The following is a 72,089-nucleotide window of genomic DNA, read 5'->3' on the forward strand; positions in this document are numbered from 1 at the left end:
CACTCCCTCAGTACTGACCCTCTGACAGTGCTGCACACCCTGAGGACTGGAAACTCTGACAGTACAGTGCTCCCTCAGTCCTCACCCTTTGACAGTGCAGCACTCTCTCAGTACAGAACCACTGACAGTGCAGCACTCACTCAGTACTGACCCTCCAACAGTGCAGCTCTCCCTCAGTACTGACCCTCTGACAGTGCAGCACTCCCTCAGTACTGACCCTCCAACAGCGCAGCTCTCCCTCAGGTCTGACCCTCTGACAGTGCAGCACTCCTTCATTACTGACCCTTGGACAGTGCATCACTCCCTCAGGACTGACCCTCTGACAGTGCAGCATTCCCTCAGGTCTGACCATCTCACAGTGCAGCATTCCATCAGGACTGACCCTCTGACAGTGCAGCGCTCCCTCAAGACTGACCCTCTGACAGGTTAGCACTCCCTCAGTACTGACCCTCGGACAATGCAGCACTCCTTCATTACCTACCCTCTGACAGTGCAGCACTCCCTCAGCACTGACCCTCCGACAATGCAGCACTCCTTCAGAACTGACCCTTGGACAGTGCATCGCTCGCTCAGGACTAACCCTCTGACAGTGCAGCATTCCCTCAGTACTGACCCTCTAATTGTGCAGCACTCCCTCAGTACTTACACTCTGACAGTGCAGCATGCCCTCTGGACTGACCCTCTGAAAGTGCAGCAATCCCTCAGGACTGACCCTCTGTCAGTGCAGCAGTCCCTCAGTACTGAGCCTCTGACAGTTCAGCACTCCCTCAGGACTGACCCTCTGTCAGATCAGCACTCCCTCAGCACTGACCCTCTGACAGTGCAGCACTCCCTCAGTACTGACCCTCTGACAGAGCAGCACTCCCTCAGCACTGACCCGCTGACAGTGCAGCACTCCCTCAGTACTGACCCTCTGACAGTGCAGCACTCCCTCAGTACAGACCCTCTGACAGTGCAGCATTCACTCAGTACTGAACCTCTAACAGTGCAGCTCTCCCTCAGTACTGACCCTCTCAAAGTGCAGCACTCCCTCAGTACTGACCCTCTGACAGTGCAGCACTCCCTCAGTACTGACCCTCTGACAGTGCTGCACTCACTCAGTAATGAAACTCTGACAGTGCAGCACTCCCTCAGTACTAACCCTCTGACAGTTCAGCACTCCCTCAGGACTGACCCTCTGTCAGATCAGCACACCCTCAGCACTGACCCGCTGACAGTGCAGCACTCCCTCAGTACTGAAACTCTGACAGTACAGCGCTCCCTCAGTACAGACCCTTTGACAGTGCAGCACTCACTCAATACTGACCCTCTGACAGTGCAGCACTCCCTCAGTACTGACCCTTGGACAGTGCAGCACTCCCTCAGCACTGACCCGCTGACAGTGCAGCACTCTCTCAGTACTGACCCTCTGACAGTGCTGCACACCCTGAGGACTGGAAACTCTGACAGTACAGTGCTCCCTCAGTACTCACCCTTTCACAGTGCAGCACTCTCTCAGTACAGAACCACTGACAGTGCAGCACTCACTCAGTACTGACCCTCCAACAGTGCAGCTCTCCCTCAGTACTGACCTTCTGACAGTGCAGCACTCCCTCAGTACTGACCCTCCAACAGCGCAGCTCTCCCTCAGTTCTGACCCTCTGACAGTGCAGCACTCCTTCATTACTGACCCTTGGACAGTGCATCACTCCCTCAGGACTGACCCTCTGACAGTGCAGCATTCCCTCAGGTCTGACCATCTGACAGTGCAGCATTCCATCAGGACTAACCCTCTGACAGTGCAGCGCTCCCTCAAGACTGACCCTCTGACAGGTTAGCACTCCCTCAGTACTGACCCTCGGACAATGCAGCACTCCCTCAGCACTGTCCCTCTGACAGTGCAGCACTCCCTCAGTACTGACCCTCTGACAGGGCAGAACTCCCTCTGCACTGACCCTCTGACAGTGCAGCAATCCCTCAGCACTGACCCGCTGACAGTGCAGCAATCCCTCAGTACTGACCCTCTGACAGTGCTGCACTCACTCACTAATGAAACTCTGACAGTGCAGCACTCCCTCAGTACTGACCCTCTGACAGTTCAGCACTCCCTCAGCACTGACCCTCTGTCAGATCAGCACACCCTCAGCACTGACCCGCTGACAGTGCAGCACTCCCTCAGTACTGACTCTCTGACAGTGCTGCACGCCCTCAGTACTGAAACTCTGACAGTACAGCGCTCCCTCAGTACAGACCCTTTGACAGTGCAGCACTCACTCAATACTGACCCTCTGACAGTGCAGCACTCCCTCAGTACTGACCCTTGGACAGTGCAGCACTCCCTCAGTACTGACCCTCTGACAGTGCTGCACACCCTGAGGTCTGGAAACTCTGACAGTACAGTGCTCCCTCAGTACTCACCCTTTCACAGTGCAGCACTCTCTCAGTACAGAACCACTGACAGTGCAGCACTCACTCAGTACTGACCCTCCAACAGTGCAGCTCTCCCTCAGTACTGACCCTCTGACAGTGCAGCTCTCCCTCAGTACTGACCCTCCAACAGCGCAGCTCTCCCTCAGTTCTGACCCTCTGACAGTGCAGCACTCCTTCATTACTGACCCTTGGACAGTGCATCACTCCCTCAGGACTGACCCTCTGACAATGCAGCATTCCCTCAGGTCTGACCATCTGAAAGTGCAGCATTCCATCAGGACTAACCCTCTGACAGTGCAGCGCTCCCTCAAGACTGACCCTCTGACAGGTTAGCACTCCCTCAGTACTGACCCTTGGACAATGCAGCACTCCTTCATTACCTACCCTCTGACAGTGCAGCACTCCCTCAGCACTGACCCTCCGACAATGCAGCTCTCCTTCAGAACTGACCCTTAGACAGTGCATCGCTCGCTCAGGACTAAACCTCTGACAGTGCAGCATGCCCTCTGGACTGACCCTCTGAAAGTGCAGCAATCCCTCAGGACTGACCCTCTGTCAGTGCAGCACTCCCTCAGTACTGAGCCTCTGACAGTTCAGCACTCCCTCAGGACTGACCCTCTGTCAGATCAGCACTCCCTCAGCACTGACCCTCTGACAGTGCTGCACTCCCTCAGTACAGAAACTCTGACAGTACAGCGGTCCTTCAGTACTGAGGCTTTGACAGTGCAGCACTCAGTACTGACCCGCTAACAGTGCAGCACTCCCTCAGTACTGACCCTCTGACAGTGCAGAACTCCTTCAGGACTGCCCCTCTGACAGTGAGCACTCCTTCAGCACTGACCCGCTGACAGTGCAGCACTCCCTCAGCACTGACCCTCTGACAATGCACCACTCCTTCAGAACTGACCCTTGGACAGTGCATCGCTCCCTCAGCACTGACCCTCCGACAGTGCAGCTTTCCCTCAGTACTGACCCTCTGACAGTGCAGCTCTCCCTCAGGACTGACCTTCTGTCAGTGAAGCACTCCCTCAGTACTGACCCTCTGACAGTGCAGCATTTCCTCAGGACTGACCCTCTAACAGTGCAGCGCTCCCTCAGTACTGACCCTCTGACATTGTAGCATTCCCTAAGTACTGACCCTCTGACAGTGTTGCACTACCTCTGTACTGAAACTCTGATAGTACAGCGCTCCCTCAGAACTGACCCTTGGGCAGTGCATTACTCCCTCAGTACTGAACCTCTGACAGGGCAGCATTCCCTCAGGACTGACCCTCTGACAGTGCAGCACACCCTCAGGACTGACCCTCTGACATTTTAGCACTCCCTCAGTATTGACCCTCTGACAGTGCAGCACTCCCTCAGTACTGACCCTCTGACAGTGCTGCATTCTCTCAGAAATGACCCTCTGTCAGAGCAGCACTCCCTCAGTACTGACCCTCTGAGAGTTCAGCGCTCCTTCAGTACTGAAAATCTGACAGTGCAGCATTCCCTCAGTATTGACCCTCTGAAAGTGCAGCTCTCCCTCAGCACTGACCCGCTCACAGTGCTGCACTCCCTCAGTACTGACCCTCTGACAGTGCTGCACTCCCTCAGTACAGAAACTCTGACAGTACAGCGCTCCCTCATTATTGACCCTTTGACAGTGCAGCACTCACTCAGTACTGACCCCCTAACAGTGCAGCACTCCCTCAGTACTGACCCTCTGACAGTGCAGCACTTCCTCAGTACTGACCCTCTAACAGTGCCCCTCTCCCTCTTTACTGACGCTCTGACAGTGCAGCACTCACTCAGGACTGACCCTCTGTCAGAGCAGCACTCCCTCAGCAATGACCCGCTGACAGTCGAACACTTCCTCAGTACTGACCCTCTGACAGTGCTGCACTCCCTCAGTACTGAAACTCTGACAGTACAGCGCTCCCTCAGTACTGACCCTTTGACAGTGCAGCACTCACTCAGTACTGACCCTCTAACAGTGGAGCACTATCTCACTACTGACCCTTTAACATTGCAGCACTCCCTCAGTACTTACCTTCTGACTGTGAAGCACTCCTTCAGTACTGACCCTTGGACAGTGCATCACTCCCTCAGGACTGACCCTCTGACAGTGCAGCACTCCCCCAGTATTGACCATCAGACAGTGCAGCACTCCCTCAGTACTGACTCTCTGACAGTGCAGCACTCCCTCAGCACTGACCCTCTGAGAATGCAGCACTCCTTCAGTACTGACCCTCTGACAGGGCAGCACTCCCTCATTACTGACCCTCTGACAGCAGCACTCCCTCAGTACTGACATTCTGACAGTGCAACACTCCCTCAGGACTGACCCTCTGAGAGTTTAGCACTCCCTCAGTGTTGACCCTCTGACAGTGCAGCACTCCCTCAGTACTGACCCTCTGACAGTGCAGCATTCCCCCAGCACTGACCCACCTACTGTGCAGCACACCCTCATCACTGACCCTATGACAGTGCAGCAATCCTTCATGACTTATCCTCTAAAAGTGCAGCATTCCCTCAGTACAGACCCTCCTACAGTGCAGCGCTCCCTCAGGACTAACCCTCTGACTGTGCAGCACTCCCACAGTACTGACAATACCAAAATGCAGCACACCCTCAGTAGTGCCCCTCTGACGTGCAGCAATCTGTCAGTACTAACCGTCTGACAGTCCAGCACTCCCTCAGCGCTGACCCTCTGACAGTGCAGCTTTCCCTCAGTACTATCCCGCCTACAGTGCAGCACTCCCTCAGCACTGACCCTCCGACAGTGCAACATTCCCTCAGTACTGACAATCTAAAAGTGCAGCACTCCGTAAGCACTGACCCTCCGACAGTGCAGCAGTCCCTCAGTACTGACGCTCTGTCAGTGCAGCACTCCCTCAGTGTTGACCCTCTGACAGTGCAGCAGTCCCTCAGGACTGACCCTCCTACTGTGCAGCACTCCCTCAACACTGACCCTCCGACATTGCAGCACTCCCTCAGGACTGATCCTGCGACAGTGCAGCATTCCCTCAGTACGGACACTCCTACAGTGCAGCACTCCCTCAGTACTGACCCTCTGACAATGCAGGACTCCTTCTTTACTAACCCTCTGACAGTGCAGCACTCCCTCAGGAATGACTCTCTGACAGTTTAGCACTCCCTCAGTATTGACCCTCTGACAGTGCAGCACTCCCCCAGCCACTGAGCCTCTGACAGTGCAGCACTCCTTCAGTTCTGACCCTCCTACAGTGCAGCATTCCCTCAGTACTGAAACTCTGAAAGTGCAGCACTCGCTCAGCACTCACCCTCCGACAGTGCAGCACTCTCTCAGTACTGACTCTTTGACATTGCAGCGCTACCTCAGGACTGACCCTCTGACAGTGCAGCACTCCCTCAGTACTGACCCTCTGACAGTGCAGCACTCCCTTACTGTTGACCCTCTGACAGTGCAGCACTCCCTCACTGTTGACTCTCTGTCAGTGCAGCACTCCCTTAGGACTGAGCCTCTGACATGGCAGCATTCCCTCAGTACTGACCCTCTGACAGTGCAGCACTCCCTCAGTACTGACCCTCTGTCAGCGCAGATCACCCTCAGTACTGACCCTCTGACAGTGTAGCATTCCCTTAGTACTGAAACTCTGACAGTGCCGCACTGCCTCAGGACTGACCCTCTGTCAGAGCAGCACTCCCTCAGGACTGACCCTCTGACATTTTAGCACTCCCTCAGTATTGACCCTCTGACAGTGCGGCACTCCCTCAGTATTGACCCTCTGACAGTGCGGCACTCCCTCAGTACTGACCCTCTGCAAGTGCAGCGCTCCCCCAGGACTGACCCTCTGACAGGGCAGCTTTCCCTCAGCACTGACCCTCTGACGGTGCAGCACTCCCTCAGTGTTGACCCTCTGACAGTGCAGCACTCCCCCAGCCACTGAGCCTCTTACAGTGCAGCACTCCCTCAGTTCTGACCCTCCTACAGTGCAGCATTCCCTCAGTACTGAAACTCTGAAAGTGCAGCATGCGCTCAGCACTCACCCTCTGACAGTGTAGCACTCCCTCAAGACTGACCCTCTGACGGTTTAGCACTCACTCAGTATTTACCCTCTGACAGTTCAGCTCTCCCTCAGTACCGACCCTCCGATAGAGCAGCACTCCCTCAGTACTGAAACTCTGACAGTGCAGCATTCCCTCAGGACTGACCCTCTGACAGTTTAGCACTCCCTCAGTATTGAACCTCTGACAGTTCAGCTCTCCCTCAGTACTGATCCTCCGATAGTGCAGCACTCCCTCTGTACTGAAACTCTGACAGTGCAGCATTCCCTCAGTACTGACCCTCTGACTGTGCAGCACTCCCTCAGTACTGACCCTCTGACAGTGCAGCAATCCCTCGGTACTGACCCCCTGACAGTGCAGCACTCCCTCAGCACTGACCCTCTGACAGTGCAGTGCTCCCTCAGTACTGACTCTCTCACAGTGCTGCACTCCTTCAGTACTGAAACTCTGACAATTACAGCACTCCCTCAGTACTGACCCTCTGACAGTTCGGCACTCCCTCAGTACTGACCCTCTAACAGTGCAACACTCCTTCAGTACTGACCCTCTGACAGTGCAGCACTCCCTCAGTACTGACCCTCTGACAGTGCAGCACTCCCTCAGTACTGACCCTCTAACAGTGCAACACTCCTTCAGTACTGACCCTCTGACAGTGCAGCACTCCCTCAGTACTGACACTCCCACATGCAGCACTCCCTCAGTACTGACCATCTGACAGCGCAGCACTCTCTCAGTACTGACTTTCTGACATTGCAGCATTCCCTCAGGACTGACCCTCTGACAGTGCAGCACTCCCTCAGCACTGGCCCGCTGACAGTGCAGCACTCCCTCAGTACTGACCCTCTGACAGTGCTGCACTCCCTCAGTACTGACCCTCTAACAGTGCAGCACTCCGTCAGTACTGACCCTCTGGCAGTGCAGCACTCCCTCAGTACTGACCCTCTAACAGTGCAGCGCTCCCTCAGTACTGACCCTCCCACAATGCAGCACTCCCTCACTACTGACCATCTGACAGTGCTGCACTCTCTCAGTACTGACTCTCTGATAGTGCAACACTCCCTCAGTACTGACCCTCTGACAGTGCAGCACTCCCTCAGTACTGAAACTCTGACTGTGTAGCACTCCCTGAATACTATCCCCTCTGACATTGAAGTGCTGCCTGAGTACTGCTGCTCTGACTGTGCAGCGCACGCTCTATACAGACCCTCTGACAGTGCAACATTCCTTCAGTACTGAAGGCTCCGGATACTGCAAAAGCTTTAGGTGCTGTGATAATTCCGGCAATGGTAGTGAAGACTTGTGCTCCAGAGCTTGCCACATCCCTTTGCCAAACTGTCCCAGTACAGCTACAACACCGACATCTACTGGCAATGTGGAAAACTGCCCAGGTATGTCCGGCGCACAAAAATCAGGACAAATCCAAAACAAAAACAGAATTACCTGGAAAAACTCAGCAGGTCTGGCAGCATCGGCAGAGAAGAAAAGAGTTGACGTTTCGAATCCTCATGACCCGTCAGCAGAACACCCGTCCAATTACCAACACCCCCATCAGTCTACTCTTAATCATCAATAAAGCGATGGAAGGGTTCATCAATTGTGCTATCAAGCGGCACCTACTTAGCAATAACCTTTTCACTGATGCTCAGTTGTGTTTCGTCAGATCCACCCAGCTCCTCACCTCATTTTTTTTTTGGAAAAGTATACTTTATTCATAAAAAATCTGAAAGAACTTTACAAATGCATTTCAAAATGGCCATGACAATGGAAATCGGATTCAACATGGATCACGAGGTGCTTCAATATAATCAATATGGTCATTTCAATATGGTCATTACAGACAGTCGGACAGTGCAATGGTATCGGAGTTATCAACATACATCATGTTGCACTGTGAGGTGCTTCAATACAATTAAAATACATTTAGTGTTCAATGCAGACATTCACCTCATTACAGCCTTGTTCCAAATGTGGACAAAAGAGCTGAGCTCACGAGGTGAGGTGAGAGTGACTGCCCTTGACATCAAGGCCACATTCGAGTGAGTGTGGCATCAAGGAGCCCTGGCAAAACTGGAGTCAATGGGGATGAGGGGGAAACTCTCTATTGGTTGGAGTCATACCTAGCACAAAGGAAGATGGCTGTGGTTGTTGGAGGTCAGTCATCTCAGTTCCAGGACATCACTGTAGGAGTTCCTCAGGGTAGTATCCTAGGCCCAACCATCTTCAGCTGCTTCATCAATGACCATCCTCCATCATAAGGTCAGAAGTGGGGATGTTCGCTGATGATTGCACAATGTTCAGCAACATTCACGATTCCTCAGATACTGAAGCAGTCCATGTCCAAATGCAGCAAGACCTGGACAATATCCAGGTTTGGGCTGACAAGTGGCAAGTAACATTCATGCCACATAAGTGCCAGGCAATGACCATCTCCAACAAGAGAGAATCTAACCATCTCCCATTGACATTCAATGGCATCACCATCACTGAATCCCCCATTATCAACACCCTGGATGTTACCATTGACCAGAAACTGAACTGGACGAGCCATCTAAATACTGTGGCTACAGGAGAAGATCAGAGGCTGGGAATCCTGCAGCGAGTAACTCACCTCCTGACTCCCCAAAGCCTGACCACCATCTACAAGGCACAAGTCAGGAGTGTGATGGGATACTCCCCACTTGCCTGGATGAGTGCAGCTCCCACAACGTTCAAGAAGCTGGACAAAGCAGTTTGCTTAACTGTGGCAACCTACTCACCACCTTGAACGTCCAGTCTCTCCAGCTCCAACACTAAGTGGCAGCAATATGTACCATGTACAATATACACTCAGCAACTCACCAAGGCTCCTTCAACAGCATCGGTGGAGGCAGGGTCACTGAATATTTTTAAGGCGGAGGGTAGATAGACTCTTGTAAGGCAAGGAAATCAAAGATTTTTGGGGGTAGATTGGAATGTGGAATTTGAAACACACACCGATCAGCCACCATCTTACTGAATAGCAGAGCAGGCTCGAGAGGCCGGTGGCTTACTCCTGTTCCGATTTCATATACGATGAGCAGAGCCCAGGACTAGGTGCCATCAATATAAGGTAGTCACTAATAAATCCCAGTGGGGAATTCAGGAGGAAGTTCTTTACCCAGAGAATGGTGGGAACTTGGAACTCGCTCCGACAGGGAGTGGTTGAGGTGAATGATGTCGATGTATTTAAGGGGGAACTGGTTAAACAGATGTGGGAGAAAGGAATAGAAGGAGATGTTGATGGGGTGAGATGAAGAAAAGGGTGAAGGATGGGGGAGGGAAGTGGTCTGTGTGGAGCATCAAAACCACCTTGGGCTGGATGGCCCTTTGATATGTTGTAAATCTGATTAACTCCATGTTAAGTGTTCATCGACATCTCCATCCTGCTGTTGCAATCTTGCTACTGCAGACAAGGAGAAGGAAGTGGTGAGGGGAACAATCAATTGTTACTGAAGGGAACAATCAGCATCAAATTCCAGGAAAACTATCCAAACGTGGACAGAGTTTCCACGTGCTTTGTCTAGTCATCATGTACGTTAAGGGGAACATGATAAAGGAAACCCTGTTCGGACTCACATCTCCACTTCATGAACTTTCCAGGACTCACACCTCCACATTATACCCAGTATCAGCATCGAGTGCTCCCAGGGCAGGGACAGCACGGGTTAGATACACTGCAGAGCTCCCTCTACATTACCCTGACAGTGTGTCCCTCCCCCCACTTTATACCCAGTGTCAGCATCGAGCGCTCCCAGGGCAGGTACAGTACGGGTTAGATACAGTGTAGAGCTCCCTCTACATTACCCTGACGGTGTGTCCCCCACTTTATACCCAGTGTCAGCATCGAGCGCTCCCAGGGCAGGTACAGCACGGGTTAGATATAGTGTAGAGTTCCCTCTACATTACCCTGACAGTGTGTCCCCCACTTTATACCCAGTGTCAGCATCGAGCGCTCCCAGGGCAGGTACAGCACAGGGTTAGATACAATGTAGAGCTCCCTCTACATTACCCTGACATATGGAGGTCCCAGTCTCACTGGAGAGGCAGAGCCTCTTTCAGCATTGCACCCCGGACATGTTGAGGTGGCTGCTCTGCTGCCTGTAAACTCTAGCAGCAGGAGAGTGGCATCTTCTGCAATCCCTTCCACCTTGGACTCCCTGCTGGGTCTGCGCCCCTTGCGCCTGTGTCTCTGCTCCCGCAGGTTTCTCCTCTGGAAGCTGCATTGGGACACCTGGCCTCCTCTCCCTTCTGCCCCTCTCTTCCTCCTCAGAGGAGGTGCCACCAGCAGAGACTACCATTACTAGGGTAACAGAAGGCTGCCTGATAACTGGAAGGGTCCACACAGTCAAAATTCTCCAGGGGCCTTGGAGACACCAATGATTCCTGAAATGAAGCCTAGAAATGCTAAGAATGAAGCTCAGGACAGAGATGATGCTGTCGAGTTCAAATAAGCAACCGGCAGCAAACTTTCTCCTTAACTCCTCACTACTCACAGTCGCAAAGATGCTGACCGTTTTTACCCCGTACTTGGATGAGGTTCCATTAAAATTGGGCTGTCCGCTTGCCTGCTTTGCCTGTGCGACGAGTGCAAAATCATGCGAGCAACATAAAATCGAGTACAAAAGAACATTTGTACCTGGAGATTGCTTGCATGTGGGATGATGGGACATTGCAGGCATTTCAAAATGGTCATTACAGTCAGTCAGACAGTGGAATGCTATTCAAGTTCTCAACATAGATCATGCTGCACTCTGAGCTGCTTCAGTGCAATTGTGATACATGTAGTATTCACTGCATACAATGTGAGTCATACAGCCCAAGGGGTCTATCCAATTCCCAGTCCCTCGGTGCACTGTGGCAGAAAGGTCTTAGGCAGCAACCCTTCCCCACTGCGCCTTTGCGGCAGCTGCCCCAAGCTTTAGTGCGTCCCTCAGCACGTAGTCCTGGACTTTTCTCTGCATAAATTCTTCCATAAGGGATAAGTGGTACAGCACAGTCCAACTACTTGGAGCGCTCTGCAGCAGCGCAGCCAGACCCATCCTTTGTAACACTGGGGACAGGTAGAACCTCAGCACGTAGTGACACTGGGTGTTTGTGTACTGAGGGTCTACGCACCGCTTGATGCAGCCACACACAAAGGTGGCCCAGGATGAGGGCGATTTTGGGCACGTTTTTTTCCTCCTTTATCTAGAGGCTTGTACATCGCTTCCCTGCGGACACGATCCATTTTCGACCTCCAGATAAAGCGGAAGATGTCTCGGGTGATCGCCACCACGCAGGAGTGTGGAATGGGCCAGACCTGCGCCACCTACAGCAACAGCGAGAGTGCCTCACATCTGATGACCAGGTTCTTACCCGCAATGGAGAGAGAGCGTCGCTCCCACATGCCCAGTTTTCTTTTCACCATAGTATAGAAATAGGAGGTTAGTCCAGATGAATGCGTGGCTGTAGAGATGGTGGAGGGAGGGCTTTAGATTGATGGGGCATTGGGGCCGTTTCTGGAGGCAGTGGGACATGTACAAGGTGGACGGTTTGCACCTGAACCGGAATGGGACCAACATCCTTGTGAGGAGGTTTGTTAGTGCTGTTGGGGAAGGTTTAAACTAACTTGGCCGGGGCATGGGATCCTGAGAGGAGGTTCAGCAGGGGGAGATGTATAGCCAAAAGTAGAAGAGAGAGCAAATAAGTCTGGAAGGCGTAGAAATTATCGACCATTAAAGCACAAGGGAGTTTGTTAAGGTTGGATGATATTTATTTTAATGCAAGGAGTATGACGAATAAGGCAGATGAGTAGAAGGCACAAATTAGCACATGGAAGTATGATGTTGTTGCTGTCACAGAGACATGGTTGAGAGAGGAGCAGGATTGGCAGCTCAATATTCCAGGGTATAGGGTCTTCAAGCGAGACAAGGAAGGAGGCAAAAGAAGGGGGTATCCCAATATTGATCAAGGAATCAATTACAGCAGTAAGGAGGAATGACATCTTAGAAGGCTCCTCAAATGAAGCCATATGGGTAGAACTTAAAAACAAAAACGGAGAAATCACATTGCTGGGAGTACTATAGGCCCCCAAACAGTCAGAGAGAAATAGAAGAGCAGATATGTAGGCAAATTTCAGAGAAGTGTAAAAATAATAAGGTAGTAGTAGTGGGGGATTTCAACTTCCCCAACATTAACTGCGTTAATCATCGTGTGATAGGTTTAGAAGGAACCAAATTCTTAAAATGCATCCAAAAGAGCTTTTTAAGCTAGTATGTAGAAGGTCCTGCAAGAGAGGGGGCAGTCCTGGACTTAATTTCAGGGAATGAAGCCAGGCAAGTGGTAGAGGTATCAATGGGGGAGCATTTTGTAGATAGTGATCATAACTCCCTTAGATTCAAGGTTGTTATGAAAAAGGACAAGGATGGGCCAGAAATCAGAGTTCCAAATTGGGAGAAGGCCAATTTTAATAAGATCAGATATGATTTGGCCAGAGTTGACTGGGAGCAATAACTTTTAGGTAAATCTGTGTCAGAGCAGTGAGACTCATTCAAGAAGGCAATAGGGAGAGTACAGGGCCAACAAATTTCAGTAAAGATAAAGGGTGGGACCAACAAAACCAGGGAACCCTGGATGTGGAGGGATATACAGGATTGGATAAAAAGGAAAAGGGAGGCTTATGGCAGATACTGAGGAAGCCCTGGAGGAGTGTGGAATGTGTAGGGGGGAACTTAAAAAGAAAATTAGGAGAGCAAAAAGGAGGCATGAAAAAACATTGGCAGGTAAAATAAAGGTAACTCCAAAGTTAGTTTATAAGTTCATTAAGAGTAAGAGGATAACTAGGGAAAGAGTAGGGCCCATTAAGGACCTTAGTGGTAATTTGCCTGTGGAGCTGGAAGACATAGGTAGGGTTCCAAATGAATACTTTGTGTCGGTGTTCACAAGTGAGAGAGACAACGTGGGTATGGAAATCAGTGGTCTGGCAGTCTTAAAAGTAGATAAATCTCCAGGCCCGGGTGAAATGTATCCCAGGCTGTTGAATGAGGTAAGGGAGGAGATAGCAGGGGTGCTGGCAATAATTTTCAATACCTCTCTGGCCACAGGAGAAGTGCCAGAGGCCTGGATGACAGCCAATGTGGTACCATAATTCAAAAAGGGAGGAAGGGATAAACCAGGGAACTACAGGCCAGTCAGTCTAACCTCAGTGGTGAGGAAACTATTGGAAGCAATTCTGAGAGACAGAATTATTCTACACTTGGAGAGGCAGGGATTAATCAAGGACAGTCAGCATGGTTTTGTTAAGGGGAGGTCATGTCTGACCAATTTGATTGAATTTTTCGAAGAGGTGACCAGGTGTGTAGATGAGGGCAATGTATTTGACGTGGTCTACTTGGACGTCAGCAAGGCTTTTGATAAGGTCCCCCATGGGAGACTGATAATGAAGGTAAGAGCCCATGGGATCCAAGGCAAATTGGGTCCAGGATTGGCTGAGTGGCAGGAAGCAGAGGGTGATGGTCGAGGGGTGTTTATGTGACTGGTTGCCTGTTGTCCAGTGGGGCTCTACAGGGATCGGTGTTGGGTCCCTTGCTGTTTGAGGTATATATAAACGATTTAGACTTGAATGTAGGAGGGTTGATCAGTAAGTTCACGGATGACATGAAAATTAGTGGGGTGGTAAATAGTGAGGAGGATAGCCTTAGATTACAGGAGGATATAGACGGGCTGGTCAGTGGCAAATGGAGTTTAATACAGATAAGTGGGAGGTGATGCACTTGGGCAGGACAAACAAGGCACAGGAATACACGATGAATGGTAGGAACCTGGCAAGTACCGGGGATCAGAGGGACTTTGGTGTGCATGTCCACTGGTCCCTTAAGGTAGCGGGACAGGTAGATAAGGTGGTTAAGAAGGCATATGGGATACTTGCCTTTATTATCCAAGGCATAGAATACAAGAGCAGGGAGGTTATGCTGGAACTGTATAAAACGATGGTTGGGCCACAGCTATAGTATTGTGTACAGTTCTGGAATCTGCATTATAGGAAGGATGCGATTGTACTATAGAGAGTGCAGAGGAGATTTACCAGGATGTTGCCTGGGCTGGAGAGGCTTAGTTATAAGGAGAGATTGGATAGACTGGGATCATTTTCCCTGGAGCAGAGGAGATTGGGGGAGGACATGATTGAGGTGTATAAAATTATGAGGGGCACAGATAGCATAGACAGGAAGGAACTTTCCCCTTGGTGGAGGAATCAATAAGCAGAGGGCAGAGATTTAAGGTAAGGGGCAGGAGGTTTAGAGGGGATGTGAGGAAGAGTTTTTTCACCCAGAGGGTGGTGGAAATCTGGAACCCACTGCCTGAAAGGGTGGTAGAGGCAGAAACCATCATAACATTTAAGAAGTATTTGGATGTGCACTTGTGATGCCACATGGCATACAACGCTATAGGCCTAGTGCTGGGAAATGGGATTAGAGTAGTTAGGTACTCGTTTAACCGGTGCAGACTCGATGGGCCGAAGGGCCTTTTACTGTGCTGTAGACCTCTATGCCAGTCGCTCCTACGTGTCTCTAACGCATGCCCTGGTCCCTCCAAACTCTGATCGAATGTTCTCAATTGGTGAGAAAATCTCTGAGCTCCTCACAGCCATTGCTGGAGGTCAGGGTGTTGGGGATTGTATTCTCCACGTCTCTCTTCACTCACAATGGAAATTCTAAATTGATGACCTCTTTTCACTGACAAACCCGATCTCTCCCCATTTAAAAAAAAACCTTTCTTAATTTTCAAACGTCTATTAAATCACCTCCCGGATTCCCGTTCAGCTTTCAAAAGGTCCCTCTGCTTGGATCTGGGGGAGTTAGTTTGAATATTAGTGTTCAGGCAACAGCGCTAAAAGGCATTAAAATTTAGGGACTGGATCATTTTCGTGAGACCAGTCTTGTGACTCAATACCTTGGGAATGTGCTTCAGCTCAGAGGGTAAAGCTCCCTGTCGAGGGATTTAATTCTTCCTCTTTGACTCTCTCCTGTACCTGGTTTTTAAGATATACTGTGTCACTACAGGAAAAAAAAATCACATCCTTTAATCATATACTTTACAGGGTTTCCTGTAGTTTTAATAAAAAAAGATTTCCAGCAGTTTGAAGAATAACAAACAGAACATTGCCAATGAGTTTGCAGCATTTGAATTTTATTTGATTGGTTATTTACTGACAGAGCAAAGCAACATTACAGAACATAAGAATATAAGAACATGATTTGTCTTGCACCGAGGAACAAGAAGCGTTAGCTTTTCAGAGTTACACAAATTTGAAATCAGTTTATGCGGAGTGGGTGGATACTTCAGGACAGATGTTCGGTGCAGTTTCTCTCTTCTAGTCAGTGTGTTTCATACAGGGAGGACAGTCTATCACCAGATGGGGAGGCAGCATTCAAAGCACATCAGCCTGGGACAGACCTGCTCAAACTCTTTGCAAGTTGAGTTTTCACACTTCAAAATCACTATTCTGCAAGGGTTTGAGAGAAGACATCTTGTCATTCCAGCCGAATTTTCTGTAATCACTCCAGTTGTCATCCTTAAATGTGATCAAGCGTTTCCCGCTGAAATCAAAATCTTTGTACAGAATCCACACACCTTCCTTCACCACATGGGATGAGACCAGGTCTTGAAACCCAGCTTCCTTCAGATTTTTAACTTCTTCATCGATCTTACGAAACTGGCCATTAAAATTGACATGTTGATATAGAACGATCCCTGGGTTTCTTAAATTTTCCTTCACCAGGCGCAGCGATACAATCATTTTATCCATGGATTCAAGATTGTGGTGCTCCCCTGCTCCATAAACCATGAATTGTCCAGTGAAGTCTTTGTCCACGAATGCAACCCAGTGATTCCCCTCCACCTTCAGGGAGCGAGCAACTTTTGTGAAAACCTCTGTCGCAAGATCAGGGATGTTGTTCACAAACTCCTTCCAGTCGCCTTTGCAACCTAGCTGTTTATACAGGATAATCTTGCTCATCGTGACAGCGGCTGAGTTGCTGTTGTCAGATTTCAGTGCGAGCAGTAGCAGTGATATCGAACGATAGTTTCTTGGTCGCTGAGTGAGTTTTTATACACTTTCTCACTGCTGATTCAGCATGTTTTAGTCATTGATCACCATCCAATACACCATCTGCAGCTGTTGACTCCACCCACAAGAAAACAAAATTCCTCGTGGGTGACCCAGAGTTCGGAACCGAGAGCATTTCACAAGGTCCTGGAAACAGAAATTCAGTGTAAATTCTGACCAAATCTGGGAGGTGACTTAATAGACCAAATCCCGGGTGACCCACTAAAGAGGAGCTGTTACGCTCTCCGATCCCGCAACGATTGCACGAGATTCAGACTTCCTTTTAACCGATTTGTTCGAGCATATGCAAGGGACCCGCAACCAATCCGTGAAATGGCGATCCAGCTCCCAGACATTTCATTACTTCTGTACCATTTTCTTAGCATAGTACATTTGAATACATCCAATCGGTAACTGACACACCGGTTCCATACTATCTCTATCCTATTGAGTACATAAACATGTGATTTTGCTATCCAATTATTCTACAGCGTGTATACATAATGATACTATCCAATCAGCATTAAAGCTCATGTACATGGACCTCGTTTTGTAACTCAAGACTATTTGTGTTTCGTCAAAGCCCCCTCTTTGTCCATTGTTCATCTTCCCACATCTAAGCTAAAACCATCTGCCCCTTCCCTATCTGTAGAAGAGCACGTTTAATCTATTCTTGATGTCATGCTTTTTGTCTCAAGGCTGTGCAAGGTTCATCTGGCAATCTTCAACTGTTAATATGCTTAGCAGCCATGCCCGCCTGGAGATTTTAAGTATTTCCAATGAGTTCTTACTTTATTCTTCTTTCCATAAATTCAATTTCCCCCCTAACAGTCCCCCCTTTTGGCCCTTGGCAAAACCCAAGCTGGCCAAACCTTCACTTGAGAATTCCTCTTCTGATCTTCGGATGGCCAGTTGTCCAGGCTGCCAGAGGAATCCTAAACCACTCGGCTATATAACTTAACCTTTCTTTCCCTTGTCTTCTCCCTTGAAGTATGCATAGGTTGGGGAACTGATTCCTGTGGCTATCATCATACCCAGCCTAAATATCCCCTACCAATTCACCAATCCTCCAGCCGTAGCATAGGATGTAGCTGACTGGGCTAATCTCCTGGCTGATTGGGTGGCTAATTCCACTTGCACATGCCCCCTTGCAATTTTCTCTCCAGAAGCTTCTACATATGACTGAGCTATCCTTGTTGCCTCTTGCACGGCCAGGCGTGCTATTCTGACAGGAGTTTGATCAGTGAACAATGTGTCATCCCACCAAGGGCTAAACAAGTATCCCATGGTTCTGCATGGCAAATGGAAATCTCATATAGAAAAGAATCGGTCACCTGTAAGCAGAAACTCAAGTTGGTGGCACAATTTGGGTCTCCATAAAGGAACTCAGCCTCACTGGTCATGAAGCACCATTGAGTCAAGGAAACCTGAATTGCCTTAAATGCTTCCTGAATTGGTAATGTGATGAATGTGACTTTGCTGGTATTTGTAAATACCTCTATTGTTTGGCAAGGGCACATAATGTAATTTCTTGATTCTGTACAACAATTTCTAGTGCTCATCAGTACTGTGCCTTTCACGTAGGATGTATATCTGCATAGTCCTACACAGTATACCAACACCCCGCCCCTCCCACTTTGTCTATTCCTAGGGACACAAACCTATGGTTGTTCAGGAAAGCCCCATTTGGATGATGTTCTTGGGGAATAGCCATGGGGAATTTTATAACTCCATCATCTCCTCCACCTTGAGGTTGCGCAATCACCAATTCCTGCCACCCTTTCTGTAAATTTAAGAGGTTCAATTGGTATGCTGACTCGAACATGTGTTCGGGGGATTGTTCTGAACCTAATATCCTCGATATCTGATTTCACCACATCAATCAGATCTCGTGCTAGCATAACACATGTCCTCCCAGTAGCTTGTGATTCGGTTGTGTCTATAATCCCATCGGTAGTCTGCCTAAGGACATGTAGCAGACCTTCTCCTTGTATTTCCACAGCTGTCAGGGCATATCCTGTCCTCCACATGCCAATGGGTAACCCTCTAGCAGTCTCAGTGGCCACCCAGGAGGCATTATTATTGAAGTCATGGATCTGGCCTGAATTAAGCATGGAGTTAGCACTTCCAAATAGTCCTCCAAAACTCCTAGTATACTTCTTTTTACCCTAGCCGGTGCCTTTGTTCTAATTCCCGGGAAAGTTTGAAATTTATAATCCTTAATTATCCGCTGTAGTTGAGTCCTGGGCTGCCTGGTGGAGTTCTGGTGACTGTGACAAGTGGTATGTAATACTGACAGTAGTCCCGAGGTATTGTCTGTCACTTCCAGGGAGACCATAGTTGCATCATGTAGTAGTGGTTTTGACTTTCCTATCCTGACTATCCCATCTGTGGGAGGACTTGCTACTTCTGGACATTGAGTAGGTTTTTGATAGCCACACGTAGTCAAAGTAAAACATTGTGTATCATAACAAACATGCTTATCTATTACATATTTACATGTTCCTTGACAATATTGTCCCGCAAGGCCAGGTTCCCAAACGAAGGGAGGTAGGTCTGTCCATCCGACGTTTATATTAATCTCTTGATACACCCAAATGCTTGTTGGTGAAAAACTGGCAGAGGGTACGTGCACCTCACATCCCCCATACCACCAACCCAATCCAGTCATGTTGTCATAAATCCCAGTTATTGTAACTCCGCCGGTCATGTCTATGCTTATGCCTAGTGAGATGTTACTGGGCGAGTGTATCCCACTGGGGCATATCCCCAAGAGTGCATTTACCATTTTATCATTGTCCTTGCCCCTGGGTATGTCCCACCACCCCGTGAAGCTCTTTGTTCTACACTCAAGTGGTGTTAGTCGAATCGGATGTCCTGGCGCTGTTAAGCGTAAAGTACTCTTACAAATTTTTGGGTCCTGTTCCCAATTGTTCGTTTGATGTGTCTGTGTGGTGACTTGATCTGTAATCCAGGTGTTGGGCTTTCTTATCCATTCCCCACTTCTTCCTTTGGGAAGTAGTACGTACTGCCCAGGGTCAAGGTAGGTGTGGTTATCGACTTTGACCGTTGGTACTTGCCATGCCAGCGCTGCTTTGCCCATAGCCAGGATCACAGACCCTGTGGAAATATTAACATTGGCTCCCGTTGTCCATGTAACCACCACTTCCTTCATATATTTTTAACTGAGAACAGCATTTCCATTTGTTTCCCGTTTTCGTATCCATGAGTGCGCACATATCACCTGTCATAATTACCTCGTATGGTCTGTGCCATTTGGGTGCGAACCCTGTTCATTCTGGGTTCATCTTGATCAATACCCTGGTCCCCACCTGAGGGGCTCACTGTTGCTCTTTGTGCTTATCTGTTTCAATATCCTTAATCATCTGTCTGTCTCTGACTTCCTTTCTCAACTCCTTTAATTGCTTACTTAATTCCCTTACGTAGTCCCGTATTCTTCCTTTCAGCGGCCCTCCATCTCCTCATCCTACTATAATCCCTTCGGGAATTGCATAGCCTTGCCTGTCATCAATTCAAATGGAGTGAACCCATTTGTCCTGCTTGGTGTAGCCCTAAGGTGCATCAAAATGTTGGGTAGCACCATGGTCCAGCTGTTCCCTGTGTTTGGATTGCCTTGGCTATCGATGTTTTTAAAGTTCGATTCATCTTTTCTGCCATCCCCGAGCTCTGTGGGTGGTAGGGAATGTGGAATTTCTGTTTAATCCCCATGAGTTTACATGTTTCCTTAATGATTCTTCCTGTGAATCCATCTGGGTAGGCACCCCCGCTACTTTCAGTCTACTCCTGCTGCTGTCCCAAGTCAGACCTCAATTCCAGGACTGTCACTGACCTCATCTCCTCTGGAGATCTTCCTCCCACAGCTTCCAACCTGATAGACGCCCGACCTCGGACGGCCCGCTTCTACCTCCTACCCAAAATCCACAAACAGAACTGTCCCGGCAGCCTGATCGTGTCAACCAGTTCCTGCCCCATGGAACTCATTTCTTGTTATCTTGACCCCCTTCTCTCTCCCTTTGTCCAGTCCCTTCCCACCTACATCCATGATTCCTCTGACACCTTACGTCACATCAACAATTTCCAATTCCCTGACCCCAACCGCTTCCTCTTCACCATGGACCTCCAATCCCTCTACACCTCCATCCCCCACCAGGATGGTCTGAGGGCCCTTAGCTTCTTCCTTGAACAGAGGCCCGAACAATCCACATCCACCACTACTCTCCACCGTCTGGTTAGACTTGTTCTCACACTGAACAATTTCTCCTTTAACTCCTCTCACTTCCTCCAAATAAAAGGTGTGGTTATGGGAACCCACATGGGCCCCAGCTATACCTGTCTCTTTATAGGGTATGTGGAACATTCCTTATTCCAGTCCTACTCCGGCCCCCTCCCACAACTCTTTCTCCAGTACATCGATGATTACTTCGGTGCTGCTTCATGCTCTCGACGAGACTTGGAAAAATTTATTAATTTTGCTTCCAATCTCCACCCCTCCATCATTTTCACGTGGTCCATCTCTGACACTTCCCTTCCCTTCCTTGACCTCTCTGTCTCAATCTCTGGTGATAGACTGTCCACCAATATACATTACGAGCCTACCGACTCCCACAGCTACCTCATATACAGGTCCTCACACCCCGCTTCCTGTAAGGACTCCATCCCATTCTCTCAGTTCCTTTGTCTCCGTCGCATCTGTTCTGATGATGCTACCTTCAAAAACAGTTCCCCTGACACGTTCTCCTTCTTCCTTAACCGAGGTTTTCCACCAACGGATGTTGACAGGGCCTTCAACCGTGTCCGGCTCATCTCCCGTGCGTCCGCCCTCACACCTTCTTCTCTCTTCCAGAAACATGATAGAGTTCCCCTTGTCCTCAATTATCACCCCACCAGCCTCCACATTCAAAGGATCATCCTCCGCCATTTCCGCCAACTTCAGCATGATGCCACCATCAAACACATCTTCCCTTCACCCCCCTGGCGGCATTCCGTAGGGATCGTTCCCTCCGGACAGCCTGGTCCACTCCTCCATCACCCCCTACTCCTCAACCCCCACCTATGGCACCTCCCCATGCCCACGCAAAAGATGCAACACCTGCCCCTTCACTTCTTTTCTCCTCATCGTCCAAGGGCCCAAACACCCCTTTCAAGTGAAGCAGCATTTCACTCGCATTTCCCCCAACTTAGTCTACTGCATTTGTTGCTCCCAATGCGGTCTCCTCTACGTTGGAGAGACCAAATGTAAACTGGGCGACCACTTTGCAGAACACCTGCGGTCTGTCCACAAGAATGACCCAAACCTCCCTGTCACTTGCCATTTTAACACTCCACCGTGCTCTCTTGCCCACATGTCTGTCCTTGGCTTGCTGCATTGTTCCAGTGAAGCCCAACGCAAACTGGAGGAACAGCACCTCATCTTCCGACTAGGCACTTTATAGCCTTCCGGACTGAATATTGAATTCAACAACTTTAGATCTTGAACTCCCTCCTCCATCCCCACCCACTTTCCGTTTCTTCTCCCTTCCTTTTGTTTTTTACAATAATTTATATAGATTTTTCTTTTCCCACCTATTTCCATTATTTTTAAATCTTGTATGCCCTGTTAGTCTTTCCACCCCACCCCCACTAGAGCTGTACCTTGAGTGCCTTGCCATCCATTCTTAATTAGCACGTTCGTTTAGATAATATCACCACCTTCAACACCTCTTTGTTCCTTTGTCTGTGACATCTTTTGATTATCTTCTCCTATCACTGTTTGCTTGTCCCTACAACCACCACCCCCACTTCTCCCACCACCACCGCCCCCCCCAACCTTAAACCAGCTTATATTTCACCCCTCTTCTAATATTCAACCAGTTCTGTCGAAGGGTCATGAGGACTCGAAACGTCAACTCTTTTCCTCTCTGCCGATGCTGCCAGACCTGCTGAGTTTCTCCAGATAATTCTGTTTTTGTTCTCAATTCCTTAAGTTGTCTACACAACTCTACAATGCACCTTCTTATCCTTTCTTTCAATGACTTTGTATCTTCACTTCCAGTGGCAATTCTCTCTGGGAGCTGCTTAACTCTGTCTATCATCAGGGTGTTAATCCTGATGCCTTACATTTTGTAGCTCGCAGGCACATTAATATAGTCAGTAATTTATCTATTTAGCCTTTTTCCGGCTTTCCCTTTACCTGTATCCATCTTGTGGTAAATTGTTATGTATTATTTCTCCTTATACTTCAATTGCCTCAACGACAGATTCCACATAGTTTTACCTCTAAGTTTTTTTCACTATGATCATCCTAAGATTCTCTTGGGGCCCGTTTCTCTGTTGTTTTGATCATTTTAAATGTTTCCTTAGCCTTTAAGCCGTATTAACTATTCTTTGTCAAAGGAGATCTCTGTCTCTAGATCTTTGCTTATCTCCCTCTGTGCGGTTCCAATGTCTCAGTTGATGGCCAGAATATCAAATTCACTTCCCTTAAAACAGTTTGTATATTGTGTCCTCTTTCCCTGACTCTTTCTCCTACTTTCCTCATGCCATTTTATACATGCAACAGCTCCCATTTTATCCTGTTCAGGTTGTCTGGATAGACTTTACAGTCCAATAAAGTATTCTCATAACAGTTTTAAAACAGAAATCAGGTATTGACATGTTTTACTTCCTTATCTTCTTCTCAAACAACATTTTGTCATCTCAAAAGTCACCCACTAAATTGTGTCTGACCCCTATTTTTTTAGAATTATCCCAGATTCATTAACTCAGCCAAAAATTGGATTTCTGCCAAACTTTGCCAAGGTCTTGAGCTTAACTTTATATTTTGGGAACAGACTGACTATTACAGAAAGCTTGCAGCATTTGAATTAGTGTCAATTGTTGTCAAAGCTTTTAAAATAAAAATTCCCTTTTGAGAATTTTATTGGGAACCAACCCACAATTTTTAAAAAAAAACTTTGTCATTTACACTATCAAAATTAAAACTACCTCTTTCTCATGTGTTTTGATTTGTATCCAGATTAAAAGTCCCATATGTTTATCTAAACATTCTTTACCTTGGATAGCATCCTAGCTGTTCAAAAGTGACCTAATAAATTACACTGCGCTTTTCATTTCTCAAGATTGTCCCAAATTCAAATAACAGTGCTGTTGGATTGCAGATTTCCTTTCCTAGTTAATTAATCTCTTCAAAAGAAACCTCTTTTTATCCAATGGAACCACCTAGACCATGTATTTATGCCTTCTGGTTTTCCCAGAATCCTTTTGAATTTCAGGTAATTTTTTTCCTCAGAGTTTTAGAATGCCAACTCGCATGAGTTAATGTAACTCGTATGTATCAATCCCAACCAGCTTGGAAGCTGGTGATAAGGGTCACTCCCTCTACTAGTCTGCAAGGGGGTGGTACAATGGTTGGTTCATCTCAAACAAAGGCAAACCCTGTTCTACCTTTACAATACCTTCAAATTACGATTTTTGCCAGAAATCTCAACTCAAAACTTATACTCAAAACTTTGGAATGTTTGAGTATACTTTTCCTTGAATCTAATATGAGGCTTTTGGCTCTAAGGTGCTGTACTATACACACAAATGACAATTTAGGGGAGGAAACACATTAGAGCTCACATACAAATGCTTCCTTGCATACAAACAAACACATATATAATAAGGGTGTGTATTTATGTTCCTGTTACATTGAACTTAATGACTTCAAACTCTATTACTCTAAACAAAACTTCAAGTATCAGCGGGGGTACTAAAGGATCTTGGAGGCGCCACCTACAGGCACAATCAAGCTTGGCCTAAATAGCCAAGTGGTTATGGTACTGGGTTTGTAACCCCAAGATCAAAAGTTCAAATCTCACAATGGCAAACTATGAAACAATGTAACTTCATCTGAAACAGATGGAAACAGGTTTGTACTCAAAAGAGTTACAGGCACAATCAAACTGACTGAAGCTCACAATTCCTCTGCTCTTGCCTGCTGCTGCTCATTAACGCTCCTAGTGGCCTGACTTTGCTCTCTCTCTCTCAGTACAAACAGCTCTTGTAACTTACATCAATTCATTTTTTTTTTAAGTTACAGAAAATTCAGTAGGGGGCCTTTCAGGTCCCAATCATCCTTCCACATTTTCTTGATCAATTTTGACTGTTGTTCCACTATGAACCGCGTGACAGGGTCTGCGGCTCCCCAGTCGAGTTCCATAGCACTTTCCTGTTTTCCTGACGGCATTCTGTTCTTATATTCCGTCTGTCTCCACACAGTTAATTCGTGTGGCTCTGACAACTTAGTTACTTGCGGTTCTTGTGGTCTACTTGTCTCCCCAGGGCTCTGGCCTCCCTGCATGGCTTCAGCTATGGTTCTATTTCAAACCATAGCCTGTCAGCACGGTTCCACCTCCTGTTTCTCTAACTAGAGGTCCGGCCTCTGCACGGCTTCAACTGTGGTTCTATCTCAAACCGTAGTCCTCCAGCATGGCTGCTTCTCTACCCTGGCACCTCCTACCCTGGCACCTCCTGTCCTGAGTCCTCTTCCCAATTCTTTTGATACTCGACCAGACCGTCCTCAGGTAGGCTTACTGCACTAACTACGGGTGGTAAATAAAATATACTCACCCTTTCAGAGCCGTCCCGAGGATCCGGTCTGAATATCCTGCCAACCGTGACAATTGTTTTGGTATCTTTGACAAATGAACCGCAAGAGGCTCAGATACAGGTCATGATCATTTATTCAAGCAATTGCAAGGAACCACTTCAAAGCTGCTTGAATTCGCACTTGCCAAATTACAAGTATACAGTTTATTTGCACATCACTGACAAGAGCATCGTTCAGCCTTCACCCAGTTAGAGCCTTCTTCCCCTATCTAAGCTGGGGTCATCTGTCCTTTCCTTATTTGTTGACGAGCACACTTAATCTATCTTGTTTTCATCCTCCAAATCCAGTCTGGCTCCCAGGGCCTTTCTGGTGATTGCAGGCCCTTAGGGTGCACAAGGTTCATCTAGTAACCCTTAACTGTTAATATACTTGATGGCACTGGCTGCCTGGAGATTCTAAGTAATTCCCTTTCAATAAATTCTTACTGTATTTCCCCTACATAGGCAAATGGCATGTTGGCCTTTATTACAAGAGGAATGGAGTATGGGAATAAAATCTTGCTACAATTGTACAGGGCTTTGGTGAGACCATATTTGGCATACTGCCTGCAGTTTTGGTCTCCATTTTTAATAAAGGATATACTTGCCTCGGGGGTGGTACAGTGAAGGTTCCCTTGGTCCCCGAGATGAGGGAGTTGCCCTGTAATGAGAGGCTGAGTAAAATGGATCTATATTTTCTGGAGCCTAGAAGAACGAGGTGTGATCACACCAAGATGTACAAAGTTCTGAAGTGGCATTACAGGGTCGAGACCGAAAGATTATTTCCGCTGGTCGGGAGATCTAAAACATGGGCCACAGTCTCAGGGTAAAGGGGCCAATAATTTGTAGTGAGATGAGGCAAAATTAGCTCACTCAAAGTGTTGTGAATCTTTGGAACTCTCTGTCCCAGAGGATTGTGGATGCTCCATCGTTGAATACATTTAAGGCCGGAATGGACAGATTTTTGGCCTTTCATGGGATATGGGGAGCGGGCGGGAAAGTGGGATTGAAGCCGAAGGTTAGTCTTAGGCGGAGCAGACTTGATGGGCTATGTGGTCTACTCCTGCTCTTATTTCCTGTGTTCTTGCAAGTTATACCGAACCTAGAGCAAACCTTCTAAGTCTGGAGTAACGTGTTCCTTCATGGACACTGGGTCAAAAATCCTGGAACTTACTTCCTAATAATGCAATGGCTGTACTGACACCAGATGAATTGCAGGGGTTCAAGATGGCGGCTCACCACCACCTCCCCCATGGCTATTAGCGATGGGCAATAAAGGGTGGCATAGCCAGCAATGCTCACATCCCATGAACAATGAAAATTCTGGGCACCTCACTTTGGGAAGGATGTGAAGGCTTTGGAGAGGGAGTGGGAGAGGATTTACCAGAATGGATCCGGGGTGAGGGATTGAAGGTGTGTGGTCGACACTGGAGGAAGTTGGAATCGTTCTCCTTTGGGTAGAGAAGGCTAAGGGGAATCTTAATAGAGGTGTGTGAACACCTGAAGAATTTTGATAGATTAAATGAGGGGAAACTGTCTCCAGTGGCTGCAGGGTCAATGATAAGAGGACAAGGTGATTTGCAAAAGAACCAGAGGCAACATGAGGAAAATCGTTTTCTCCTGACGAATGATTAGGATTTGGATGTGGTGGATACAGATTCAGCAGTGAAGGAAATTGGGTAAACAGTTGAATGAGAAAAATTTACATGGATTTGGGGACAGAGGAGTGGAATCAACTGGATTCCCCTTCCAATGAGCTGACATAGGCTTGAAAGGCCTCCATCGGTGCTGTACGATTCAATGATTCTATGAGAAAATTCAAGACTGTCCTTGTCTGAACACTGTTTGTCTTTCTCAGTCCACTTTGACACAGCTGAACATTGGATTTTCTGTCCTGGTAGCCCTGGCCTATGTCCATCCCATCAATGTTTACCTGGAACGCCAGCAGGAAACCCAGCAGAGATGTGCAATGAAGCCTTCCCAAGTTGAAGTGCCAGGCCTGGGAGAGCAGGGCGATCGGCTGGCAAGCCACACAGATACCTGAGCTGGACGTTTTTTTGGTGGGGGTGTGGATGGCTGGGGAATGGGCCTAGAGCCGTGAATGTGTGGCGGGGGAGCGTGTGGTTGGGTTGGGCTGAGGTTGGGCTCAGAATGAGTTCCAAGCAAATTATTTTTCGTTAAAAATTGTAAACTGTGCTGTTTCCCAGGTTACCAAAGATTGTGTCCCGCTCTGGGATGTTTCATTCAGAGGATGAGGTCGATGGAGATTAGCGAATAGTGTTAATTATTTTTAAGACAATGTTGAACCTCACCAATACAAATTGTCCTCTTCCTCGTCTCTCCTCCTCTTTCTCCCCTTCCCTTTTCTCCCCTTGTCTCTCTCCTTCTCCCCTTCTTTCTACCCTTCTTTCAACTTCCCGTCTCCCCCTTTCCTTCCACTACTCTATTTTTTATCTCTCCTCTTCTAGCCTTCTCTTTCTCTCCTTTCCTCCCTCTTTTATCATTCTCTCCCTTTCTCCTTCTCCTCTTCACTCTCTCCTCTCTTTCTCTCCTCCCTCACTTTCTCCTCTCCTCCCTCCTTTCTCCTCCCTTCCTGTTTTTCCTCCGCCCCTTACTCTCTCTGCCTCCCTTTTGTCTCTTTCCTTCTCACTTCTGTTTCTCCTTCTCTTCTTTTCCTCTTCCTTCTAATTCTTTCTGTCCCTCCTCTCTCCTTGCTCTCCTTCCCATCTCTTCTCTCCCTCTCCCTTTCTGTCTCCTTTTCCACTTGCCGCTCTTTCTCCTTCACTCTGTCTCTCTTCTACTGTCCAGTCCTTCTCTGTTTCCTTCTCATATCTCTTTCCTTTTCCCCTTCTATATTCCCTTTCATTTTCTCCCTTTCTCACATTTAATTCACCTAGTCTCCATCTCTCCTTCTCCCCTCTTCTCCTTCCTCCTGTTCCTCATCCCCATCCCCATTTCCCTTCCACCATATCCTATTCAGTCTCATTATAAGCTCTTCATGCTCCCTGATCAGAGTCCCCACAATGGATAGTGGCATTATACTGATCTCTACAAAGCATTTCCATTTTAAGTTTGCCACAGACCAGCGCTGCAGTGTTTGGGAGGAGAACATTTCCCTTTTAAAGGTGTCAGAATGGACACTGTTACAGGAAGGAGAGTTGCACTGGGCACCAGTGGACTGCATTTCCCTTTTGAGGATCTCATTGTGAGGCCCACAAAAGCCAAAATAATTGTTGCCCAACACACTGGTTAGGGGTCCATGTTGAGGACTCACTCCCAACATAGTCAAAGCAATGATTCCCCAATCCAATGGATAGGGTACCCGGTAGAGGGTACACAGCTCACTGAATAGTCAAAGCAATGTTTCCCCAATCCAATGGATATGGGGTACCCTGTAGAGGACACACAGTTCACAAAAGTCAAGATTTTTTTTGGATGTTTGATATTAATGTTTGGTTGAGTAGAGTGTTTAATATTATCGTTTGATTGGTTATGATTCAGATTAAGATTTGATTGGTTAGGGTGTTTAAGATTAATGTTTGATTGGTTAAGGAGATTAATGTTTGATTGGTAATTAATGAAGTGAAGTATCAAACACACAACTGTTTCCGCTTTTGTGAAATTGTTTAAAAGTTAAGGAGGAAATTATCCTGCAGTCATAATATTAGGACAAGCAGCAGCCAATTTGCGCATGGCAAGTTTCCCCATACAGTCATGTAGCAGATCTCTGAGCTTTCTTCCTTGTGATTTTGATTGAGTGATAAATACTGGGCTCCAGAACATTGGGGAGAACTCCTCTGCTGTTCCTCCACTAGCAATCATACTTCACCCTCCTGAGTGGTCAGACAGGAGCCTTCATGTCTCAAGCTGAACGATGGATAAGAACAGTGAAATAAGAGGATCTACCTGACTGAGACCCAACCTTAATGGTCCTCAGCCTCACCTGAGCAATGATCCGTTCCCCCAGGATGTTTAAAACTCCAGAGAGATTTTAATTTTGGCAGAATTTGAGTTTGTCCCAGTCTCCTTGCTAAACTTTGGTTTCGTAGCTCGGGGGGTTAGCCTGCTGGCTTTGCAAATGAGGGGTCAGCATTTCTCGTCTTACTGGGGCCCTCTCAATTTTGGTTTCTCCCTCAATTAGCAACGCCATGAACAACTCTGCACTTTACAAACAGCCCACAGCAAGTTCACATTTCCACTTGGATCCCACCTTTCACATATCAGGTCTCAGGCCCATCAGTATAAACTTGGGATTTCCCACTTTCTGCCTTTTTATTCTCAAGGTGAGCCGAGTAGGTTTTTTAAACCATATTTTTTTTTTTATTCATTTATGGGAGGTGGGCATTTCTGGCTGGGCCAGCATTTATTGCCCATCCCTAATTTCCCTTGAGAAGGTGGTAGTGAGCTGCCTTCTTAAGCTGCTGTGGCTGTAGGTGCACCCACAGTGCTGTTGGGGAGGGAGTTCCAGGATTCTGACCCAGCGACAGTGAAGGAACGACCGATATATTTCCAAGTCAGGATGGTGAGTTGCTTGGAGGGGAATGGTTGCATTCCCATCTATCTGCTGCCCTTGTCCTTCTAGATGGTAGTGGTCGTGGGTTTGGAAGATGGTCTCTAAGGAGCCTTGGCGAATTCCTGCAGTACATCTTGTAGATGGTACACACACTGCTGCTACTGAACGTTGGTGGTGGAGGGAGTGAATGTTTGTGCATGTGGTGCCAGTCAAGCGGTTGCTTTGCCCTGGATGGTGTTGAGCTTCTTGAGTGTTGTTGGAATTGCACTCATCCAGGCAAGTGGGGAATATTCCATCATCCTTCTAATTAGTGCTTTTCTCCCATGGTCATTTATTTCATTGTTGGTACAAGTTTGCAAATTAACCCAAATTTATTGAAAGCATTCATTGCTTTCATAGGAACTGAACTCACAACCTTTGACTCTTTAATCCATAGCTATAACGATTGAAACACAAAGCCCACATCAAAGATCTCTTGACGGAGTGTCACACACTTTATCTCCCAGATTTCCTGTTAAAAGCATATGCCAGAGAGAGAATGTGTGAGGGCCAGGCAGAGGGAACATGAGAGAGACTCAGGGAAAGTGTGGAACAGAGCGAGACAGAGATAAAAAGTAAGATAACCAGGGGAGTGGTGCCTAGAGGGAGTGAGAGAGACAAATAGGGGAAAAAGAGTTGAGAGTCAGGAAAGCTCGGCAGGCTTTTAAAAATGGCAAAACAAAAACAGAATTACCTGGAAAAACTCAGCAGGTCTGGCAGCATCGGCGGGGAAGAGTTGACGTTTCGAGTCCTCATGACCCTTCAACAGAACTGGGTGAATCCAAGGAGAGGGGTGAAATGTAAGCTGGTTTAAGGTGGGGGTTGGGGGGTGGGGTTGGGTGGGGGGAGAGAAGTGGAGGGGGGTGGTGTGGTTGTAGGGACAAGCAAGCAGTGATAGGAGCAGATCATCAAAAGATGTAGAAAGGAGATATGGCTGTGAAAGCGGGTTTTAGTAAACACCTTATCAAACACCAGTAGAGAAATGGAAAGCAATGAAGGTGAACAAGGCAACAGAGAGATAAAGAAATCTTGTCACAGAGAGGAACAAAACTGCTTCAAGGAAGGCGTTTCTTGAAAAGGAGTGGCAGTCAATTGAACACAGAGATAAAAACAAAAAACTGCGGATGCTCGAAATCCAAAACGAAAACAGAATTACCTGCAAAAACTCAGCAGGTCTGGCAGCATCGGTGGAGAAGAAAAGAGTTGACGTTTCAAGTCCTCATGACCCTTCGACAGAACTGGGTGAATCCAAAAAGAGCGGTGAAATATAAGCTGGTTTAAGGTTGGGGGGTGGGGGGTTGGTGTTGGGTGGGGGGAGAGAAGTGGAGGGGGGTGGTGTGGTTGTAGGGACAAGCAAGCAATGATAGGAGCAGATCATCAAAAGATGTAGAAAGGAGATATGGCTGTGAAAGCGGGTTTTAGTAAACACCTTGTCAAACATCAGGAGAGAAATGGAAAACAATGAAGATGAACAAGGCAACAGAGAGATACGGAAATCTTGTTGCAGAGAGGAACAAAACTTCTTCAAGGTAGGGATTTCTTGAAGAGGAGTGGCAGTCAATTAAACAAAGAGTTTTGTACCTCTCTGCTACAAGATTTCTGTATCTCTCTGTTGCCTTGTTCACCTTCATTGCTTTCTATTTCTCTCTCTCTATCCCTCTCATGTTCTCTCTCTCTATCCCTCTCATGTTCTCTCTCTCTCTATCCCTCTCAGGCTTTCTGTCCCCTTATCCCTCTCGTGTTCCCTCTCTCCAACCCTCTAATGTTCTCTACCTCTATCCTTCTCATGCTCTCTGTCCCTCTCACATTCTCTCTCTCTAACCCTCTCGTGTTCTCTCTCTATCTATCCCTCTCAGGCTCTCTGTCCCCTTGTCTCTCTCATGTTCTCTCTTTCTCACACTGTAGCGCATGCTTTTAGGTATCAGTCTGGGAACTAAATACTTTGACATTCACATCAAAAGGTCTTTGATGTGGACTTACTTCTTTGATGTGCTTCAATGGTTATAGTTGTGGGTTGAAGGTTGAAAGATTGGGAGTACAATTCCTATCTGAGTAATGAAAGCATTTAATAAATTAAGTTAACTTGGAAACTGGCACGAAGAGTGAAATAAATGGTAAAGGGATAAATTATTGATAACAAACTCAATTGGTCCGCTTTACACCTTTCCTTAAATCTTGAGATTAAAAACACCCAACCCCAAGAAATGTGCATGTGAGACTCAATATGAAAAAGGTGGGCTACATACTGGGAATTGAGAGTGAAACTGCGGCGGACTGTTTGTAAAATGCAGAGTGAATGGTCCATATTGAAGGCATCACCTTCACAGAAGCACAGAATCACACAGTGCAGAAGAGGCCCTTCGGCCCATCGAGTCTGCACCGACACCTGAGAAACCCCTGACCTACCTCCCTAATCCCAGTTAACAGCACTTGGCCCCATAGCCTTGAATGTTATGATGTGCCAAGTGCTCATCCAGGTACTTTTTAAAGGATGTGAGGCTAACCCGCCTCCACCAGCCTCCCAGGCAGCGCATTCCAGACCCTCACCACCCTCTGGGTAAAAAAGCTTCTCCTCACATCCCCCCCCTAAACCTCCTGCCCCTCACCTTGAACTTATGCCCCCTTGTGACTGACCCTTCAACTAAGGGGAACAGCTGCTCCCTATCCACCCTGTCCATGCCCCTCATAATCTTGTACACCTCGATCAGGTCGCCCCTCAGTCTTCTCTGCTCCAACAAAAACAACCCAAGTCAATACAACCTCTCAACAGTTTCGAAAACAATTCCGTGTTCAGATATGAATGAGGACTTTGAAGAGGGGACTCAGTCAAATCGCTTTTTCATGCTTGACCAGGACTGTCGTCAGGAAGCTCCACCCCCTTGGACTGCCCACACTAAAAGCTCAGTGGCCGGAGCTCCCGCAGTACATCACATGACCACCGATTGCTAGAAGGCAAGGACTATAACCCCAGCGACCACAGTCTTAAATGAGCAACCCCTTTTTTTAAACTGTGTCCCCCAGATTCTAGATTCTCCCACAAGAGGAAACATCCTCTCCACATCCACTCAGGGTCTTATAGGTTTCAATCAAGTCACCTCTTACTCTTCTAAACTCTAGCGGGTACAAGCCTAACCTTTCCGACCTTTCCTCATAAGACAACGGCCCATTCCAGGTATTATTATAGTAAACCGTCCCTGGACTGCTTCTAACACTGTTGTGGCTATATTCTGGAATAAAACTGTTCAGGGATCCCTCCTCCTCTTCTCTTACATCTCTCCAACTTGCACTCTATCTCGATGACCCCGAGCCAGAGAGAATGAAGATGGGGACATCTCCTGTTGACATGTTTACTGGGACATTCTCACCATCTACAAACTCTCACATTCTGGTGTCCAGCCACACAGCCTGCTCTGCCACATCTACACTTTCTCAGGCTTAATTGAAGTTACTGCCCTAGCTTAGAGAAATAAAGAACCCTTAAAACTCACCAATTACCCACCAGTTTATCAAATTGATGTCTCTGGACTTCTGCTCTCAGATATCGTTGTCTCTCACTCCCTCGATCAGGTCAGTCCTGGCTTTGTCAAAGGCCAGAATAACACCTTGTCCCTCATTGCACCGAATTCCTTCACTCACCAAGTTCCCCAAGTTAAGTGCTCTACAAAGTGATACTGTGCACTTTGTGCTACTTGAAATGTAGCATCACCCTTGTCTACACTGGTCTGCTGCTCAGTCAGATTAACGGCCCAAGATTACCTAAAACTGGGAGGGAAAGGAGTGTTCACACCTGGAGTACATGAGACTGGGAGGCAGCTGCGTGTTCAAACCTGGAGTATGTGAGACTGGGAGGGAGAGGAGTGTTCACACTAGGAATACGTGAGTCTGGGAGGGAGCTGAGTGTTCAACCTGGCTTACCTGAGACTGGGAGGGAGACGAGTGTTCACCCCTGGAGTACGTGAAACTGGGAGGGAGCTGACTGTTCACACCTGGAGTACGTGAGACTGGGAGGGAGCTGAGTGTTCACACCTGGATTACCCAAGACAGAGAGGGAGCTGAGTGTTCACTCCTGGAGTACGTGAGACTGGGAGGGAGCTGAGTGTTCACACCTGGAGTACCTGAGACTGGGAGGGAGCTGAGTGTTCACACCCGGATTACCTGAGACTGCGAGGGAGCTGAGTGTTCACACCTGGATTACCTGAGACTGGGAGGGAGAGGAGTGTTCACACCTGGAGTACGTGAGACTGGGAGGTAGCTGAGTGTTCACACCTGGATTACCTAAAACTGGGAGGGAGAGGTGTGTTCACACCTGGATTACTTGAGACTGGGAGGGAGAGGAGTGTTCACACCTGGATTACCGAGACTGGAAGGGAGAGGAGTGTTCACACCTGGAGTATGTGAGACTGGGAGGGAGAGGAGTGTTCACACCTGGATTACCCAAAACTGGGAGGGAGAGGAGTATTCACACCTGGAGTACGTGAGACTGGGAGGGAGCTGAATGTTCACACCTGGATTACCCGAGACTTGGAGGGAGATGTGTGTTCACACCTGGATTACTTGAGACTGGGAGGGGGAGGAGTGTTCACACCTGGATTACCGAGACTCGGAGGGAGAGGAGTGTTCACACCTGGATTACCGAGACTGGGAGGGAGAGGAGTGTTCACACCTGGATTACCCGAGACTGGGAGGGAGAGGAGTGTTCACACCTGGATTACCTGAGACCGGGAGGGAAAGAAGTGTTCACACCTGGATTACCGAGACTGGGAGGGAGAGGAGTGTTCACACCTGGAGTATGTGAGACTGGGAGGGAGCTGAGTGTTCACACCTGAATTACCCGAGACTGGGAGGGAGAGGAGTGTTCACACCTGGAGTACTTGAGACTGGGAGGGAGCTGAGTGTTCACACCTGGATTACCTAAAACTGGGAGGGAGAGGTGTGTTCACACCTGGATTACTTGAGACTGGGAGGGAAAGGAGTGTTCACACCTGGATTACCAAGACTGGGAGGGAGAGGAGTGTTCACACCTGGAGTATGTGAGACTGGGAGGGAGAGGAGTGTTCACACCTGGATTACCTGAGACTGGGAGGGAGAGGAGTGTTCACACCTGGAGTACGTGAGACTGGGAGGGAGCTGAGTGTTCACACCTGGATTACCTAAAACTGGGAGGGAGAGGTGTCTTCACACCTGGATTACTTGAGACTGAGAGGGGGAGGAGTGTTCACACCTGGATTACCAAGACTGGGAGGGAGAGGAGTGTTCACACCTGGAGTATGTGAGACTGGGAGGGAGAGGAGTGTTCACACCTGGATTACCCGAGACCGGGAGGGAGAGGAGTGTTCACACCTGGAGTACGTGAGACTGGGAGGGAGCTGAGTGTTCACACCTGGATTACCCGAGACTGGGAGGGAGAGGTGTGTTCACACCTGGATTACTTGAGACTGAGAGGGGGAGGAGTGTTCACACCTGGATTACCGAGACTCGGAGGGAGAGGAGTGTTCACACCTGGATTACCGAGACTGGGAGGGAGAGGAGTGTTCACAGCTGGATTACCTGAGACCAGGAGGGAGAGGAGTGTTCACACCTGGATTACCGAGACTGGGAGGGAGAGGAGTGTTCATACCTGGATTACTTGAGACTGGGAGGGAGCTGAGTGTTCACACCTGGATTACCCGAGACTGGGAGGAAGCTAAATGTTCACACCTAGATTATCTGACACTGGGAGGGAGCTGAGTGTTCACACCTGGATTACCCGAGACTGAGAAGGAGCTGAGTGTTTACACCTGGATTACCTGAGACTGGGAGGGAGAGGAGTGTTCACACCTGGATTACCTGAGACTGGGAGGGAGCTGAGTGTTCACACCTGGATTACCTGAGACTGGGAGGGAGCTGAGTGTTCACACCTGGATTACCTGAGACTGGGAGGGAGCTGAGTGTTCACACCTGGATTACCTGAGACTGGGAGGGAGCTGAGTGTTCACACCTGGATTACCTGAGACTGGGAGGGAGCTGAGTGTTCACACCTGGATTACCTGCGACTCCGAGGATGCTGAGTGATCACGTCTGGACTACCTGAGGCAGCGTCTGATGGTTTCTTTCTGCATTTGTGCCGGTCCATGATTAGCCCGTTCCAGGGAGCACAGAAAATACCACAAAACTGTATGCAGGCAAAGGCGTTTGTCAACCTGCTGACTGAGGGAGAGAAAAGAGTGAGGGAGATGGATTGTCTTCTGGATACACAGACAGGCAGGCCCTTCAGCCCATCAGAGTCATGATTTTGATATCATGGACTGCTTCCTATTCCACTGCCCTTGTGGGCAGTGAGTTCCACTCTCTGCGTAAAAAAGGAAAAAACTTTCCTCCCATACCACTGAACCCCCAATTACCACTGACGTTTAGTATTCAAACCCCACTGTCACTGAACGCCCAAATTCCACTGATACTTAGGCCTGAAACCCCACTATCACTGACCCCCAAATCCCACTGATACTTAGGCCTGAAACCCCTCTATCATTGACCCCCAAATCCCACTAACAGAAAGCCTCGAAACCCCACTGACACATAGACCTCAAATCCCAATACCACTGAACCCCCAAATCCCACTGAAACTGAGGCCTCAAACCCTACTATCACTGAACCCCCAAATTGCACTTGCACCAAACCCACAAACCCCAACACTTAGGCCTGAAACCCCACTATCACTGAACCCCCAAACCAGCTATCACTGAACCCCCACATCCCACCAACACTCAGTCCTCAAATCCCAATACCACGGAGCCCCCAAATCCCACTGACACTTAGGCCTCAATCCCCACAATCACTGAATCCCCAAATCCCACGAACCGAGAACCCCAAATCTCACTGACACTTAGGCCTCACTTAGGTATCACTGAACCCACAAATCCCACCAACACTTAGTCCTCAACTCCCAATACTGCTGAACCCCAAACTCGCACGAACACTTAGGCCGCTTAGGCCTCACATCCCACTATCACTGACCCTGCAAATCCCACCAACAGAGAACCCCCAGTGATCACCAACACTAAGGCCTGAAACCCCACTATCACTGAAACCCCAAACCGACTATCACATATCCCCCAAATCCCATCAACACTTCGGCCTGACACTCCACTATCACTGAACCCCCAAATCCTACTAACACTTAGTCCTTAAACCCCACTGTCACTGAACCCCCAAATTCCATGAGCACTAAACCCACAAACCCCAACACTTCGGCCTGAAACCCCACTATCACTGAACACTCAAACCGACTCTCACAGAACACCCAAATCCAAAAAGGATTCGGCCTGAGACCCCACTATTACTGAACCCCCAAATCGCACTGCCACTTAGGCCTCAAACTCCATTATCACTACACCCCAAAACCCCACTGACACTTAGGCCTCAATCCCCACCATCGCTGAACCCCCAAATCCCATGAACAGATAATCCCCAAATCTTACTGACACTTAGGCTTCAATCCCCACTATCACAGAACCGCCAAATTCCACTAGCACCAAACCCACAAACCCCAACACTAAGGCCAGAAACCCCACTATCACTAAACCCCGAAACCAACTATCATAGAACCCCAAATCCCACTCACACTTAGTCCTCAAACCCCGGTATCACTGAACACACACATCCCGCCATCATTTAATCCTCAAACCTCACTATCACTGAACTACCAAATCCCACTGATACTTAGGCCTGAAACCCCTCTATCACTGAACCCCCAAACCCCACAGCAGAGAAACCACAAACCCAACTGACACTTAGTCCTCAAATCGCAATACCACTGAACCCTCAAACCACACTGACACTTAGGCCTCCAACTCCACTAACACTACCCCCCCAAATCCCACTGACACTTAGGCCTCAATCCCCACTATCACGGAACCCCAAAATCCTAGAAACACTGAATCCACAATTCCCACCAATGCTTAGTCCTCAACTCCCAATACTGCTGAACCCCCAAATCCTGCTGACACTTAGGCCTCGTACACCACTATCACAGAACCCACAAATCCCACTAACAGAGAACCCCCAAATTCCACCAACAATTAGGCCTCAAACCCCACAATCACTGAACCCCCAAACCCCACTGACACTTAGTCCTCAAATCCCAACACAACAGAACCCCTAAATGTCACTGACACTTAGGCCTCAAACCCCACCATCACTGAACCTCCCAAAACCTGCTAACAGAGAAAACCCAAAGACCACTGGAACCTAGGCCTCAAACCCCACTATCACTGAAGGCCCACATCCCATCAACACTGAGTCCTCAAATCCCAATACCACTGAACCCCGAAATCCTATTGACACTTAGGCCTCAAACCCCACCATCATGGAATCCCCAAATTCCAATTGCACCTAACCCACAAACCCCAACACTACCACTGAACCCCCAAGCCGACAAACACAGTGCACCCAAATCTCACTCACAATTAGTCCTCAAACCCCACTATCACTGAAACCAGAAACCGACTATCACAGAACATCAGTACTGAGGGAGTGCTGCAGTGTCGGAGGCTCAGCACTGAGGGAGTGCTGCACAGTCAGAAGGTCAGTAATGAGGGAGTGCTGCAGTGTCAGAGGGCCAACACTGAGGGAGTGCTGCACAGTCAGAAGGTCAGTAATGAGGGAGTGCTGCAGTGTCGGAGGGTCAGCACTGAGGGAGAGCTGCACAGTCAGAAGGTCAGTAATGAGGGAGTGCTGCAGTGTCGGAGGACCAGAACTGAGGGTCGATGCATAACTGGAGCCAAAGTGGTCAGCGCTATGTCATGGGGCTGAAATCTCTCGAACAGTTTACTGAGCCCACGACCTTCAGATTCAGAGATGAGAGAGCGCAACTGAGATCCAATTGACCAGACCGAAGTTTCATGGGCGTGGGATCCAAACCTGCCAAATGAAACCTTAGGCAGGCAACATGTTTAGACAGGCATATTTCTCTGAAAAATGATTTGTTCTGGAGCCAGCCCTTTCCGTAGAAGCTAAGAAACAACATTCAATCTGGTGCAGGGAGATCACTATCAGATTGTCATAGGAGTAGGTATGAGTGAGTCATTACTTTACGCAACGAGCAGTTCCAAGGGAAGAATTGGGAAACAGAATGGGGGAATTTTTTGCCTTCAATAATTATTCAATTCCTATTTGTCCGCTCCATTCAGACAGCAGGTCCTAGTTCACAACACCTTGCTGTGGGGTATCACTTCTCCTTATCTCTGGATCTTTTAGCCTTTATCTGCAATCTATGTCCTCTGGTCACCAATACTCCTGCCAGTATGGTCACCATTAAACTTTTCATGATTTTGAATGCCTACGTTTAATATCCTCTTAGTCTTCTCTGCTCTCAGGAGGAGATTTAATAGAGACTTCAGTTACTCCACATTAACGGAAGTATCTCCTCCCTGCTGCTGGTCCAGCCAGGCCAATCTCACACCCTCTCCAAAGCCCTTCATATCATTCCTCAAGTATTTGATCCCAAAAATATTAAACTATCTTGTAAGGATACTATTCTAAAGGGTTTGCAGGAGCAGAGAGACCTGGGTATATATGTACATAAGTTATTACATTTGGCAGGACAAGTAGAGAGAGCTGTTTCTAAAGCATACAGTATCCTAGCCTTCATTAACAGCGACATAGAGTACAAGGGCAGGGAGGTTCTGATGAACTTATATAAGACACTGGTTAGACCTCACCTGGAGTACTGTGCACAGTTCTGGGTGCCACACGATATGAAGGGTGTGAGCGCATTAGAGAGAGTGCAGAAGAGGTTTACCAGAATGGTTCCAAGGATGACATGCTTCAGTAACGAGGAAAGGTTGGAGCAGTTGGGACTGAGGAGAATTGATGGAAGATTTAAAAATCATGTGGGGTCTTGTCAGAGTATATAGGGAGAAACTGTTCCCAATCGTAAACAGGTCAAGAACAGAGAGCACAGTCTCAAAGTGTTTTACAAACAAAGTAAATGTGAGGTGAGAAAATATTTTTTCACACAGCGAGCAGTTAGGGTTTGGAATGCACTGCCTGGAAATGTGGTGGAGGCAGGTTTGATTGAGGCATTCAAGAGGGCATCAGATGGTTATTTAAATAGAAACAATGTGCTGGGGTACAGGGAACAGGCAGGAGATTGGCACTAAGTTAAAATGCTTACAGAGCTGGTGCAGACATGATGGGCCGAATGGCCTCCTTCTGCACTTTTAAGAAAGTTGCCCTGCCCCTGCAAAGATTGCTAACCTAAAAATGTTCAGTTTATTCCCATCCCTGTTTATTGTCCATTAAGCTTTCCTCAAATTAAGTTAATATATCATCCCCAATCCTAGATGACAGTGTATTTAAAGAGACTTTCTCCAACTGTATAGCTTCATTGATTGGCTCCCAACCCTTTCCCCAGGGTTTGTACTTCCTGCTGAGCCAGTGACTGGGTTCATCACTCTCCTCAGCCACAGTACATTTCTCCACGACACTGTATCAATCGCAAACTCATTCCACTGACTCTATCTCTCTCTGATCATAGACCTGTATCAATCCCAAACTCATTCCACTGTCTCTCCTTCTCTCAACTCTTTTCTTCTCCGCCAATGCTGCCAGACCTGCTGAGTTTTTCCAGGTAATTCTGTTTTTGTTTTGGATTTCCAGCATCCGCAGTTTTTTTGTTTTTATCTCATCATAGACCTGTTTCAATCCCAAACTCATTCCACTGTCTCTATCTCTCTTCATATCCCTGTATGAATACCAAATTCATTCCACTGTTTCTCTCTCACTCTCATCAAAGCACTGCATCATACCCGGGAGCTGAAGATGAGCAAGAGAGGAGTCGGGAATTGAAGAGGAGCACGAGAGGAGTCGGGAGTTGAAGAGGAGCGCGAGAGGAGTTGGGAATTGAAGACGAGAACGAGAGGAGTCGGGAATTGAAGAGGAGCACGAGAGGTGTCGGGAGTTGAAGACGAGCACGAGAGGAGTCGGGAGTTGAAGAGGAGCACGAGAGGAGTCGAGAGTTGAAGAGGAGCACGAGAGGAGTCGAGAGTTGAAGAGGAGCACGAGAAGAGTCGGGAGTTGAAGAAGAGCACGAGAGGAGTCGGGTGTTGAAGAGGAGCGCGAGAGGAGTCGGGAGTTGAAGAGGAGTGCGAGAGGAGTCGGGAGTTGAAGAGGAGTGTGAGAGGAGCCGGGAATTGAAGAGGAGCACGAGAGGAGTCGGGAGTTGAAGAGGAGCGTGAGAGGAGTTAGGAATTGAAGAGGAGCACGAGAGGAGTCGGGAGTTGAAGAGGAGTGCGAGAGGAATTGGGAGTTAGCATTAGCAATGTGCCCAGATGGGATTTGAAAGCAAGTTCCAGGTCTCTGGGATATTAGCACATGAAAACAATCACTGTGCTGCAACGGGACAAAAGTATGGTGTACTGTTAGAATGTTGGCACTGCCAGAGTGCTGTACTGTCAGAGTGACAGTACTGACGCAGCACTGCACTGTTGGAGTGACAGTACTGGGGGAGTGCTCCACTGTCAGAGGGGCAGTGCTGAGGTAGTGCTGCACTATCAGAGGGTCAGTAATGAGGGAATGCTGCATGTTCAGAAGGTCAGTAATGAGGGAATGCTGCATGTTCAGAATGTCAGTACTGAGGGAGTGCTGCAGTGTCGGAGGGTCAGCACTGAGGGAGAGCTGCACAGTCAGAAAGTCAATAATGAGGGAGTGCTATAGTGTCGGAGGGTCAGCACTGAGGGTCGATGCATAACTGGAGCCAAAGTGGTAAGCGCTATGTCTTGGGGCTGAAATCTCTCGAACAGTTTACTGAGCCCACGATCTACAGATTCAGAGATGAGAGAGCGCGATTGAGGTCCAATTTACCGGAACGAAGTTTCATGGACATGGGATCCAAAACTGCCAAATGAAACCTTAGGCAGACAACATGTTTGCACAGGCATATTTCTCTGAAAAATGTTTTGTTCTTGAGCCAGCCCTTTCCGTAGAAGCTGAGATACAACATTCAATCTGGTGCAGGGAGATCACTGTCGTAGGAGTAGGTATGAGGAAGTCATTACTTTAGGCAACGAGCAGTTCCAAGGGAAGAATTGGAAACAGAATGGTGGAATTTTTTGCCTTCAATAATTATTTAATTCCTATTTGTCCGCTCCATTCAGACAGCAGGTTCCAGTTCACAAAACCTTGCTGTGGGGTACCACTTCTCCTTATCTCTGGATCTTTTAGCCTTTATCTTCAATCTATGTCCTCTGGTCACCAATAATCCTGCCAGTGGGATCACCATTAAACTTTTTATGATTTTCAATGATTTCCATTTAATATCCTCTTAGACTTCTCTACTCTCAGGAGGAGATTTAATAGAGGCTTCAGTCTCTCCACATTAACTGAAGTCCCACCTCCCTGATGCCAGTCCAGCCAGGCCAATCTCACACCCTCTCCAAAACCCTTCAGATCCTTCCTCAAGTATTTTATCCCAAAAATATTAAACTATTTTGTAAGGATACTATCCTAAAGGGTTTGCAGGAGCAGAGAGACCTGGGTGTATCTGTGCATAAGTTATTATAGTTGGCAGGACAGGTAGAGAGAGCTGTTTCTAAAGCATACAGTAGCCTAGGCTTCATTAACAGGGACATAGAGTACAAGAGCAGGGAGGTTCTGATGAACTGGTTAGATCTCAGTTGGAGTACTGTGCACAGTTCTGGGTGCCACACTATAGAGAGAGAACAGAAGAGGTTTACCAGAATGGTTCCAAGGATGAGACGCTTCAGTAATGATGAAAGGTTGGAGCAGTTGGGACTGAGGAGAATTGATGGAACAAATCATGAGGGATCTGGACAGAGTCGTTAGGGAGAAACTGTTCCCAATCATAAACAGGTCAAGAACAGAGAGCACAGTCTCAAAGTGTTTTATAAACAAAGTAAATATTTTTTCACACAGCAAGCAGTTAGGTTTGGAATGCACTACCTGGAAGTGTGGTGGAGGTAGTTTGATTGAGGCATTCAAGAGGGCATCAGATGATTATTTAAATAGAAACAATGTGCTGGGGTACAGGGAACAGGCAGGAGATTGGCACAAAGTTGAAATTCTTAGAGAGCTGGTGCAGACATGATGGGCCGAATGGCCTCCTCCTGCACTTTTAAGAAAGTTGCCCTGCCCCCGCAAAGATTGCTAACCTGAAAATGTCCAGTTTATTCCCATCCCTGTTTATTGTCCATTAAGCTTTCCTCAAACTTAGTTAACATATAACCCCCAATCCTAGATGACAGTGTATTTTAAGGGACATTCTTCAACTGTAAAGCTTCATTGATTAGCTCCCAGCCCTTCCCCAGGATTTGTGCTTCCAGCTGAGCCAGTGACTGGGTTCATCACTCTCCTGGGACACAGTACATTTCTCCAGGACACTGCATCAATCCCAAACTCATTCCACTGTGTTTCTCTCTCTCTCATCATAAACCTGTATCAATCCCAAACTCATTCCACTGTCTCTATCTCTCTCTCATCATAGCACTGTATCAATCCCAAACTATTTCCACTCTGTCTTGCTCTCCTCATATCCCTGTATGAATCCCAAATTCATTCCACTGTGAATCTCTCTCTCTCATCAAAGCACTGCATCATACCCGGGAGCTGAAGAGAAGTGCGAGAAGAGCCGAGAGATGAAGAGGAGTGCGAGAGGAGTCGGGTATTGAAGATGAGCACGAGTGGAGTCGGGAGTTGAAGAGGAACACGCGAGGAGTCGGGAGTTGAAGAGAAGCGCGAGAGGAGTCGGGAGTTGAAGAGGAGCGCGAGAGGAGTCGAGAGTTGAAAAGGAGCGCGAGAGGAATCGGGAGTTGAAGAGAAGTGCGAGAAGAGTCGGGAGTTGAAGAGGAGCGCGAGAGGAGGCGGGTGTTGACGAGGAGCGCGAGAGGAGTCGGGAGTTGTAGAGGAGTGCGAGAGGAGTCGGGAGTTGAAGAGGAGCGTGAGAGGAGTCTGGAGTTGAAGAAGAGTGCGGGAGGAGTCGGGAGTTGAAGAGGAGCGTGAGAGGAGTCTGGAGTTGAAGAAGAGCGCGGGAGGAGTCGGGAGTTGAAGCGGAGTGCGAGAGGAGTCGGGAATTGAAGAGGAGTGCGAGAGGAGCCGGGAATTGAAGAGGAGCACGAGAGGAGTCAGGAATTGAAGAGGAGCACGAGAGGAGTCGGGAGTTAAAGTGGAGCACGAGAGGAGTCGGGAGTTGAAGAGAAGCGCGAGAGGACCTGGGAGTTAAAGAGGAGCGTGAGATGAGCCAGGAGCTAAAGAGTCGGCACATTTCCCTCTGTTCCTTTCTAGCATTCTGCATGCCTTTGAGGATGCAAAACCTCTAGATGTTCTCCTTGCTTGCTTCCCACCAATGTGTCAGGGACTCAAAGAGGGATTTTATAGTTCTCCATTGTAATCCTTCTTGAGCTCCTCAATGTCCTTTGGTGTCAGCAGTTGCACGTTCAGCTTCCATGCACCCCTGCCAACCCTCTGGTCTTCCTGTAAGTGACAGTCAGCCAGTAGGAGGCAGTGGTCACAGAAGAACACCGGCTGGACGTTGGTGGATCTGACTGTGAACGCACGGGACAGAAAGAGGAAATCTATCCTGGAACAGATGGACCCGTCTGGCCGTGACCAGGTGTATCTACACTGTGCTCCGTCTGCAGGGTTGCTGAAGACGTCATGCAGCTTGGCATCCTTTACAGTTTCCATCAGGGATCTGGACGTAGCGTCCAATCTGGATCGTCCAGCCTCATCGATGATGCAGTTGAAGTCACTGCCCAGATTGACCGGCCTGGAGGTGGCCAGCAGCAATGGGAGCTGCTGAAAGACCACCAGCCACTCGCCCTTTTGTGCCGGGGCTTACAGGTTAATTAACCGGAATGAAGCATTCTTGTTCATTACGTCTGCTACGAGGAGGCGCCTGCCCACCACTTCTTTAACCTCGGAGACGGCAAGATTCCCTTCCCGCAGCAGAATTCCCAGGCAGGAGGAACGAGAGTCGTTTCGTCCTGACCAGATCGATGGCCCATGGGACCACCATCGTGTCCATTGCCTGTAGGAGCTGAGATGTGGTATCACACACTCCTGCAGAAACAGAGGGTCAGCTTTGACCTTGGCAAGGTAGTCAAAGGTCGCAACACATCGTGTAGTGGATTTAATGCTACGCACATTTATGAATATACAATCTTTATCCTCATTTTTAAAGCATTTTGTCGCTTACCAAACCTGCTGTCTTTGACAGTTCCAGATCTTTGGTCTGCTCCTGTATACCCATAGTGTTCACAAATTGCCTCACTTTGGATGGGCTGAGGAATCTGTCCTGAACCACCCCATTGGAGATGTTCCACTCAGGTGGCATCTGGGGTTTTGTGTAAGGAACGAGCTTTGAATTGTTCTCTCTTGATGAAAACTCTCTGATCCACTCCCCCTTGGGGTGTTGCTGCTCCCAGCTTCCTGGAGCTGGGGTGCACTGAGCGCTTCACTGCTCCCAGATTCATGGGGCTGGGATGTGCTGGCCTCTTCGGGTTGTGGGCAAAGTTGGGGTGTGCTGCTCTCCTCATTGTCTCCAGTGTTCTGGAGCTTAGGTGTCTCGTCCTCCAACTCCCTACAGCTTTGCTGCTTATTCTGTAGGTGCCACCCATGCCCTTCTTTGTCCAAAGAGCAACTGCTCTTGTCATCCGTGTCGGATGGGAGACCCGCCATACCACTCGTCTGGGAAGTGGCTTGGTCGCTTCTTCTTTTTGGCCCTCTTCACCAGCTGCCACTCCCCCTGCTGATATTCTGCTGCTTCCTCCTCCATTGATTTGCTCTGCTGAGGAGAGGGAGGATAAGGGGGCAATGCATTTGTTTGGCTATCTGCTGCCTCAATCTTTTCCTCCACCTTTTCTCTCTCCGTGTCTTCCTTTGTCCTATTGTTCTCATTGGAGGCCTTGGTGTTTGGAGGATTGCAAAGGTCCTTGATAACAGTGCACTTCCTGCTCGCAATTCTTGCAGAGGGCAGTGCTGCAATTGGCCGTCGCATGACCGCATGAGTGACAAAGTTTGGGTTGCCCAGCATTGACAAGGTGGCCATGGCTTCCCCCAATAGTGAAGCTGGAAGCAGGGCGGAGGATGGTTCCCATACCATCCGCCTTGAGCGTGACCTTGACCTGGCGTTTGCATGTCCATATCCCGAATGCACCTATAACCTCGGTGCAGCTCCTAACCTTGTCAACGTACCTGACGAGGAAGGTGAGCACATCGGTGACAGGGACGTAGGGGTTGTAGAGATGCACAGTCACCACACGGTCCCATTACAACAGCAGAGCAAAGAGCGACTCCACCATCAGGATCCTCAGCTGCGGCTGCTCCGTCTTCTCCTCGAACACCTTCACGAACTTGACACAGGCAGCCACACTCCTGCAGGTCACCTCGAAATATCCAGCATTGGGAATGTCCTGCAGGCAGTAGATCTCCACAGCTTCAAATCCACTCGTCTCCAAAAGGATTCGCTGCATGAAGATGGCACAATCCATGGATGCTCGTCCCTCGCTGTCCTTCACCACCACCCTAACCGTATTATGTACCCCATGGTTTGGGGCTTGACTGGGTTTATCCATCGCTCAAACCCATGACCCTCCAAGTCAGAACTCAGAACTAGTGTGTAAAACCCACTTAGACTCAATGTAAATGTAGTGGCCTTTAACATGGAACTGACATTGCCCTCAGTTTAACATCTCCTTTTACGGCTAATCACAGAATCACGGAGCAGAAGAGGCCCTTTGGCCCATCGAGTCCGCACCGACACGTGAGAAACACCTGACATACCTATCTAATCCCATTTACCAGTACTTGCCCCATAGCCTTGAATGTTATGCTGTGCCAAGTGCTCATCCAGGTACTTTTTGAAGGATGTGAGGCATCCCACCTCCACCATCCTCCCAGGCAGCGCATTCCAGGATGTCACTACCCGCTGGGTAAAAACATTTTTCCTCACATTCCCCCTAAACCTCCTGCCCCTCATCTTGAACTTATGTCCCTTTCTGACTGACCCTTCAACTAAGTGGAACAGCTGCTCCCTCTCCACCCTGGTCATGCCCCTCATAATCTTGTACACCTCGATCAGATCGCCCCTCAGGCTTCCCTGCTCCAATGAAAACAACCCAAGTCTATCCAACCTCTCTTCATAACTTAAAGGTTTCATCCCAGACAATAAATCAAAATGTAGTCAGGGACTGTGTTTACATTAGGGTTATTTTTACAAGTACACTAATGCAACAGATAGCGTCCAGACCAGTTTAGATAGTGATCAGTGTACAATTTGATGCGGAAAGGACACTATGCAAATTCTAGAGGTGTTGTCATGGACTCAATGATTGCAGGTGACATTAAACAAACAAGGGATTTGAGGGAGATGTAAGCCATAGAATGATATCACACAGCGCAGGGCATTCAGCCCATCGTGGTTGCTGAGGGAGTGAATTACTGTAACAGTGTCAGGTCTGAGGGAGTGCAGCAGTGTCGGAGGGTCAGTACTGAGGGAATGCCTTCATTGTCTGTCTATCAGGACTGTGGGAGTGCTGCAGCCGAAGGGGGTCAGTAGTGAGCGAGCGTGACACTATTGGAGGGCCAAGACGGAGGGATCGCTGCACTGTCGAGTGCAAGTCACGTGGGAGGAATGACCCCTTTGAGGTTCAGTACTGACGGAGAATTGCAAGTCAGAGGGTCAGTGCTGAGGGAGTGCTGCACTGTAGCAGGGCCAGTACTGAGGAAACACTGAACTGATGGTGGGTCAGCACCAACGGACTGTCGCATGTTTGGAGGTGTTGTCTATTGGTTAAATTGTGGTACCAGACGCTACAGTTGAGGCTTGAACTTTGACCCTCCTTCAGAACTCAGAACGAGTGAGTGAAACCCACTTAGACACAACGTAAATGTTCTGGCCTTTAACATGGAACTGACAGTGCCCTCAGTTTAACCATTCCTTTACAGCTAATCTTTCTGTGACCTGAATCAATGAACAGACTTCATTGGGTTCCAACGTGTCTCTCCATTATCAAAGCCAAGTATCAATCCCAAACTCATTCCAATGTGTGTCTCTCATCATGGCTCGGTATCAATCCCAAACTCATTCCAATATGTGTCTCTCTCTCATCATAGCTCTGTATCAATCCCAAACTCATTCCAATATGTGTCTCTCCATTATCAAAGCCTTTTATCAATCCCAAACTCATTCCAATGTCTGTCTCTCCCTCATCATTGCTCTGTAACAATCCCAAACTCACTCCACTGTCTCTCTCTCTCTCTTTCTCTAGTCATAGCCCCGTATCAATCCCAAACTAATCCCAACTAATCCTGCTTACTTCCTACTGTCCTCTATCAAACCCAAATGAATTCCTCTGTACATCTCTAACACCATACCCCTGAATCAATCACAGGCTGCGCCCATTACCTACTTACACTCCTGTTTGAATCCCAAATTAGTCCCACTGCCAGGGTTTTGATTCCTGATTTTGAGCTGCTAGATCTGTTCTCAATCTACCCCACTGAGCACCATGGTTGTGCCACAATACCCAGTGTATGCTCCATTTTCATTTCTGGTGGCTCGGCCGATGCTAGGAAGTTCAACAATCTTGTTCTGATTGGAACTTTTCTGTCATTGTTCAATATAACTAAGTATGTTATGAGGGCAATTCAGGGGTAGTCATGAGTCAAGCACATTGCTGTGGGTTTGGAGTGACAGATTGGCCAGACGGGGTAAGGCCACCAGATTTTCTGCTCCAAAGGGTATGAGTGATCCAGATGAGTTTCCATGAGAATGCAATATTGTCAAATCTGCCATTTCAGATACCAGGCTTTATTGCCGAGTTTCTTAATTACTTCACTTTATATTAGCAATGTGCCCAGATGGGATTTGAAAGCAAGTTCCAGGTCTCTGGAATATTAGCACATGAAAACAATCACTGTGCTGCAACAGTACAATAGTATGGTGTACTGTTAGAATGTTGGCACTGCCAGAGTGCTGTACTGTCAGAGTGACAGTACTGACGCAGCACTGCACTGTTGGAGTGACAGTACTGGGGGAGTGCTCCACTGTCAGAGGGGCAGTGCTGAGGTAGTGCTGCACTATCAGAGGGTCAGTAATGAGGGAATGCTGCATGTTCAGAATGTCAGTACTGAGGGAGTGCTGCAGTGTCGGAGGGTCAGCACTGAGGGAGTGCTGCACAGTCAGAAAGTCAGTAATGAGGGAGTGCTGCATGTTCAGAATGTCAGTACTGAGGGAGTGCTGCATTGTCGGAGGACCAGCACTGAGGGTCGATGCATAACTGGAGCCAAAGTGGTAAGCGCTATGTCATGGGGCTGAAATCTCTCGAACAGTTTACTGAGCCCATGACCTTCAGATTCAGAGATGAGAGAGCGCGATTGAGGTCCAATTGACCGGACCGAAGTTTCATGTGCGTGGGATCCAAAACTGCCAAATGAAACCTTAGGCAGACAACATGTTTGCACAGGCATATTTCTCTGAAAAATGTTTTGTTCTGGAGCCAGCCCTTTCTGTAGAAGCTGAGATACAACATTCAGTCTGCTGCAGGGAGATCACTGTCGTAGGAGTAGGTATGAGGAAGTCATTACTTTACGCAACGAGCAGTTCCAAGGGAAGAATTGGGAAACAGAATGGTGGAATTTTTTGCCTTCAATAATTATTCAATTCCTATTTGTCCGCTCCATTCAGACAGCAGGTTCCAGTTCACAACACCTTGCTGTGGGGTACCACTTCTCCTTAACTCTGGATCATTTAGCCTTTATCTTCAATCTATGTCCTCTGGTCACCAATAATCCTGCCAGTGGGATCACCATTAAACTTTTTATGATTTTCAATGCCTCCATTTAATATCCTCTTAGACTTCTCTACTCTCAGGAGGAGATTTAATAGAGGCTTCAGTCTTTCCACATTAACTGAAGTCCCACCTCCCTGATGCCAGTCCAGCCAGGCCAATCTCACAACCTCTCCAAAACCCTTCAGATCCTTCCTCAAGTATTTTATCCCAAAAATATAAAACTATCTTGTAAGGATACTATCCTAAAGGGTTTGCAGGAGCAGAGAGACCTGGGTGTATCTGTGCATAAGTTATTATAGTTGGCAGGACAGGTAGAGAGAGCTGTTTCTAAAGCATACAGTAGCCTAGGCTTCATTAACAGGGACATAGAGTACAAGAGCAGGGAGGTTCTGATGAACTGGTTAGATCTCAGTTGGAGTACTGTGCACAGTTCTGGATGCCACACTATATGAAGTGTGTGAGTGCATTAGAGAGAGAGCAGAAGAGGTTTACCAGAATGGTTCCAAGGATGAGACGCTTCAGTAATGAGGAAAGGTTGGAGCAGTTGGGACTGAGGAGAATTGATGGAAGATATACAAATCATGAGGGATCTGGACAGAGTCGTTAGGGAGAAACTGTTCCCAATCATAAACAGGTCAAGAACAGAGAGCACAGTCTCAAAGTGTTTTATAAACAAAGTAAATATTTTTTCACACAGCAAGCAGTTGGGTTTGGAATGCACTACCTGGAAGTGTGGTAGAGGCAGGTTTGATTGAGGCATTCAAGAGGGCATCAGATGATTATTTAAATAGAAACAATGTGCTGGGGTACAGGGAACAGGCAGGAGATTGGCACTAAGTTGAAATGCTTAGAGAGCTGGTGCAGACATGATGGGCCGAATAGCCTCCTCCTGCACTTTTAAGAAAGTTGCCCTGCCCCTGCAAAGATTGCTAACCTGAAAATGTCCAGTTTATTCCCATCCCTGTTTATTGTCCATTAAGCTTTCCTCAAACTAAGTTAATATATAACCCCCAATCCTAGATGACAGTGTATTTTAAGGGACATTCTTGAACTGTTAAGCTTCATTGATTAGCTCCCAGCCCTTCCCCAGGATTTGTGCTTCCAGCTGAGCCAGTGACTGGGTTCATCACTCTCCTGGGACACAGTACATTTCTCCACGACACTGCATCAATCCCAAACTCATTCCACTGTGTTTCTCTCTCTCTCATCATAAACCTGTATCAATCCCAAACTCATTCCACTGTCTCTATCTCTCTCTCATCATAGCACTGTATCAATCCCAAACTATTTCCACTCTGTCTCTGTATCTCATCATATCCCTGTATGAATACCAAATACTTTCCACTGTGTCTCTCTTTCTCTCATCAAAGCACTGTATCAATCCCAAACTCATTCCACTCTGTCTCGCTCTCCTCATATCCCTGTATGAATCCCAAATTCATTCCACTGTGAATCTCTCTCTCTCATCAAAGAACTGCATCATGCCCGGGAGCTGAAAAGAAGTGCGAGAGGAGTCGAGAGATGAAGAGGAGTGCGAGAGGAGTCGGGTATTGAAGAGGAGCACGAGTGGAGTCGGGAGTTGAAGAGGAACACGAGAGGAGCCGGGATTTGAAGAGAAGCGCGAGAGGAGTCGGGAGTTGAAGAGGAGCACGAGAGGAGTCGGGAGTTGAAGAGGAGTGCGAGAGGAGTCGGGAGTTGAAGAGAAGCACGAGAGGAGTCGGGAGTTGAAGAGGAGCGTGAGAGGAGACGGGAGTTGAAGAAGAGCGTGAGATGAGCCAGGAGCTGATGAAAAACGCAAGAGAAGCATTTAGTGAGGATTGTATATAGAGCCCCAAACTTTAGTGGTGATGTTGGGAATGGCATTAAACAGTAAATTAGAGATGCATGTAATAAAGGAACATCTGTAATTATGGATAACCTTAATATGCATATAGAATGGGCAAATTAAATTAGTAACAATACCGTAGAGGAGGAATTCCTGTAGTGCGTACGGGATATTTTTCTGGACCAATGCGTTGAGGAACCAATGACAGGACAGGCCATCCTCGACCGGGTATTGTGTAATGAGAAAGGAATAATTGACAATCTGGTTGTGCGAGGCCCCTTGGGATGAGGGACCATAATACGATAGAATTCTTCATCAAAATGGGAGTGACGTTGTTGATTCTGAGACTTGGGTCCTGAATCTTAATAAAGGAAACTACGATAGTATGAGGCGCGAGTTGGCTACCATGGATTTGGAAATGTTACTTAAAGGGATGATTGTGGATAGGCAATGGCAAACATTCAATGCGTGCATGGGTGAAATGCAACAATTGTTTATTGCTAAACAAAAACAGAATTACCTGGAAAAACTCAGCAGGTCTGGCAGCATCGGCGGAGAAGAAAAGAGTTGACGTTTCGAGTCCTCATGACCCTTCGACAGAACTTGAGTTCGAGTCCAAGAAAGAGTTGAAATATAAGCTGTGTGTGTGTGGGGGGCGGAGAGATAGAGAGACAGAGAGGTGGAAGGTGGGAGGGTGTAGTTGTAGGGACAAACAAGCAGTGATAGAAGCAGATCATCAAAAGATGTCAACAACAATAGTACAATAGAACACATAGGTGTTAAAGTTAAAGTTGGTGATATTATCTAAACGAATGTGCTAACTAAGAATGGATGGTAGGGCACTCAAGGTATAGCTCTAGTGGGGTTTTTTTTTTATATATAATGGAAATAGGTGGGAAAAGGAAAATCTTTATAATTTATTGGAAAAAAAAAGGAAGGGGAAACAGAAAGGGGGTGGGGATGGGGGAGGGAGCTCACGACCTAAAGTTGTTGAATTCGATATTCAGTCCGGAAGGCTGTAAAGTCCCTAGTCGGAAGATGAGGTGTTGTTCTTCCAGTTTGCGTTGGGCTTCACTGGAACAATGCAGAAAGCCAAGGACAGACATGTGGGCAAGAGACCAGGGTGGAGTGTTAAAATGGCAAGCGACAGGGAGGTTTGGGTCATTCTTGCGGACAGACCACAGGTGTTCTGCAAAGCGGTCGCCCAGTTTACGTTTGGTCTCTCCAATGTAGAGGAGACCACACTGGGAGCAATGAATGCAGTAGTCTTTCTCTCAAGTGCTAAGGAACGCAAGCTCCAACAACTCATCGACACCAACACCCATCTAGGACCCTCCACCCCTGCCTGTCCCTCCGTCCCCACCCCATCTTCCAATCCCAACCCCAGCCGTGTATTCACTCTACCCCCTGACCTTCCCTTCTCCGATGCTGAATATTCAGTGTCAGCAAAGGACTTAGTTTCATACCCTTACGCCCTTACCTCAATGAATTTCGGATTCGGCATGATACTGAACTCTTCTTCCGCCGTCTTCGTCTCCGGGCTCACTTCTTTGGACAGGAGTCCTCTCCCAGTTAACGGATCCATTTACGCATCTCCAATATTCTCCCTCCACCTGGACCGCTCCCTCTGGATTCTTACCTTCTCTCGATCTTTTCATTGAGAACTGTCGGCGCGACATTAGTCGTCTCAATTTCTCTGCTCCTCTCACCCATTCTAACCTGTCTCTCTCTGAACTTTCTGCACTCCATTCTCTCAGGTCCAACCCTAACATTGTCATCAAACCCACTGACAAGGGTGGTGCTGTTGTTGTCTGGCGCACTGAACTCTACCTCGCGGAGGCTGAGCGTCAACACGCAGACACTTCCTCCTACCTCTCCCTGGACCATGACCCCACCACTGAACATCAAGCCATTGTTTCCAGGACTGTCACTGACCTCATCTCCTCTGGGGATCTCCCTCCCACAGCTTCCAACCTGATAGTCGCCCAACCTCGGATGGTCCGCTTCTATCTCCTACCCAAAATCCACAAACAGAACTGCCCCGGTAGACCGATCGTCTCAGCTTGCTCCTGCCCCACAGAACTCATTTCTCGTTATCTTGACTCCCTTCTCTCTCCCCTTGTCCCGTCCCTTCCCACCTACATCCGTGATTCCTCTGACACCTTACGTCACATCAACAATTTCCAGTTCCCTGGCCCCAACTGCTTCCTCTTCATCATGGACGTCTAATCCCTCTACACCTCCATCCCCCACCAGGATGGTCTGAGGGCCCTCAGCTTCTTCCTCGAACAGAGGCCCGAACGATCCCCATCCACCACTACTCTCCTCCGTCTGGCTGAACTTGTTCTCACGCTGAACAATTTCTCCTTCAACTCCTCTCACTTGCTCCAAATAAAAGGTGTGGCTATGAGTACCTGCATGGGCCCCAGCTATGCCTGTCTCTTTATGGGGTATGTGGAACATTCCTTGTTGCAGTCCTACTCCGGCCCCCTTCCACAACTCTTTCTCCGGTACATCGATGATACTTCGGTGCCGCTTCATGCTCTCGTCGGGACTTGGAAAAATTTATTAATTTTGCTTCCAATCTCCACCCCTCCATCATTTTCACGTGGTCCATCTTTGACACTTCCCTTCCCTTCCTTGACCTCTCTGTCTCAATCTCTGGTGATAGACTGTCCACCAATATCCATTACAAACCCACCGACTCCCACAGCTATCTCGACTACAGCTCTTCACACCCCGCTTCCTGTAAGGACTCCATCCCATTCTCTCAGTTCCTTCGCCTCCGTCGCATCTGTTCCGATGATGCTACATTCAAAAACAGTTCCTCTGACATGTCCTCCTTCTTCCTTAACCGAGGTTTTCCACCCACGGTCGTTGACAGGGCCCTCAACCGTGTCCGGCCCATCTCCCGCGCATTCGCCCTCACGCCTTCTCCTCCCTCCCAGAAACATGATAGGGTCCCCCTTGTCCTCACTTATCACCCCACCAGCCTCCGCATTCAAAGGATCATCCTCTGCCATTTCCGCCAACTCCAGCATGATGCCACCACCAAACACATCTTCCCTTCACCCCCCTTATCGGCATTCTGTAGGGATCGCTCCCTCCGGGACACCCTGGTCCACTCCTCCATCACCCCCTACTCCTCAACCCCCTCCTATGGCACCACCCCATGCCCACGCAAAAGATGCAACACCTGCCCCTTCACTTCCTCTCTCCTCACCGTCCAAGGACCCAAACACTCCTTTCAAGTGAAGCAGCATTTCACTTGCATTTCCCCCAACTTAGTCTACTGCATTCGTTGCTCCCAATGTGGTCTCCTCTACATTGGAGAGACCAAACGTAAACAGGGCGATCGCTTTGCAGAACACCTGCGGTCTGTCCGCAAGTATGACCCAAACCTCCATGTCGCTTGCCATTTTAACACCCCACCCTGCTCTCTTGCCCACATGTCTGTCCTTGGCTTGCTGCATTGTTCCAGTGAAGCCCAACGCAAACTGGAGGAACAACACCTCATCTTCCGACTAGGGACTTTACAGCCTTCCGGACTGAATATTGAATTCAACAACTTTAGGTCGTGAGCTCCCTCCCCCATCCCCACCCCCTTTCTGTTTCCCCCTTCCTTTTTTTTTCCAATAAATTATAAAGATTTTCCTTTTCCCACCTATTTCCATTATATATATAAAAAAAAAACCCACTAGAGCTATACCTTGAGTGCCCTACCATCCATTCTTAATTATCACATTCGTTTAGATAATATCACCAACTCTTTAACTTGAACACCTATGTGTTCTATTGTACGATTGTCGTTGACATCTTTTGATGATCTGCTTCTATCACTGCTTGTTTGTCCCTACAACCACACCACCCCCCCCCTCCACCTCTCTGTCTCTCTATCTCTCCGCCCCCCACACACACACCTTAAACCAGCTTATATTTCAACTCTTTCTTGGACTCGAACTCAAGTTCTGTCTAAGGGTCATGAGGACTCGAAACGTCAACTCTTTTCATCTCTGCCGATGCTGCCAGACCTGCTGAGTTTTTCCAGGTAATTCTGTTTTTGTTTTGGATTTCCAGCATCCGCAGTTTTTTTGTTTTTATAATTATTTATTGCTGTCTGGCGCAAAAGTAAAACAGGAAAGGTGGCCAAACCATGGCTTACAAGGGAAATTAGAGATAATATGAGATGCAAGGAAGAGGCATACAAATTGGCCAGAAAAACAACAGAACTGAGGACTGGGAGCAGTTTAGAATTCAGCAAAGGAGGACCAAAGGATTGATGAAGAAGGGGAAAATAGAGTACGAGAATAAGCTTGTGGGGAACCTAAACACTGACTGTAAACTTTTCTCTAGGTATTTGAAGGGAAAAAGATTGGTGAAGACAAATGTAGGTCCCTTGCACTCAGAAACAAGGGAATTTATAATGGAGAACAAAGAAATGGCTGACCAACTAAATACATACTTTGGTTCTGTCTTCACAAAGAAGGACACAAATAACATACCAAAAATGCTGGGGAACACAGGGTTTAGCGTGAGGGAGGAACTGAAAGAAATCAATATTAGTTGGGGAATGCTGTTGGGCAAATTGATGGGATTGAAGGCCGATAAATCCCGAGGGCCTGATAATCTACATGCCAGAGTACTTAAGGAAGTGGCCCTAGAAATAGTGGATGCATCAGTGGTCATCTTCCAAGATTCTATAGACTCTGGGACAATTCCTACAGACTGGAGGGTAGCTAATGTAACCCCACTATTTAAAAAGGGAGGCAGAGAGAAAACAGGGAATTATAGACCAGTCAGCCTGATGTTGGTAGTGGGGAAAATTCTCGAGTCCATTATAAAAGAATTAATAGCTGAGTACATGGAAAACAGTGGCACAATCGGGCAGAGTCAGCATGGATTTATGAAAGGGAAATCATGCATGACAAATCTAATGGAATTTTTCAAGGATGTAACTGGTAGAGTTGATGATGGGGAGTCAGTGGATGTGCTTTATTTGGACTTTCAGAAGGCTTTTGACAAATTCCCACATAAGAGATTTACGTGTAAAATTAAAGCGCATGGGATTGGGGGTCGTGTACTGAGATGGATAGAAAACTGGTTGGCAGAGAAGAAACAAAGAGTAGGAATAAACGAGCCTTTTTCCGAATGGCAGGCAGTGACTAGTGGGGTACCGCAGGGATTGGTGCTGGGACCTCAGTTGTTCACAATATATATTAATGATTTAGATGATGGAATTAAATGTAATATCGCCAAATTTGCAGATGACACAAAGCTGGGTGGGAGGATGAGCTGTGAGCAGGATGCAGAGATGCTTCAGTGTGATTTGGACAAGTTGAGTGAGTGGGCAAATGCATGGCAGATGTAGTATACTGTGTATAAATGCGAGGTTATCCAAATTAGTAGCAAAAACAGGAAGGCAGATTACTATTTGAATGGCTATAAATTGAGTGAGAGGAATGTGCAATGAGACCTGGGTGTCCTTGTACACCAGTCGCTGAAGGTAAGCCTGCAGGTGCAGCAGGCAGTAAAGAAGGCAAATGGTATGTTGGCCTTCATAGCCAGAGGATTTGAGTACAGGAAAATGGATTTCTTGCTGCAATTGCACAGGGCCTTGGTGAGACCACACCTGGAATATTGTGTGCAGTTTTGGTCTCCTTATCTAAGGAAGGATGTACTTGCTATAGAAGGAGTGCAGCGAAGCTTTTCACAACTGACTCCTGGGATGGCAGGACTGACATATGAGAGATTGGATCGATTAGGATTATATTCGCTTGAGTTCAGAAGAATGAGTGGGGATCTCAAAGAAACCTATAAAATTCAAACAGGACAAGACAGGGTAGATGCAGGAAGGATGTTCCCGATGTTGGGGGGAGTCCAGACCCAGGGGTCACAGTCTGAGGATATGGGGTAGACCATTTAGGACTGAGATGAGGAGAAATTTCTTCACCCAGAGAGTGGTGAGCCTGTGGAATTTGTTACCAAAGGAAGCAGTTGAGACCAAAACATTGTATGTTGTCAAGAAGGAGTTAGATATAGCTCTTGGGGCAAAAGGGATCAAAGGGTATGGGGAGAAAGCGGGAGCAGGCTATTGAGTTGGATGATCAGCCATGATCATAATGAATGGCGGAGCAGGCTCAAGGGGCCGAATGGACAACTCCTGCTCCTAGTTTCCATGTTTCTATGCCTTTCCTCATGGATTCTGACATGCCTCCGGCCAGAAGCATACTCCCGTACACTTCTAGCAGGTCAGGGCCCATTCAGTCCCACAGAGCCAAATACAACTCAGCCGGCAAGCCATCGCTTCCGGGAGTCTTACTCTTCTCCAAGGACTCAATGCCCTCAGTCAGTTCGTCCGGAGTTAGCATATATCCAGGCTCTCCCGTATACTGTTGTCTAAGACCTTCGTGATAGAGGACAGGAAGGACTGGGAGTCTGTGCTCTCTGTGGGCTTCACATCATACAATCCGGCATAAAAGGATTTGCTGATCCTCAAAATGTTGGACTGTGATGACTTTACTGAGCTGTCTTCTTCCTTCAGGCTGCTGATCACAGAGCTCTCTCAGTGTACCTTTTGGAAGAAGAAAGGTGAGCATGTCTCATCCTGCTCCATGGAGCGAACTCTGGACTGGCAGATGATCTAGGAGGCCTCCGAGGCAAACAGCGAGGATTGCTGGCTCTTCACATCTTGAAGTTCCTCCTTGACATCAACCCCCATCGACTGCAGCCGGAGCAGGTTCTCCATATTTTTCTGGAGTCGGCACATTTCCCTCTGTTCCTTTCTAGCTTTCTGGATGCCTTTGAGGATGCAAAACCTCTAGATGTTCTCCTTGCTCGCTTCCCACCAAGGTGCCAGGGACTCAAAGAGGGGTTACATGGTTCTCAAGTGTAATCTCTCTTGAGCTCCTCAAAGTTCAGCAATTGCACGTTCAGCTTCCATGCACCCCCGCCAACCCTCTGGTCTTCCTTTAAGTCAGCCAGTAGGAGGCAGTGGTCAGAGAAGAACACTGGCTGGACGTCGGTGGATCTGACTGTGAACGCACGGGACACAAAGAGGAAATCTACACTAGAACAGATGGACCCGTCTGGCTGTGACCAGGTGTATCTACATTGTGCTCTGTCTGCAGGGTTGCTGAAGACGTCGTGCAGCTTGGCATCATTTACAGTTTCCATCAGGGATCTGGACGTAGCATCCAATCTGCTGTCGGCCCTGCCTGATCGTCCAGCCGCATCGATGAAGCAGTTGAAGTCACTGCCCAGATTGACCGGCCTCAAGGTCGCCAGCAGCAATGGGAGTTGCTGAAAGACCACCAGCCACTCGCCCTTTTGTGCCGGGGCATACAGGTTAATTAAGCGGAGCGGAGCATTCTTGTACATTACGTCTGCTACGAGGAGGCGCCCGCCCACCAACTCCTTAACCTCGGAGACGGCAAGGTTCCCTCCCCGCAGCAGAATTCCCAGGCAGGAGGAACGAGAGTCATTTCCTCCCGACCAGATCGATGGCCCATGGGACCACCAACGTGACCACTGCCTGTAGGAGCTGAGATGTGGTATCGCACACTCCAGCAGAAACAGCGGGTCAGCTTTGTCCCTGGCAAGGTAGTCAAAGGTCGCAACACATCGTGTAGTAGATTTAATGATACACACACAATACAAACTTTATCCCCATTTTTAAAGCATTTTGTCGCTTACCAAATCTGTTGTCTTTGACAGTTCCAGATCTTTGGTCTGCTCCTGTATACCCATGGTGTTCACAAATTGCCTCACTTTGAATGGGCTGAGGAATCTGTCCTGAACCACCCCATTGGAGATGTTCCACTCAGGTGGCATCTGGGGTTTTGTGCAAGGAACGAGATTTGAATTGTTCTCTCTTGATGAAAACTCTCTGATCCTCTCCCCCTTGGGGTGTTGCTGCTCCCAGCTTCCTGGAGCTGGGGTGCACTGAGCACTTCACTGCTCCCAGATTCATGGGGCTGGGATGTGCTGGCCTCTTCGGGTTGTGGGCAAAGTTGGGATGTGCTGCTCTCCTCATTGTCTCCAGTGTTCTGGAGCTTGGGTGTTTCGTCCTCCAACTCCCTACAGCTTTGCTGCTTCATCTGTAGGTGCCACCTGTGCCCTTCTTTGTCCAAAGAGTAGCAGCCCTTGTCATCCGTGTCGGATGGGAGACACCTCTTACCACCCATCTGGGAAGTGGCTTGGGCCCTTCTTCTTTTTGGCCCTCTTCACCAGCTGCCACTCCCCCTGCTGATTTTCTGCTGCTTCCTCCTCCATTGATTTGCTCTGCTGAGGAGTGGGAGGATAAGGGGGCAATGCATTTGTTTGGCTGTCTGCTGCCTCAATCTTTTCCTCCACCTTGTCTCTCTCCGTGTCCTCCTTTGTCACATTGTTCTCATTGGAGGCCTTGGTGTTTGGAGGATTGCAACTGTCCTTGATATCAGAGACACAAAGCATTTCCTCTGCTTCCCCCTCATTGGCTTTGGCAGCCTGCGCATAAATGAGGCAGCATTTGGGGCAGGTCTTATCGAGGTGGCCTGCCTCACCACACAGGTTGCAGCACTTAGTCTGTTTGCAGTCCTTTGTTTGCTGCCCTATCTGCTCGCAATTCTTGCAGAGGGCGGTGCTGCAGTTGGCCGTCACATGACCAGACTTGCTGCATGAGTGACAAAGTTTGGGTTGCCCAGCATTAACAAGGTGGCCATGGCTTCCCCCAGTAGCGAAGCTAGAATCAGGGCGGAGGATGGCTCCCTTACCATCCGCCTTGAGCGTGACCTTGACCTGGCGTTTGCATGTCCAAATCCCGAAGGCATCTTTAATCTTGGTGCAGCTCCCAAACTTGTCATCATACCTGGTGAGGAAGGTGAGCACATCGGTGACAGGGACGTAGGGGTTGTAGAGATGCACAGTTACCACACGGTCCCGTTGCAACAGCAGAGCAAAGAGCGACTCCACCGTCAGGATCCTCAGCTGTGGCTGCTCTGTCTTCTCCTCGAACACCTTCACGAACTTGACACAGGCAGCCACACTCCTGCAGGTCACCTCGAAATATCCAGCATTGGGAATGTCCTGCAGGCAGTAGATCTCCACAGCTTCAAATCCACACGTCTCCAAAAGGATTCGCTGCATGAAGAAGGCACAATCCATGGATGCTCGTCCCTCGCTTTCCTTCACCGCCACCCTAACCGTATTATGTACCCCATGGTTTGGGGCTTGACTGGGTTTATCCATCGCTCAAACCCATGACCCTCCAAGTCAGAACTCAGAACGAGTGAGTGAAACCCACTTAGACTCAATGCAAATGTAGTGGCCTTTAACATGGAACTGACATTGCCCTCAGTTTAACATCTCCTTTTACGGCTAATCACAGAATCACGGAGCAGAAGAGGCCCTTTGGCCCATCGAGTCTGCACCGACACGTGAGAAACACCTGACATACCTATCTAATCCCATTTACCAGTACTTGCCCCATAGCCTTGAATGTTATGCTGTGCCAAGTGCTCATCCAGGTACTTTTTGAAGGATGTGAGGCATCCCACCTCCACCACCCTCCCAGGCAGCGCACTCCAGGATGTCAACACCCTCTGGGTAAAAAGGTTTTTCCTCACAATCCCCCTAAAGCCCCTGCCCCTTACCTTGAACTTATGCCCCCTTCTGACTGACCCTTGAACCAAGGGGAACAGCTGCTCCCTCTCCACCCTGTCTATGCCCCTCATAATCTTGTACACCTTGATCAGATCGCCCCTCAGTCTTCCCTGCTCCAACGAAAACAACCCAAGTCTATCCAACCTCTCTTCATAACTTAAATGTTTCATCCCAGGCAATAAATCAAAATGTAGTCGGGGAACGTGTTTACATTAGGGTTAATTTTACAAGTACACTATTGCAGCAGATCACGTCCAGACCAGTTTAGATAGCGATCAGTGTACAATTTGAAGCAGAAAGGACACTATGCAAATTCTAGAGGTGTTGTCCTGACTCAATGATTGCAGGTGACATTAAACAAACAAGAGATTTGAGGGAGGTGTAAGCCATAGAATGATATCACACAGCGCAGGGCATTCAGCCCAACGTGGTTGCTGAGGGAGTGAATTACTGTAACTGGGTCAGGTCTGAGGTAGTCCGGCAGTGTCGGAGGGTCAATACTGAGGGAATGCCTCCTTTGTCTGTCTATCAGGACTGTGGGAGTGCTGCAGCCGAGGAGGGTCGGTAGTGAGGGAGCGTGACACTATTGGAGGGCCAAGACTGAGGGAGTGCTGCACTGTCGAGTGCAAGTCACATGGGAGGAATGCCCCCTTTGAGGTTCAGTACTGACGGAGAATTGCAAGTCAGAGGGTCAGTGCTGAGAGAGTGCTGCACTGTCAGAGGGTCATTACCGAGGGACTGCTGCACTTTAACAGGGTCAGTGCTGAGGGATTGCTGCAATGTAGCAGGGCCAGTACTGAGGAAGTACTGCACTGATGGTGGGTCAGCACCAATGCACTGTTGCATGTTTGGAGCTGTTGTCTATTGGTGAAATTGTGGTACCAGACTCTACAGTTGAGGCTCGAACCCATGACCCTCCAAGTCACAACTCAGAACGAGTGAGTGAAACCCACTTAGACACAATGTAAATGTTGTGGCCTTTAACATGGAACTGACAGCGACCTCAGTTTAACATCTCCTTTTACGGCTAATCTTTCTGTGACTTGAATCAATGAACAGACTTCATTGGGTTCCAACATGTCTCTCCGTTATCTAAGCCCTGTATCAGTCCCAAACTCATTCCACTGTCTCTCTGTCATCAGAGCTCCGTATCAATCCCAAACTCATTCCACTGTCACTCTCTCTCATGATAGACCTGTATTAATACAAAACTCATTCCACTGTGAGTCTCTCTCTTATCATAGCCCTGTATCAATCCCAAACTCATTCCACTATCTTTCTCTCTCATCATAGTCCTGTATCAATCCCAAAATCACTCCACTGTCTCGCTCTCTCTCCAGTCATAGCCCCGTATCAATCCCAACCTAATCCCAACTAATCCTGCTCACTTCCTACCGTCCTCTATCAAACACAAATGAAACCCTCTGTACACCTCTCACACCATACCCCTAAATCAGTCACAGGCTGCGCCCATTACCTCCTTACACTCCTGTTTTAATCCCAAATTAGTCCCACTGCCAGGGTTTTGATTCCTGATTTTGAGCTGCTAGATCTGTTCTCAATCTACCCCACTGAGCACCATGGTTGTGCCACAATACCCAGTGTATGCTCCATTTTCATTTCTGGTGACTCAGCGATGCTAGGAAGTTCAACAATCTTATTCTGATTGGAACTTTTCTGTCATTGTTCAATATAACTAAGTATGTTATGAGGGCAATTCAGGGGTAGTCATGAGTCAAGCACATTGCTGTGGGTTTGGAGTGACAGATTGGCCAGACGGGGTAAGGCCACCAGATTTTCTGCTCTAAAGGGTATTAGTGATCCAGATGAGTTTCCATGAGAATGCAATATTGTCAAATCTGCCATTTCAGATACCAGCCTTTATTGCCGAATATCATATTTACTTCACTTTATAATAGCAATGTGCCCAGATGGGATTTGAAAGCTAGTTCCAGGTCTCTGGAATATTAGCACATGAAAACAATCACTGTGCTGCAACAGTACAATAGTATGGTGTACTGTTAGAATGTTGGCACTGCCAGAGTGCTGTACTGTCAGAGCGACAGTACTGACGCAGCACTGCTCTGTTGGAGTGACAGTACTGAGGGAGTGCTCCACTGTCAGAGGGGCAGTGCTGAGGTAGTGCTGCACTATCAGAGGGTCAGTAATGAGGGAATGCTGCATGTTCAGAATGTCAGTACTGAGGGAGTGCTGCATGTTCAGAATGTCAGTACTGAGGGAGTGCTGCAGTGTCGGAGGGTCAGCACCGAGGGAGAGCTGCACAGTGAGAAAGTCAGTAATGAAGTAGTGCTATAATGTTGGAGGGTCAGCACTGAGGGTCGATCCATAACTGGAGCCAAAGTGGTAAGCGCTATGTCATGGGGCTGAAATCTCTCGAACAGTTTACTGAGCCCACGACATTCAGATTCAGAGATGAGAGAGCGCAATTGAGGTCCAATTGACCGGACCGAAGTTTCATGTGCGTGGGATCCAAACCTGCCAAATGAAACCTTAGGCAGGCAACATGTTTGCACAGGCATATTTATCTGAAAAATGTTTTGTTCTGGAGCCAGCCCTTTCCGTAGAAGCTGAAATACAACATTCAGTCTGGTGCAGGGAGATCATTGTCATAGGAGTAGGTATGAGGGAGTCATTACTTTAGGCAACGAGCAGTTCCAAGGGAAGAATTGGAAACAGAATGGTGGAATTTTTTGCCTTCAATAATTATTCAATTCCTATTTGTCCGCTCCATTCAGACAGCAGGTTCCAGTTCACAACACCTTGCTGTGGGGTACCACTTCTCCTTATCTCTGGATCTTTTAGCCTTTATCTTCAATCTATGTCCTTTGGTCATCAATACTCCTGCCAGTGGGATCACCATCAAACTTTTTATGATTTTCAATGCCTCCATTTAATATCCTCTTAGACTTCTCTACTCTCAGGAGGAGATTTAATAGAGGCTTCAGTCTTTCCACATTAACTGAAGTCCCACGTCCCTGATGCCAGTCCAGCCAGGCCAATCTCACACCCTCTCCAAAACCCTTCAGATCCTTCCTCAAGTATTTTATCCCAAAAATATTAAACTATCTTGTAAGGATACTATTCTAAAGGGTTTGCAGGAGCAGAGAGACCTGGGTGTATCTGTGCATAAGTTATTATAGTTGGCAGGACAGGTAGAGAGAGCTGTTTCTAAAGCATACAGTAGCCTAGGCTTCATTAACAGGGACATAGAGTACAAGAGCAGGGAAGTTCTGATGAACTTATATAAGACACTGGTTAGACCTCACCTGGAGTACTGTGCACAGTTCTGGGTGCCACACTATATGAAGGGTGTGAGCACATTGGAGAGAGTGCAGAAGAGGTTTACCAGAATGGTTCCATGGATGAGGCGCTTCAGTAATGAGGTAAGATTTGAGCAGTTGGGACTGAGGAGAATTGATGGAAGATATACAAATGATGAGGGGTCTGGTCAGATTATATAAGGAAAAACTGTTCCCAATCGTAAACAGGTCAAGAACAGAGAACACAGTCTCAAAGTGTTTTACAAACAAAGCAAATGTGAGGTGAGAAAATATTTTTTCACACAGCGAGCAGTTAGGGTTTGGAATGCACTGCCTGGAAATGTGGTGGAGGCAGGTTTGATTGAGGCATTCAAGAGGGCATCAGATGGTTATTTAAATAGAAACAATGTGCTGGGGTACAGGGAACAGGCAGGAGATTGGCACTAAGTTAAAATGCTTACAGAGCTGGTGCAGACATGATGGGCCGAATGGCCTCCTTCTGCACTTTTAAGAAAATTGCCCTGCCCCTGCAAAGATTGCTAACCTAAAAATATTCAGTTTATTCCCATCCCTGTTTATTGTCCATTAAGCTTTCCTCAAACTAAGTTAATATATAACCCCCAATCATAGATGACAGTGTATTTTAAGGGACATTCTTGAACTGTTAAGCTTCATTGATTAGCTCCCAGCCCTTCCCCAGGATTTGTGCTTCCAGCTGAGCCAGTGACTGGGTTCATCACTCTCCTGGGACACAGTACATTTCTCCACGACACTGCATCAATCCCAAACTCATTCCACTGTGTTTCTCTCTCTCTCATCATAAACCTGTATCAATCCCAAACTCATTCCACTGTCTCTATCTCTCTCTCATCATAGCACTGTATCAATCCCAAACTATTTCCACTCTGTCTCTGTATCTCATCATATCCCTGTATGAATACCAAATACTTTCCACTGTGTCTCTCTTTCTCTCATCAAAGCACTGTATCAATCCCAAACTCATTCCACTCTGTCTCGCTCTCCTCATATCCCTGTATGAATCCCAAATTCATTCCACTGTGAATCTCTCTCTCTCATCAAAGAACTGCATCATGCCCGGGAGCTGAAAAGAAGTGCGAGAGGAGTCGAGAGATGAAGAGGAGTGCGAGAGGAGTCGGGTATTGAAGAGGAGCACGAGTGGAGTCGGGAGTTGAAGAGGAACACGAGGGGAGCCGGGATTTGAAGAGAAGCGCGAGAGGAGTCGGGAGTTGAAGAGGAGCACGAGAGGAGTCGGGAGTTGAAGAGGAGTGCGAGAGGAGTCGGGAGTTGAAGAGAAGCACGAGAGGAGTCGGGAGTTGAAGAGGAGCGTGAGACGAGTCGGGAGTTGAAGAAGAGCGTGAGATGAGCCAGGAGCTGATGAAAAACGCAAGAGAAGCATTTAGTGAGGATTGTATATAGAGCCCCAAACTTTAGTGGTGATGTTGGGAATGGCATTAAACAGTAAATTAGAGATGCATGTAATAAAGGAACATCTGTAATTATGGGTAACCTTCATATGCATATAGAATGGGCAAATTAAATTAGTAACAATACCGTAGAGGAGGAATTCCTGTAGTGCGTACGGGATATTTTTCTGGACCAATGCGTTGAGGAACCAACGACAGGACAGGCCATCCTCGACCGGGTATTGTGTAATGAGAAAGGAATAATTGACAATCTGGTTGTGCGAGGCCCCTTGGGATGAGGGACCATAATACGATAGAATTCTTCATCAAAATGGGAGTGACGTTGTTGATTCTGAGACTTGGGTCCTGAATCTTAATAAAGGAAACTACGATAGTATGAGGCGCGAGTTGGCTACCATGGATTTGGAAACGTTACTTAAAGGGATGATTGTGGATAGGCAATGGCAAACATTCAATGCGTGCATGGGTGAAATGCAACAATTGTTTATTGCTAAACAAAAACAGAATTACCTGGAAAAACTCAGCAGGTCTGGCAGCATCGGCGGAGAAGAAAAGAGTTGACGTTTCGAGTCCTCATGACCCTTCGACAGAACTTGAGTTCGAGTCCAAGAAAGAGTTGAAATATAAGCTGTGTGTGTGTTGGGGGCGGAGAGATAGAGAGACAGAGAGGTGGAGGGTGGGAGGGTGTAGTTGTAGGGACAAACAAGCAGTGATAGAAGCAGATCATCAAAAGATGTCAACAACAATAGTACAATAGAACACATAGGTGTTAAAGTTAAAGTTGGTGATATTATCTAAACGAATGTGCTAACTAAGAATGGATGGTAGGGCACTCAAGGTATAGCTCTAGTGGGGTTTTTTTTTTATATATAATGGAAATAGGTGGGAAAAGGAAAATCTTTATAATTTATTGGAAAAAAAAAGGAAGGGGGAAACAGAAAGGGGGTGGGGATGGGGGAGGGAGCTCACGACCTAAAGTTGTTGAATTCGATATTCAGTCCGGAAGGCTGTAAAGTCCCTAGTCGGAAGATGAGGTGTTGTTCTTCCAGTTTGCGTTGGGCTTCACTGGAACAATGCAGAAAGCCAAGGACAGACATGTGGGCAAGAGACCAGGGTGGAGTGTTAAAATGGCAAGCGACAGGGAGGTTTGGGTCATTCTTGCGGACAGACCACAGGTGTTCTGCAAAGCGGTCGCCCAGTTTACGTTTGGTCTCTCCAATGTAGAGGAGACCACACTGGGAGCAATGAATGCAGTAGTCTTTCTCTCAAGTGCTAAGGAACGCAAGCTCCAACAACTCATCGACACCAACACCCATCTAGGACCCTCCACCCCTGCCTGTCCCTCCGTCCCCACCCCATCTTCCAATCCCAACCCCAGCCGTGTATTCACTCTACCCCCTGACCTTCCCTTCTCCGATGCTGAATATTCAGTGTCAGCAAAGGACTTAGTTTCATACCCTTACGCCCTCACCTCAATGAATTTCGGATTCGGCATGATACTGAACTCTTCTTCCGCCGTCTTCGTCTCCGGGCTCACTTCTTTGGACAGGAGTCCTCTCCCAGTTCAACGGATCCATTTACGCATCTCCAATATTCTCCCTCCACCTGGACCGCTCCCTCTGGATTCTTACCTTCTCTCGATCTTTTCATTAAGAACTGTCGGCGCGACATTAGTCGTCTCAATTTCTCTGCTCCTCTCATTCATTCTAACCTGTCTCTCTCTGAACTTTCTGCACTCCATTCTCTCAGGTCCAACCCTAACATTGTCATCAAACCCACTGACAAGGGTGGTGCTGTTGTTGTCTGGCGCACTGAACTCTACCTCGCGGAGGCTGAGCGTCAACACGCAGACACTTCCTCCTACCTCTCCCTGGACCATGACCCCACCACTGAACATCAAGCCATTGTTTCCAGGACTGTCACTGACCTCATCTCCTCTGGGGATCTCCCTCCCACAGCTTCCAACCTGATAGTCGCCCAACCTCGGACGGTCCGCTTCTATCTCCTACCCAAAATCCACAAACAGAACTGCCCCGGTAGACCGATCGTCTCAGCTTGCTCCTGCCCCACAGAACTCATTTCTCGTTATCTTGACTCCCTTCTCTCTCCCCTTGTCCTGTCCCTTCCCACCTACATCCGTGATTCCTCTGACACCTTACGTCACATCAACAATTTCCAGTTCCCTGGCCCCAACTGCTTCCTCTTCATCATGGACGTCTAATCCCTCTACACCTCCATCCCCCACCAGGATGGTCTGAGGGCCCTTAGCTTCTTCCTCGAACAGAGGCCCGAACGATCCCCATCCACCACTACTCTCCTCCGTCTGGCTGAACTTGTTCTCACGCTGAACAATTTCTCCTTCAACTCCTCTCACTTGCTCCAAATAAAAGGTGTGGCTATGAGTACCTGCATGGGCCCCAGCTATGCCTGTCTCTTTATGGGGTATGTGGAACATTCCTTGTTGCAGTCCTACTCCGGCCCCCTTCCACAACTCTTTCTCCGGTACATCGATGATACTTCGGTGCCGCTTCATGCTCTCATCGGGACTTGGAAAAATTTATTAATTTTGCTTCCAATCTCCACCCCTCCATCATTTTCACGTGGTCCATCTTTGACACTTCCCTTCCCTTCCTTGACCTCTCTGTCTCAATCTCTGGTGATAGACTGTCCACCAATATCCATTACAAACCCACCGACTCCCACAGCTATCTCGACTACAGCTCTTCACACCCCGCTTCCTGTAAGGACTCCATCCCATTCTCTCAGTTCCTTCGCCTCCGTCGCATCTGTTCCGATGATGCTACATTCAAAAACAGTTCCTCTGACATGTCCTCCTTCTTCCTTAACCGAGGTTTTCCACCCACGGTCGTTGACAGGGCCCTCAACCGTGTCCGGCCCATCTCCCGCGCATTCGCCCTCACGCCTTCTCCTCCCTCCCAGAAACATGATAGGGTCCCCCTTGTCCTCACTTATCACCCCACCAGCCTCCGCATTCAAAGGATCATCCTCTGCCATTTCCGCCAACTCCAGCATGATGCCACCACCAAACACATCTTCCCTTCACCCCCCTTATCGGCATTCTGTAGGGATCGCTCCCTCCGGGACACCCTGGTCCACTCCTCCATCACCCCCTACTCCTCAACCCCCTCCTATGGCACCACCCCATGCCCACGCAAAAGATGCAACACCTGCCCCTTCACTTCCTCTCTCCTCACCGTCCAAGGACCCAAACACTCCTTTCAAGTGAAGCAGCATTTCACTTGCATTTCCCCCAACTTAGTCTACTGCATTCGTTGCTCCCAATGTGGTCTCCTCTACATTGGAGAGACCAAACGTAAACAGGGCGATCGCTTTGCAGAACACCTGCGGTCTGTCCGCAAGTATGACCCAAACCTCCATGTCGCTTGCCATTTTAACACCCCACCCTGCTCTCTTGCCCACATGTCTGTCCTTGGCTTGCTGCATTGTTCCAGTGAAGCCCAACGCAAACTGGAGGAACAACACCTCATCTTCCGACTAGGGACTTTACAGCCTTCCGGACTGAATATTGAATTCAACAACTTTAGGTCGTGAGCTCCCTCCCCCATCCCCACCCCCTTTCTGTTTCCCCCTTCCTTTTTTTTCCAATAAATTATAAAGATTTTCCTTTTCCCACCTATTTCCATTATATATAAAAAAAAACCCCACTAGAGCTATACCTTGAGTGCCCTACCATCCATTCTTAATTAGCACATTCGTTTAGATAATATCACCAACTCTTTAACTTGAACACCTATGTGTTCTATTGTACTATTGTCGTTGACATCTTTTGATGATCTGCTTCTATCACTGCTTGTTTGTCCCTACAACCACACCACCCCCCCCCCCTCCACCTCTCTGTCTCTCTATCTCTCCGCCCCCCACACACACACCTTAAACCAGCTTATATTTCAACTCTTTCTTGGACTCGAACTCAAGTTCTGTCGAAGGGTCATGAGGACTCGAAACGTCAACTCTTTTCATCTCTGCCGATGCTGCCAGACCTGCTGAGTTTTTCCAGGTAATTCTGTTTTTGTTTTGGATTTCCAGCATCCGCAGTTTTTTTGTTTTTATAATTATTTATTGCTGTCTGGCGCAAAAGTAAAACAGGAAAGGTGGCCAAACCATGGCTTACAAGGGAAATTAGAGATAATATGAGATGCAAGGAAGAGGCATACTAATTGGCCAGAAAAACAACAGAACTGAGGACTGGGAGCAGTTTAGAATTCAGCAAAGGAGGACCAAAGGATTGATGAAGAAGGGGAAAATAGAGTACGAGAATAAGCTTGTGGGGAACCTAAAAACTGACTGTAAACTTTTCTCTAGGTATTTGAAGAGAAAAAGATTGGTGAAGACAAATGTAGGTCCCTTGCACTCAGAAACAAGGGAATTTATAATGGAGAACAAAGAAATGGCTGACCAACTAAATACATACTTTGGTTCTGTCTTCACAAAGAAGGACACAAATAACATACCAAAAATGCTGGGGAACACAGGGTTTAGCGTGAGGGAGGAACTGAAAGAAATCAATATTAGTTGGGGAATGCTGTTGGGCAAATTGATGGGATTGAAGGCCGATAAATCCCGAGGGCCTGATAATCTACATGCCAGAGTACTTAAGGAAGTGGCCCTAGAAATAGTGGAGGCATCAGTGGTCATCTTCCGAGATTCTATAGACTCTGGGACAATTCCTACAGACTGGAGGGTAGCTAATGTAACCCCACTATTTAAAAAGGGAGGCAGAGAGAAAACAGGGAATTATAGACCAGTCAGCCTGATGTTGGTAGTGGGGAAAATTCTCGAGTCCATTATAAAAGAATTAATAGCTGAGTACATGGAAAACAGTGGCACAATCGGGCAGAGTCAGCATGGATTTATGAAAGGGAAATCATGCATGACAAATCTAATGGAATTTTTCAAGGATGTAACTGGTAGAGTTGATGATGGGGAGTCAGTGGATGTGCTTTATTTGGACTTTCAGAAGGCTTTTGACAAATTCCCACATAAGAGATTTACGTGTAAAATTAAAGCGCATGGGATTGGGGGTCGTGTACTGAGATGGATAGAAAACTGGTTGGCAGAGAAGAAACAAAGAGTAGGAATAAACGAGCCTTTTTCCGAATGGCAGGCAGTGACTAGTGGGGTACCGCAGGGATTGGTGCTGGGACCTCAGTTGTTCACAATATATATTAATGATTTAGATGATGGAATTAAATGTAATATCGCCAAATTTGCAGATGACACAAAGCTGGGTGGGAGGATGAGCTGTGAGCAGGATGCAGAGATGCTTCAGTGTGATTTGGACAAGTTGAGTGAGTGGGCAAATGCATGGCAGATGTAGTATACTGTGTATAAATGCGAGGTTATCCAAATTAGTAGCAAAAACAGGAAGGCAGATTACTATTTGAATGGCTATAAATTGAGTGAGGGGAATGTGCAATGAGACCTGGGTGTCCTTGTACACCAGTCGCTGAAGGTAAGCCTGCAGGTGCAGCAGGCAGTAAAGAAGGCAAATGGTATGTTGGCCTTCATAGCCAGAGGATTTGAGTACAGGAAAATGGATTTCTTGCTGCAATTGCACAGGGCCTTGGTGAGACCACACCTGGAATATTGTGTGCAGTTTTGGTCTCCTTATCTAAGGAAGGATGTACTTGCTATAGAAGGAGTGCAGCGAAGCTTTTCACAACTGACTCCTGGGATGGCAGGACTGACATATGAGAGATTGGATCGATTAGGATTATATTCGCTTGAGTTCAGAAGAATGAGTGGGGATCTCAAAGAAACCTATAAAATTCAAACAGGACAAGACAGGGTAGATGCAGGAAGGATGTTCCCGATGTTGGGGGGAGTCCAGACCCAGGGGTCACAGTCTGAGGATATGGGGTAGACCATTTAGGACTGAGATGAGGAGAAATTTCTTCACCCAGAGAGTGGTGAGCCTGTGGAATTTGTTACCAAAGGAAGCAGTTGAGACCAAAACATTGTATGTTGTCAAGAAGGAGTTAGATATAGCTCTTGGGGCAAAAGGGATCAAAGGGTATGGGGAGAAAGCGGGAGCAGGCTATTGAGTTGGATGATCAGCTATGATCATAATGAATGGCGGAGCAGGCTCAAGGGGCCGAATGGACAACTCCTGCTCCTAGTTTCCATGTTTCTATGCCTTTCCTCATGGATTCTGACATGCCTCCGGCCAGAAGCATACTCCCGTACACTTCTAGCAGGTCAGGGCCCATTCAGTCCCACAGAGCCAAATACAACTCAGCCGGCAAGCCATCGCTTCCGGGAGTCTTACTCTTCTCCAAGGACTCAATGCCCTCAGTCAGTTCGTCCGGAGTTAGCATATATCCAGGCTCTCCCGTATACTGTTGTCTAAGACC

This window comes from Carcharodon carcharias, chromosome 24, assembly GCF_017639515.1.
Source record: "Carcharodon carcharias isolate sCarCar2 chromosome 24, sCarCar2.pri, whole genome shotgun sequence".
In the NCBI taxonomy this organism is placed as follows: Eukaryota; Metazoa; Chordata; class Chondrichthyes; order Lamniformes; family Lamnidae; genus Carcharodon; species Carcharodon carcharias.